The sequence below is a fragment of the Podarcis erhardii genome, assembly GCF_964252035.2.
Source record: "Podarcis erhardii genome assembly, chromosome: 6".
Lineage (NCBI taxonomy): Eukaryota > Metazoa > Chordata > Lepidosauria > Squamata > Lacertidae > Podarcis > Podarcis erhardii.
The window spans coordinates 1335250-1404955 of record NC_138510.1 but is presented as its reverse complement, the minus strand read 5'-3'; the positions used below and the strand labels follow the sequence as shown (position 1 = coordinate 1404955).

Sequence of the window (69706 nt, the reverse complement as noted above, 5' to 3'; positions counted from 1 at the left end):
TTGCATTGCTGGCGGACCAAATGATTCTCCAGGGTCCCTTCCCGCTCTACTAGTCTAGGATTCTACAATTGGGGATCCGTATGACCCTCTTTACTGAACCCCCTCTCAAGGGGACTTTCTCCCCCAGGGTCCCCGCAAAGCCCAGAGCTGGAGCTGTGCTTACCTTGACCCCCACAGGCTTTCTGACACATCTCCAGGGTGTCGAACCGGTTCAGGTTGCCCTGGCAGCCCCCATAGATGAATTCCTCACACCTCTTCTTCCCCCAGTTGTAATACAGTTTCCGCATTAAAGCCTTGCAGGGACCTGTGACAGGGGGAAGTCTGCAAAGATCTGGAGGAGGAAGAAGAGGAGGAAGAGAAGTGCTGGGGAGGGGGAGAATATTTGTGGCGCACGAACAGCAACACTGCTTGCCACACACAGTCTTGTTCTGCGCAGCTGCCCACCCGCAGCACAAGCCTGGAGCCACTTCCCCCTAAGGTCCCAGGGTAGCTTACAGCAATTAAAAACAGAAAATTTAAAACAGCTTAAAATGTGTTTCAAAGCTCCGAAGCGGACAGACACATGCAAGCTCATTCCTGAAAGCAAAGAGCAATTAATCAAATGCTGACAATTTTGACTCCCATCTGCAGGCCTTCCAGGACATTTTCATCGTTTGCCTTTACGGAATCTGGCTTTTCCAGTTGTAGGCCACCGTCTTGCCTGGAGGGAGTCTGGAGACAGGAACGTTCCTAGGAGATAATGACAGGGCACAAGGTGGCAATAACCCTCCCTGATTTTCCAAAAGAAAAAAAAAGATGTGCATAGGAAACAGGCCAAAAAGGAAAGAAGCACAGAACCCGGAAGGGAGGGTGTTCTTACTCGGCTCAGGTGCCTGGCAGGTGTTGCCACAGGGCGAACCACAGCACTTCTTGCCTGGTGGGCAGTTGGCATCCGAACTGCACTGGTTGCAGGAGCCCCCACCAGAGGGGTCAGTAGAATGGAGAGGGAGTTCCCGGCAATAGCCAGGTCGGTCTGGAAGGAAAGAAAGACAAGTGGGGACCAGTTTAGCCACTGGGGGAGAAGGAAGACATTGAAAGGAAGGCATAGCCGACCAGCTGCCCCAAAGGGAACCTCGCAAGCAGAATTCCAGCAAAACAGCCCTCTCCCCTCCTGTGGTTTCAAGCAACTGGCATTCAGAAATGTTGCTGCCTCCGGCCCTGGAGACAGAACACAGCCATCTGAAGAAGCATGCATGCACACGAAAGCTCATACCAATAACTAACTTACCATATTTTTCGCTCCATAAGATGCACGTTTTTCCTCCTAAAAAGTAAGGGGAAATGTCTGTGCGTCTTATGGAGCGAATGCATGGTCCCTGGAGCCGAATTGCCCAGCGCAAAAAGCAAATCGTGCTTTTTTTTATTTTATTTTTTTTAGAAAGAGGGAAGGGGGTGTTGAAACAAAGCCACTGAGCAGCTGATCGGCAAGCGATCGGAGGGAGATAAGGGACGCTAGCGATAAAGGAGGCTGCTCGGGAGGGGGGAGGTAAAAGCACATGGATCCTCAGGATTTTTGCACTGGGTCACCCCAAATTCACCATCAGATCACATAGCATGTCCATGGCTACAGCCTGCACAAAAAAAACCACACACCCACTGTTGCGTGGGGCCGCAATAGCGTAAAAACGTGGTTACAAAGCACGGATCCACATGGATCCTCAGGATTTTTGCATTGGGTCACCCCAAATTCACCGTCAAATCACATGTCATGTCTGTGGCCACAGCATGAACCACAAAAATGATACATCCACTGTTTTGTTCATAATATTATTTTTGTGTGTTTTCCTCCTCTAAAAACTAGGTGCATCTTATGGAGCAAAAAATACGGTCGTAGGTCTCTAAGATGCTACTGGAAGGAATTTTTTAATTTTGTTTCAGCAGCCATCTAGGTTAGTGGCCATGCCTGCCTTCTGTGTCAGGGAGTTCCATAGTTTAACTGTGGAAGACGGGCTTTCTTTTATCTGTCCTCAATCTTCCAACTGTCCACAAGTTGTAGGTTTTTAAGCAGAGGCTGGATGGCCATCTGTCCCGGAAGCTTTAATTGAAATTCCTGAATTTCAGAAGGTTTGACTAGATTACTTCCAGGGTCCCTTCCAACTCTTCTATGATGCTTGGGAGAAAAACTTTTCTCTAACCTCGTTCTCCATGCCGTGCATAATTTTATAAATTTGCACCATGCTGCCTCTTGGCCTTTTCTCTAATCGAAAAAGTCCTAAATGCTGTATTCTTTCCCCATAAAGGAATCTCTCCATCCCCTCGATCATTTTGGTTGCCCTTCTCTGAACCTTTGATGCAAAGGTTCCTGGGGGATTGGGGGGGGGTTCATAGCTTATCTTCGGTAGCAAAACATCAGGGGTTTCCTGGTGATCCATGCAGTTGGTTGGGAGCTCCAAGAAAGGATCAGAGAGGGTCTCGCAAGAGCAACCTTGCAGTTTGAGATCCAGGTGGGTCCACTTAGCCCAGACTCCTGCTTCCAATGGCGACCAGCTGCCAGGAAGCTCCCAAGAAGGGCATGAAGTCAGGAGATGCTCCCTGCCAGCCACCTGCCCCACAGAAACTAGCCGTCAAAAGGCGAAAGAAACATTGCCACCAGACCCCAGCCCCACTCACCATCCCCCCTCCTTCCTAATGTAACACTAATGTCCAACAAATGAGACTGCTCTGTAGAAAATGTAACTTGAAAAAAAGAGGCATTGCACATACTTTTGTAAACCAAGAAATCTTTAATAAAAATAAAATAAAATAAAATAAAATAAAAAACAGAACAGCAGAATTGTTTTTGACCAGATATTATAATTTCTGTTAAAACCATATATTTATTTTTTTCAAACCACTTGCTTTTTCTTAATCATAGTGCTTTGCACAACACAAGGCAAAGTTAGATGAGACAGTTTGCATGTGTATAGTGTGAGATATATATGTATGTGTGTCCTCTGCAAACTGTTCAAATAAATTACCGTTTCATTAAAAAAAGAGAAAAAGAAAAAAGGAACTAGCCTTCAAATGTATCTTCCTCTCTTTTTGAAAATCAGACAAATCTTTAAATGATATAGTGATTTCTAGTGGCTAGATGTTTCCATATTTTTAGAAGAGGAAGAAGAAGACGAAGAAGACGAAGAAGAAGAAATGACTGTATTTTGAGTGGTGGATGGATAGTTTAGTTCCATGTGTGTGTGAAGGAAAGCAAGAGTTGTGAGTCTGACTTAAAAAGCCATCCCAGTGGGCCTAAATAAACCAGCCAGTGAAGCCCTAGTTGGAGGGTATTGGGGAAGCCTAAAATTTCAAATTCATGCCCCACTGGGAGGAATGGTCAGGTAGCACGCCAAACAGAGATGGGAGGGAGCTGGGTTTGGTGGTCTTGGACCGGGAGGCCAGAGGGACCTCTCTTCCCAACCGCCCACCTGGCAGCTCACAGGACCTACCTTGCGACACGATACGTGGCAGATCAGCTGCAAGAACCAGCAGCCCCAGAAGAAGGGCGACTCCACCTCCTGAGGCCATCGTGGCGCGAAGTGAGAGTGCCCAGCGCTGAGTCAAGTCATCCTGGAGATGTCTCCGTCCCAAGCAGGGGAGGGGCGGTGGGAAAGATGCACGTCTAACTGTCTGCCAGCCCCTTTCTCTTGCGCAAGGGCATCCGTGCCAGCCAGGGAGGAGCTGAGAGCAGAAAGTGCAAGTCAGCTTGCTTCCCCTCTATGGTGAGCCAGGCTGGGATGCCTGGACACACAGGTAAGCAGTCAGGCAGGAGGAACCTGAGCCTCTGAGGCTCCATCAGGAACGCCTGGAGTGTTGGACACGCTGGGATCCCTCTTCACAGAATCCCAGGAATTGCAGCAAAAGAAGGCCTGACAGGTGGTCATGCAACCTCTGTTGAAAAACCTCCACTCTCCTTTGTTGTTTTTTGAATCTGCTGTTCAGGTTCCTCCTGTGCAGCAGAAAACAAGCTTGCTCTGTCAGATATTTGAAGATGGCTATCATCATGTCACCTACAGATAGGTAGCCGTGTTGGTCTGCCATAGTCAAAACAAAATAAAAAAATTCCTTCCAGTAGCACCTTAAAGACCAACTAACTTAGTTGGTCTTTAAGGTGCTACTGGAAGGAATTTTTTTATTTTGTTTTGATCATGTCACCTCTAAGTGTCCTCTTCTTCAGGCTAAACATACCAACTCCATCCATTGTTCCTCACAAGGCTAAGTTTCAAGATCATCTTGGTCGCCCTCCTCTGCACACCTTCGAACTTCTCCATATCCTAAATAATAATAATAATAATAATAATAATAATAATAATAATAATAAATTATTTATACCCTGCCCTCCCCGGCCACAGCTGGGCTCAGGGTGGCTAACACCAGTAAAATTACAGTAAAAACATAGTAGGGGGGGGACCAATTTAAAATACAGGTTAAAATGGAATTTAAAATGCAGCCTCATTTTAAAAGTAGCCCATAGATCAAAACCATAAGGGGAAGGAAAGATAAGGGTCAGACTGAGTCCAGGCCAAAGGCCAGGCCCTGCGGGAAGATGTCAAGTCCCGCAGGGCCCTAATGATTCTTTATTGTTGATTAAATTTGCATACTGCCCTTCACCTAAAGATATCAGGGTGGTTCACAGCAAAAAAACCCCAAACCCTGTAGTCCCCAGAAGTGGAGACATCACTTCCCCCAGTGAGAGGCATTTCAGGCTCCCAAACGGAGAAGGAAACCCCAGTCTTCTCTCCCCAGTCTTACCTGCTGTGAAAGTGGGGGCAAGTTACAAGAAAGGAGATTCTGATTAAACATCAGGAATAACTTTCTGGCATTAGGAGATGTTCAACCATGGAAGGGTCTCCCTTGGGAGGCGGTGGACTCCCCTTCCTTGGAGGTTTTTAAGCAGAGGTTGGATGGGCATCTGTCATGGATGCTTTAGCTGAAATTCCTGCACTGAAGGCGGGTTGGACTAGATGATCCTCAGGGTCCCTTCCAACTCTACAGTTCTATGGTTCAGTATTCTATTATTCCTATGAGCCACAGTTACAGACTATAGGTCCAGATTCCAGAAAGGGGTGGGCCAGGAACATGCACAGGGCATGGATGGCAAAACAGGGGTTGTGGAGGCCTGGCTTCGAAGGGGATGGGACAGAGAGAGCAGCTCAGGATTTGAAAAGCAGGGGCTAGTGGGAAGCAACAAGAGATGTGAGTTCAGCCTTGGAGGGGGTTTCTGCTGGAGATCTGCTCCAAAAACAAGACCTTGGGCTCCAGCAGAGCTTGCAGTGATCTGGTGACCTGGACAAGCATATCTGATCTCCCCCTTCCTTGTTCTGTCATAGCAAAGTGTCCCCTCTTGTGAGTGCAAGCAGGAAAGAACCTGAAGTATGAAGGTCACACAGGCAAGCAGACCCAGAGGGGAAGTTTAGCAACATCTTTTCATACTTTCCAGATGCTTCGTCCATGCCGGCTGCTCATCATTGCCTCCTAACTGGGCCACAATCGCCGCCACTAGCACAGGAATAGCAGAACAGAAAGGACAAGAAAGTAGCCAGTGTAACAACAATTTTTAAAAACGGGATCCAGAGGGCATTCTGGGAATTACAGGCTGGCTAGCTTAACAACTGTTCTTGAAAGTGGAAAGTGTTCTTAAAGACAAGATAACCAAGCGTACAGAAGGACAAGCCTTGGTGAATCAGAGCCAGCGTGGCTTCTGCAAGGACAAATCATGTCTCACAAACATATTGGAGTTATCTGAGAGTGTCAACAAGCAGATAGATAGTGGTGATCTGGTACCACCTGTAAATCAGCCAGGTGACAGGACACTCAGGTTACCACCACAACTCCTCCCTCAACCCCTCCTTTTCGTGATGTGTCAGTGATGTAGTCTTAGGGGTGTAGTTTGGGGGATTGGTAACTAACTAAAGTTGGGGGTCATCTTTTGTTCTGGGCTTCCATCTTGCTTCATCTTGTTGCGGGTGGGAGTCCTGTCGCGACAGTATCCAAGTTATCCTGGTTGGTGTCTTTGTTTTTCTCCAAGGGAGCCCTCGGATTTCTCCGTTAACAAAACAAGCTTGCTCCGTCCTTCAGATATTGGAAGGTTTTTATGATTCTATGAAATCCTGAGATCCACCGTGCAATTGACGCAGCTCTCCTCTTTGGTTTTTCAAAGTATAGGGAATCTTTGGATTGAGGGAAGCGAAGCAGCTGAAAAAGAACATCGGACAGATAAGGGAGGTGCTAGAAGGGTTCACAACCCACAACAAGCCAAGGGACAGATTTGCCCTAAATTCGTTTCTGGTACAGCAGGAGAAAGAGCAGGATCTAAACAAGGTCCTCCCTCTCCAGCCCTGTTTCTGAGCTCTGCACTCGTGGTTCACACACTAAGTGGGTCATTTGCTCTGCAGACAAACATCCTGTCCCAGAGATGTCTCAGGTGTAATTGAGATGCATTAGATGCCTCATTCTGCAGAAAGCATCCAAGGGCTCGTCATCATCAGGGCCTGGTCCAAGGGAAGAGTCTGACGGGAGCAGCACCTGAGCGTCTGCAGGTGCCCCAGTCAACAAGGAGGAGGAGACGCAGACTTGGCAAATAGGCCTCACATGAAGCAGACAGAGGAACTTCTGCCTTCCTAGTGGAACAATCATCATCCCCTCAGGCAGGGGACTGGGTTGGGCTGCACCTAATGCTCTTCTGGAAAAGCATTTCAAAAACAATATCAATCCAAGTGTTGAGCATAAAGAGATGATCTTCCTTAACATAAGGAAAGCCTGCTAGATCAGGCCAGTGGCTCACCTAATCCGGTACCTCCTTCTCACAGTAGCAAACCTGTGGGAAACCAGCAAGCAGGATTCAAGCACAATTGCCTTCTTGCTTCCCCCAGTTTCCAGCAACGGGTATGTGGAAGCAGGGTCGGATTTAGGTTCGATGAGGCCCTCAGCTCCTGAAGGTAACAGGGCCCTTTATATGTCCAGCTGCCCTTTGTCAACAACAAATTGTCGCTGTTTTTTTGTGTTGAATATATGCTAGATGGTAATTTATGGAGCTAATAGGAGGAAACTTTTGAGAGTACCATGGACTGCAAGAAGATCCAACCTCTCCATTCTGAAGGAAATCAGCCCTGAGTGCTCCCTGGAAGGACAGATCCTGAAGCTGAGGCTCCAAGACTTTGGCCACCGCATGAGAAGAGAAGACTCCCTGGAAAAGACCCTGATGCTGGGAAAGATGGAGGGCACAAGGAGAAGGGGATGACAGAGGACGAGATGGTGGGACAGGGTTCTCAAGGCTACCAGCATGAGTTTGGCCAAACTGCGGGAGGCAGTGGAAGACAGGAGTGCCTGGCGTGCTCTGGTCCAGGGAGTCACAAAGAGGCGGACACGACTAAATGACTAAACAAGAACAACAATAGGTATCTCAGGCCATTTGCACATGTTGTCATGCACCCAGTCAATGCAGAATGTAGGCACCTTATATATAGAAATGAGCAAACCAGTGATATTTTAGGGAGCTGGCGGGGCCCATGACTTACATCATTGGAGCCTACACAACACAAAACACTGTTTCTGTATGTAGGTTTCATTTTTTTATCTGATATTTTGGAAATGTACATCCAGGTGTTTTTTTTCTTTAGTTTTTTTTGGGGGGGGGCCAAGAGAGTGGAGCCCTAAGCTATAGCTTGTTTAGCTTATAAGTAAATCCAACACTGTGTGGAAGCCTTGCTGCCTCTGAATGTGGAGGCAGAGCAGAGCCATTCTGGCTAGGAGCCATCAATTGTCCTCTCCTCCTCCATGAATTTGTCCAATCCTCTTTTAAAGCCATCTAGGCTGGTAGCATCCCTGCCTCTTGTGGGAGGCTAAGGAATTTCTTATGAAATTTGCCAAAATCTACACTCCCAACATGGGCTGCCATACGTCCAGATTTCCCCAGACATGTAAGTAATTTTTGCTCGGACGTATGGCCACCCTATTGTTGGGGCATCACTCCCCACCCCCCATCCCCACTGATCATTTTGGTGCCCTTTTTCTGAACCTTTTCCAGTCCTACAGTATCCTGTTTGAGGTGAGGCAACCAGAACTGTACACAGCACTCCAAATGCGGTCGCACCATGGATTTGTATAATTGGCATTATGATATTGGCAGCTTTGTTTTCAATGGCCCCCTGGCATGGATTTGACTTCTTTTTTGTATTATTTTTATTGGTTTTCCAAATTATTACAGATCAGACCAAATTACTCTAATTTGATACAGTTTCTTAGTAAAAACCAGGTTTCCCGCTCCTGCTGCAAACATATGCCCATCACTCCATCTCTTCTTAAATATTCACTTAACCCTTCTCTTGACGTTAGTCCATTCTCGCAACTGAGCATTATTCTTTCCTTGCATGCAGCACCTCTGTTATTTCTCATAAATATGAATTCCATTTCACCTGTGTAGTCCTTCAGAGACGTTGTCTGGTGTGTTGGGAGAGTTAATTGCTATCTTCCTTTGTTCTGTTCACTGCCGTGTTTACAAGGTCAATTCACATTCCATTCAGGCTGCAGCTATAAAAAACTCCCAGATAACATGTTCAATCTCCTCCATTAAAATTCCACTCTGGGGTTCTTCCTCGGCACACAGCTAAAAACAAAGCCTTTCCACAAATGCAACCTCTTGCCAGACTTAATTTGCAGCCTTTCATCTTCTGACTCTGCATTCCTCCCTCTCACTCCTGGTCCAGTCCAAAGAATAAATAAAGTCCATTCAACTTCAGTCGAGGGGGGAGGGCATAATGAAAGATTGTTAAATTCACTATTGAATCAAAAGCATCCCTCCTCTTTTGGCAGCTAACAGATTGAGGTTGAATCCTGACAAGACAGAAGTACTGTTTTTGGGGGACAGGAGGCGGGCAGGTGTGGAGGACTCCCTGGTCTTGAATGGGGTAACTGTGCCCCTGAAGGACCAGGTGCGCAGCCTGGGGGTCATTTTGGACTCACAGCTGTCCATGGAGGCGCAGTTCAATTCTGTGTCCAGGGCAGCTGTTTATCAGCTCCATCTAGTACTCAGACTGAGACTCTCCTTGCCCGCAGACTGTCTCGCCAGAGTGGTGCATGTTCTGGTTATCTCCTGCTTGGGCTACTGTAATGCGCTCTACGTGGGGCTACCTTTGAAGGTGACCCGGAAACTCCAATTAATCCAGAACGCAGCAGCCAGACTGGTGACAGGGAGCGGCCACTGAGACCACATAACACTGGTCCTGAAAGACCTTCATTGGCTCCCAATACGTTTCTGAGCACAATTCAAAGTGTTGGTGCTGACCTTTAAAGCCCTAAACGGCCTTGGTCCTGTATACCTGAAGGAGCGTCTCCACCCCCATCGTTCCTTCCCGGTTGTTGTAAGGCTTTTCAAGCTTCAGAAAAATAATTCAAATTTCTTCAAAGCGCCAAACCCAGTCCTTTCGGCAGCTGACTGTCTGCTGCCCGTTATCATACGTCACTTCATCATCATCGTTTTATTTGCATGCCGTCTTTCCATAGTTGAAGCAATGCTCAAGGCGGCTTACAACAAGATTTACATAATTACAAACATAGCAGAAGTCAAAAACAATAAATAAAACACATCAAAACGTACACAACCAAATGGGAAAAATTTCCACGTCAATCATAAGATCTAAGACTAAGGATGCAACAACAATATCAATAACAGCGACAGCACTCTCAATCCCCCATAAACAATACTCCAGCCCAAGAATCTGTTCAACAGCCTCGGTTTTTGTAGCTGGAGTCAGTCCGCATTCCACTCTCCCAGGCCAGATGGGAAAAGGCCAGCCAGGCAGGGTGCAGGTCTTCCAGGGCTCACACAGCCAAGGTGGTCTCGTTTAAAACAACACAGATAAAAATTAAAAACAATTTTAAGCTTCAGGAGCACCTCATGATTAATGCCAACATTCCAAATTAATGAGGGACCGATCACAAATCATGCTGGAGATGGAGGTTTGTCCATGAAAGGGACACACTCCCAGGTCGCACCTGCTCTGCCTTTCAAGTTGGAAGACACAGGCTTAAGTGGCACAGCAGGATGCAGTGAACTCCCCAGAACCCACTGAGGAGCATTGCCAGGAATTTTACCTCTTAAATCCTGGCTTTCTCCCACCTGAGCCTCCCCACTGCTCCAGAGGGCAATGGAGAGCTACTGCCATCAATCATGACGTCAGCCGGAAACCAGAATTGCCTTTTTCGCTGTCACTGCACACTGGGTCGTCATCTTCATCAACCTTTCTTATGATAGCAGCAAGACAAATAGTTGATTCCAATGGGGTGGGGGTGTTACCAAACCCTTATTGTTGTTGTTCTTTAGTCGTTTAGTCGTGTCCGACACTTTGTGACCCCCTGGACCAGAGCACGCCAGGCCCTCCTGTCTTCCACTGCCTCCCACAGTTTGGTCAAACTCATGCTGGTAGCTTCGAGAACACTGTCCCACCATCTCGCCCTCTGTCGTTCCCTTCTCCTATGCCCTCCATCTTTCCCAACATCAGGGTCTTTCCCAGGAAGTCTTCTCTTCTCATGAGGTGGCCAAAGTCTTGGAGCCTCAGCTTCACGACCTCTCCTTCCAGTGAGCACTCAGGGCTGATTTCCTTCAGAATGGAGAGGTTTGATCTTCTTGCAGTCCATGGGACTCTCCAGAGTCTCCTCCAGCACCAGAATTCAAAAGCATCCATTCTTCGGTGATCAGCCTTCTTTATGGTCCAGCTCTCACTTCTATACATCACTACTGGGAAAACCATAGCTTTAACTTTAAATACAGACCTTTGTTGGCAAGGTGATGTCTCTACCAAACCCTCCCCTCCCCAAAAACTTAGACCCAGTATGTGTGGAATATAGCACTTATGGAATGCTTAACACACTGTGGGAGGGTGATAAGAGGAATGACAAAGAAAGATGAGTTTGACACCGTATGATTATGTCATTTTTTAACAACCGAACAGTGCTCCCCCATCTATCTCAGTCACAGCAGCCACTGTGGAGAAATTAGCTTAACACTTGAGATTGAAGCATACCCTGTGGGTGTGAGCCGAATCCACACTTCCCTTTGTCCCACAATTTCCTCCATTTGGTCCATGACTTCTAGCCATGCATCCAAGAGGCTTTAGTTTTGTGTCACTGATTTCCCAGGGGAAAACCCCATGGATGTTTGCTCTGATTCATCAGCAAACCTCAGCTTTTCCTGGGGGAAGCAGTGGGACAAAACAAAAAAACCCACTTCTTGGACCCATGCCTAGAAGTCATGGACCAAACAGAGCCCCACATTTGTTTTGATGCTGTGTGGATGGCTGCATAGAGGACTCAACATCTGTAGGTGTATTTGTCTTGGAAGACAACAACGCATGCTTGGAAATGGTTCCCAAAATTGTCAACAAACTTTGCAAAATAAAAATAGAAGGTTCCTGCTTGCCAAATGCATGACTCACCCAAGCAGAGAGGAGTGGGGGCTGCATGTGCCAGCCTGCCCCCTCCCTTGGTTGTTTGTCTGGGAAGGGCGCAAGTGCCACAGGGCACAGGGAGCAATTATCTCCTTCCACTTCCTCGCACCAGGAATGTTGAGTCAGTGGCTGAGTCAGTGCGTGGCAAGAGGAGCAGTTCCCTGAAACTGAGCAATCCCAAGGGGGGGGGCTGCTGTGGGGGGTGGGGTGGGGGGAGAGATTGCACAACTGGCTTTGCTGGGATCCAGGTGTCGTCACAAGAGGAAGCGATAGGAAAGGGATTCCCAACATAGGGAAAGTGTCCCATAGAAAGCTCTGGGGGGAGCGTTCCCGAGTCACACCCTGTGACAGCTACAACAACAGCAGGGAGAGGAGACACTGAGTCAGTGGGAGGCAAACATCAGGTCTGAGCCTCCCCAAACCCCTTTGCTAGGAAACTGTGAGTTCTGGCTGGGGTGATGCAGCAAGTTGCCTTGTCCCGATGGAAATAATGATATGAGGTCATTAGGAAACCAAATGCTCCAGTTTCACTGATTTAGGCTGGAAGGGTTGCCATGTCTGAATGTGACACTCAGAGACATCAGCTCACCCAAGGCCCTTCTGAAGGGACACCTTGTTCCATTAAAAAGGTAAAGGTAAAGGGACCCCTGACCATTAGGTCCAGTCGTGACCGACTCTGGGGTTGCAGCGCTCATCTCGCTTTATTGGCTGAGGGAGCAGGCGTACAGCTTCTGGGTCATGTGGCCAGCATGACTAAGCCGCTTCTGGCGAATCAGAGCAGCGCACGGAAACGCCGTTGACCTTCCCGCCGGAGCGGTACCTATTGATCTACTTGCACTTTGATGTGCTTTCGAACTGCTAGGTTGGCAGGAGCAGGGACCGAGCAATGGGAGCTCACCCCGTCGCGGGGATTCGAACTGCTGACCTTCTGATCGGCAAGTCCTAGGTTCTGTGGTTTAACCCACAGTGCCACCTTCGTCCCCCTTGTTCCATTATGCAGCATTAATTTGGAAAGGGAAGGAACTTCAAAGGGAGAGGCAGACGTTTTCTTTTGCAGACCGCTTATGTGCAAGCTGCTCTTGGTGCCATGCACACATCTGCTCTGCTTCTTCAGCCCACGATTCCCAGCGTCGGACATCTGGACAGGCAGGGGTGAGAGCAGGCCAGACACGTACATCTCAGAATCATAGGCCCGTGGAGCTGGAAGGGACCAACAAAGGTCATCTATGCAATCCCCTGTGAGCAGCAGAAAACAAGTTTGCTCCATCTTCTGCGTGATACTTGATGAGGGCCATTACATCACCTCCCAGTCTTCTCTTCTGCAGGCTAGAAGACTTCATTCCTCGCCTGCTGTGATGACACGTCACCTTTCCAAATTATAGCTGTTCAACACTTATTCACAAGAAAGCACTTGGGAGGGAGGGGGAAAGGAGAAGTCAGACTGGTTGCCCAGCTGAGCCTAAACAGGACAGAGCCGCTCCCTCTTGACTGCAGGACCCTGGCCAAGACCAGGGTGTCCAGGCCAGGTGCTTAAATGTCACCAAGAGGGAAGGAGTCCTCACCAGCCTTTGGATTTCCTCACCTCTCAACTGCCTGGGCTCCCTTTGCTCACTCTCCCCCTGGATTTCGACATAATTCAGGCCATTCATTAGGTATGGCTTAGAGAAGGATGACATTCCTTCATGTCGCAGCTTCTTGCACAACTTCGCTGGGCTGAGGGGGGATTTCCCAGACAAAGAGCAAGAAAGGGTTCACCTTCCCCAGAGAATTCCTGGCTGTCCAGGCAAAATGAGGCTTTTCTTACCAGCCAACTCACCTCTCCACAAAGCTTCTCTTTTTACTGAAATCTATCACAAGATTCGCCACTTCCCTTTTCACCTCTGACTTTCTGCTTGCATCACTTTCCTGACTCTCTCGGCCCCCCTGACCCAGCTGCCATTTGACGCCTCCTCCTTCCTTGTTCAAAGAAATAGAGAGGTGGAAGGTACCCCTTTGGGTCATCCAGTCCAGCCCCCTGCAGTGCAGGAATCTCAGCTAAATCCTCCTTGGAAGATGGCCACCCACTCTCTGCTTCCAAACCTCCAGGGCTCTTCTTCCCATCAGAAAGTTCTTCCTACTCTTGAGTCAGAGTCATAGAGCTGGAAGGGACCCTGCACATCATCTAGTCCAGCCCACTGCAAGGCAGGAATATGAAGATGTACTATACAGGGATCGAACCTGCAACCTTGCCTACTCTACCCAATTTGCTCAAGACCTCTGGAGCAGCAGCAAAGCAAGCTTGCACCACCCTCCATGGGGAATCCCTTCAGATACGTGAAGATCCTCCTTGCCTCCCTTCCCAGACTTCTGCCCCCCTCCCCCACCTCATGCCCCACACATTGCCTTGGTCTCTTTGCCAGTTGATGCTCCTGACCTGCTGTGCAAACCCCTCTGTCTGAGCATCATCCGGGGTGGACTAGATGGCCCTATGGGTCCCTTCTAACTAAAGGTAAAAGTAAAGGGACCCCTGACCGTTGGGTTCAGTCATGGACGACTCTGGGGTTGCGGCGCTCATCTCGCTTTATTGGCCGAGGGAGCCAGCATACAGCTTTCAGGTCATGTGGCCAGCAGGACTGAGCCGTTTTTGGCAAACCAGAGCAGCACACGGAAACGCCGTTTACCTTCCCGCTGGAGCGGTACCTATTTATCTACTTGCACTTTGGCGTGCTTTCGAACTGCTAGGTTGGCAGGAGCAGGGACCGAGCAACGGGAGCTCACCCCATCGAGGGGATTCGAACCGCCGACCTTCTGATTGGCAAGTCCTAGGCTCTGTGGTTTAATCCACAGTGCCACCTGCATCCCTCAGGCATAGTAAAGTTAAAGGGACCCCTGACCGTTAGGTCCAGTCGCGGATGACTGTGGGGTTGCGGCACTCATCTCGCTTTGCTGGCTGAGGGAGCCGGTGTTTGTCCACAGACTGCTTTTCCGGATCATGTGGCCAGCAGGACTAAGCCGCTTCTGGCGAACCAGAGCAGTGTACGGAAACGCCGTTTACCTTCCCACCAAAGCGGTACCTATTTATCTACTTGCACTTTGACGTGCTTTCGAACTGCTAGGTTGGAAGGGATCCTATGGGTCGCTTCCAACTCTACCGTTCTATGATTCTACACTCCAAATCATTTTTTTAAAAAAATTATGGGTACATTAAGGAAATAACAAGAGCCTGCTAGATCAAGCCAAAGGCCAGTCCGGCACCCTCTTCTGACAGTGGACGATCAAATGCTCCAAATGGAAATCGGCAAGCAAGATTTGAGCACAAGAGAGAGCCCTCCGCTCCCCTCCTGGTTTTCATCCCTGCTCCTAATTCTTCTTCCACCTTGGCCTGGCCAAGGAATGTGGAAAGGGTCATTTTGTGGGGGGTGCTGGGTTCGGTTCCCGGGGTGAGCAACGGAGGCAGGTGTGCCCAGAGGAGGGCAGCGCAGAGGGAGAGGGAACGGGCACTACAGGCCAAGAAAAGGATGAGCTCTTGTGCTGCCTCACCAGGCAGCCCAGCCGATGCTTCTCCCAGAACCCAGAGCAGGAGGGCTATTTTGGGCCAATGCTGGCTGCTCCCTCAGCAGAACCGGCACAGCTGGCCAGGTAGGTCACTGGGAGCCAGCCCCGCCCTGGAAGGCATTTAATGTTCCTCTGCGTGGCTCAGATCCGGATATTCCAGGCTGGATATTCCCCAGAGCACCATGGAGGCAGGAGTCCTCTGGCTCCTAACAGGACTCCTTTTGCTCCAGGGTTGCGCTGCTGCTGCCGCCCAGTCCCCAGATTATGGAGAGGAGAGGACAGGTGAGAGCTTCACTTGAGGAGTCGGGTCCCCCTGGGGGGAGGGGGCTGAACCATCCCCTCTTGGGTGCTGAGGAGGAGCCTCCTTCCCCATAGAATAGGTGCAGAACCAGAGGGAGATGTTTTCATTTAGAGAGAAGGTTAGCAGGAAGCATAGGAGAGCAAGAAGCAACATGATAGACATTTATAAGATTCCTCCTGCCACAGAGGAAGTGGAGAGAGGTCTTTCTCCCTCTCTCACAGAACTCGTGGACGGGTGACAATGTTTCTATTTTACTTATTATATGCATCTTTCCCCACCACCACATCTTTCCCCCTTTTCTTCCTAATGTCTCAGCAAATGAAACTGATCTGTAAAAATGTTACATGGGGGGGGGAATACAAGAGAGACATTGCAAACACTTTTGTAAATCAAGAAAATCTTTAATAAAAAGAATAAATAACTAAAAATTAGAACTCGTGGACGTCCAACGAAGCTGCATGTTGGAAGTTCCGGGATGGATGAAAGAAAGGAATTGTTTGCACAGTGCAGAGTTAAACTTTGGAACTCCCTTCTGCAGGAAGGAAGCAGCCACCAACAGAGATGGCTTCAGAAGAGGGTCAGACAAATCATGGAGGAGGAGAGGGACATGGATAGCTCTGGAGGCAGCAAGGCTTCTGCATCCCAGTTGCTGCAAAACTGCCAGGGGAGGGCTCCTGTGATCGAATCCTGATTGCATGTTTCCCTTTGGGGCACCTGGTCAGCCACTGTGAGAACACAAGGCTGGACTAGATGAGGCCCCTTTGGCATAATCCAGCAGGCTCTCCTTGTGTTCTTAAGGTGGGGGCTTGGGGTGGGGAGGGGGCTGAAGTCACAACAGCTGGGGCAGCCCATGGAGCAGAGCAGAACCAGCCTGTTTTCCCCCTTGGGGCAGGAACGTGCTCCTTGGTTCCCCACCAGCTGGGCCTGCAATGCTAGGTGGGTCCCCTGCTCCAGGCCACCATGGGGTGGCTGAGCCAGAGAGGCCCCACCAAGACCAGGAAAGCAAGGTGAGGGAAGAGGGAGGGGGAGTGGTTGAGAGGGATATTCTTCAGGACGCACCTTAATAATAATTAAGCCCATTGCCCAGCCCTTCCCGGCTAGCTGTTATAAGCCAAGATGGGCAAGGATCAAGGAAACAGGTGTTTAGTTTCACTCATCCAAGCAGCCTGTCTACATCCTCGGAGGTAACAGATTGGAATTGATCCCACGCAACTTGACTAGACAGGACCCTAGCACTCTCCCGCCCCGGCCCTGCAAAAATCTGAGCAACTTTATCTGCAAAAACTTAGCAAAATCATTGCAGGAAATCATGTGGCCCGTACTGGGCCCCAATGGAGCAGATGGTTCCTCTAAATTGCGAACCACCTGAAAGAGTCTCCTGCTGCTGTTTTCTGCAGTTGCAATAGAGGTGGTGAAGAAAGTCTTCTTCGCCGTCGCTATCGCCACTTGGTAGGCTCGACATTGAGCTCTAACCCGTGTCCGGTCAGTTTCAGAATGAGTTATCCGTCACGGGTGCTCTAGCTGTCTCAGCGATTGTTTCATTGCCCTCAGATGCATGGAAAACCATGGGGCTGTCCGGGCTCCATGCAATCGGAGAGGGCGCTTCCGAGCCAAACAGTCAATAGCCCTGGTTAACTCCACATTCCAGCGGGCCACCAGGGAATCTTGTTATAGCTACAGCTGACATCTATGTCAAAAGCTCTTTAGAGGGACAAGTGTTTGTGTTATCAGCCCACATACTCAATTGCAGGGAGGTCAGAAAAGGGGGTTTACTTATTTTGATATACTTGGGACTAGAATAATGAAACCCAAGGGCATTCCCACTACAGATGAAATAACGTCCCTTCGAGCCCACATGCCCAGTTAGGAATCTGGTGTGGATTTCCATGTGATATGAGAAATCTTTTTTTGTGGGACGGGTGATACAATGGCATCTGTGCAAAGCTTGGAGAGAACATCCCCTCTTGTACGGATGGGGGCAGCCCTGCTATTAGGCAGAGTGAGGAGGCTGCCTCAGGCGGCAGGTGCTGGTGGAGAAGGTCAGGGAGTGGTGGCAAGAAGGCACTGAAGCGCAGGGCTGCCGCATGCCACCCACAGAAGAAGAAGAAGAAGAGTTTGGATTTGATATCCCGCCTTTCACTCCCCTTCAGGAGTCTCAAAGCGGCTAACATTCTCCTTTCCCTTCCTCCTGCACAACAAACACTCTGTGAGGTGAGTGGGGCTGAGAGACTTCAGAGAAGTGTGACTGGCCCAAGGTCACCCAGCAGCTGCAGGTGGAGGAGCGGAGACCCGAACCCGGTTCCCTAGATTACGAGACTACCGCTCTTAACCACTACACCACACTGGCTCTCACAGCAATACAGTGGTACCTGGGGTTACAAACTTGATTCATTCCAGAGGTCCATTCTTAACCTGAAGCACACTTTCGCTAATGGGGCCTCCTGCTGCCACCGTGCTGCCGGCACACGATTTCCGTTCTCATCCTGGGGTAAAGTTCTCAACCCAAGGTACTACTTCCGGGTTAGCAGAGTTGCCACCTGAACTGTTTGTACCCCAAAGTGTTTGGGGTACTGCTGGAAACCGCAGGAGGGGAGAGGGTTCTTGAACTCAGGTCCCCTCAGGAGATCTGGTTAGCTCATGCGAGAACAAGATGCTGGACTAGATGCTTGGCCTGATCCTGCAGGCTATGTCTATCTAGTCCAGAGCTTCCCAAACTGTGCATCATGACACATTAGTGTGTTGGCTGCAGTCATAGGTGTGTCACACAAATGCTCCCCATGCTTCTCCTGGGGCCGGAAAAGGGTTAGTTTAACCTCCGGTTTGCTGGTAAAACTGAATTACTGCGTCATGAAATGATGTGTGTCTAAAAAGTGTGTCACGAACATGAAAAGTTTGGGAAGCTCTGATCTTTTTTTCCAATTTTTTTTATTGGTTTTCACAAATTCAAAACAAACAAACAAACAAACAAACAAACAAACAAACATCCTGTTTAAATCTTGGTAACATTATTGAGTGACTTCCTCAAATCCCCTTGGTTGAATTTCATTATATCTCATTTTAACAGTTTTCCAAAATCGGTTTTCTCAAAAAATTAACTTGGTCACTTAACATCTTTCATTCTTTCTAATTTGACTTTAAACATCTTAAATCTTATCCTTACCTATTTAAATCCTAAGCCTATCTATTATTTGCAAGCTTTTCCAATTAAGTTATCTTAACATATTTAACCAAATAGTCTTTAAATTTAATCCATTCTTCCTGGTACTCCTCCTCCTTCTGGTCGCGGACTCTTCCAGTCAGCTCGGCCAGCTGCGAAAAATCCATCATCTTCATCTGCCAATCTTCCACTGTTGGTACTTCCTGTGTTTTCCAATTCTTCGCTAACAGGAAGCTCTGATCTTGTCCAGTCGCCTGCAGTGCAGGAAACACAGCCGAAGGATCCCAAAAGGATTCTGTATGTGGAACTGGGAGAGGCAGCCATCTTGTCCTTTGTCTCGGGCGGCAAAATATCTTGGGCTGGCCCTGAATGGGGGATTATTGGACAAATGGTCCTCTGCCCCCTTGCACCTTCCCGGGGGGGGGGGGTTGCCCACCCTCAAAATGCAGAGCCCAGGACTGACTGGCAAGGAGAGGGCCTGGATCGTGCTCACACCCAGCCTCTTGGGTGCTCCATCTCCTTTCTCCCCATCTCTCTTGCTTGCAGGGAAGGATGGATTCTGCCCCGCCTCCCCCAATGGGCTGTATGACCCCCCTTGCAAGGTGGACTGCGAAGCGGACAGCGAGTGCCCCGGGAGGAAGAAGTGCTGTGAATTTGCCTGCAAACACGTCTGCCTGCCTGCCAGCCAAGGTACCTGGGCTTTGCCAGCCGCTGGTGAAACGTTTCATTTACCTGCAAGATCGCCTTGCCCAGATGCACACCTTGGGCTGCTTGGATTGGTGGAACTGGCACTATTATGAGTGCCACATTGTACCCATTCTGCACGTGTAAGAACTTGGTATTTTAGTGTGGCAGTGCCAAACTTTGAAACTCCCTGCCTGTTGATATCAAGCAGATGCATTTAGTATAACCTTTCTGGAAGCTGCTAAAAGCATTTTTGTTACGCAAGCAGCTGTTGACAAAGTTCATGCAAGTTTTAATCTGCTTCTAGTCTAATGACATTTTAACTTTGTGAATGTCTTAAATTATTGCTGCTGATTTTTCTAATGGTTTCCTTCCAGATTCTTTCCAATAGTTTCATTGTTGTTGTAAACCACTTGGAGCTTTGTTGGTTTGTTTACAAACAAGCGGTGTATAGATTTTATGAAATAACAAATAAATAAAATCTCATGGGGAGGGTTCTTCAGCTCGAAGTTGGTGGGTGCAAATGCACCCCAGATGACATGAGCAAATCTACCCATGTTTTCTGTAGGCCCTTTGTTCCTGGGCCAGGGAGAGAAATGGGGTTGAACTTAAGCTGGGGGTGCTTCCTGAGCCCCAGAAACAGTTCTGGAGCAAAGTGCCCTCCCTTGGAACATGGAACATGTGCTTCTGAGCATGGGCAGAGTGCCTTCCCTGCTGAACAGCCATAGTCAGATCCCGAATTCTGGGCTTGGGGAAGAGATTGCAGCGGGCCTGTGGCTCAGTCACTGTCCTATTAAGAACAGAGAGAGGGGCTGTGCAGTCAGCCCATCGGACCATGAGACCTTGCCAACCTCAAGAAGGGGCACTGGGTGGTACAGAGAGACAAGGCAGTGCTGCGCAGGCTGTGGGCGACCGGCGATACTGCAGCGCTCCACTGTAGCCGAGGTGCTGTGATTCCCACATTGCATGGGGTTGGACTAAATAATAATAATAATAATAATAATAATAATAATAATAATAATTTATTATTTATTATTTATACCACGCCCATCTGGCTGGGTTTCCCCAGCCACTCTGGACGGCTTCCAGCAAAGTATACAGTAGTCTCTTAAACATTAAAAGCCTCCCTAAACAGGGCTGCCTTCAGATGTCTTCTAAAAGTCTGGTAGTTGTTCTTCTCTTTGACATCTGGTGGGAGGGCGTTCCACAGGGCAGGCGCCACTACCAAGAAGGCCCTCTGCCTGGTTCCCTGTAACTTGGCTTCTCGCAGCGAGGGAACCGCCAGAAGGCCCTCAGAGCAGGACCTCAGTGTCCAGGTAGAACGATGGGGGTGGAGATGCTCCTTCAGGTATACTGGGCCAAGGCCATTTAGGGCTTTAAAGGTCAGCACCAACACTTTGAATTGTGCTGGGAAACGTAGATGACTGTTGGGGTCCCCTCCACTCTGCAGTTCTGTGATTCAAAGGCAGCAGCTGCCTGTCTTCAAAGCTTTCTCAGAGCCACCTCCCCAGCACACCTTCCTTGGCCACAGAGTCGTGGCTGCCTGCCCTCCTCAAGATAAGACCCTCTCTTGCTCATTCTCTGTTTTTATGTCTGGTCCCAGAGAAGCCTGGCAGCTGCCCGCCACCGCTGCTGAAGAAGCTCCAGGCGCCTTTGGTGTGCGACTCTTCCTGCACGGACGACGCCAGCTGTCCCAGGGCGCAGAAGTGCTGTGACTCAGGCTGCGGGAGCCAAGTGTGCAGGATGCCCATTGAAGGTAACAAGGAAACCGGCCCTGACCTGGGGCAGGACGGAGAAAAGAAAGTCCTTCTTCGTCCAGTGCATAGTTAAACTATGGAACTTCCTTCCACCAGAGGCAGTGAGGACCAACAACCTGAATGGCTTTAACAAATTACCATATTTTTCACTCCATAAGACGCGCCTAGTTTTTAGAGGAGGAAAACAAGAAAATAAATATTCTGAACGAAACAGTGGATGTATGATTTTTGTGGTTCATGCTATGGCCACAGACATGATATGTGATTTGACGGTGAGTTTGGGGTAGCCCAATGCAAAAATCCTGAGAATCCATGTGGATCTGTGCTTTGTAACCACGTTTTTGCACCACGAAACAGTGGATGCGTGATTTTTTTGGTGCAGGCTATAGCCGTGGACATGCTATGTGATCCGATGGTGAATTTGGCTCCAGGGACCATGCATTCGCTCCATAAGATGCACAGATATTTCCCCTTCCTTTTTAGGAGGGGAAAAGTGTGTCTTATGGAGCAAAAAATACGGTAATGGAGGAGAGGGGCATTAGTAGCTATGAGCCAGGAAGGCTTGGCTTTGCCTCCACAGTCAGAGGAAGCAATGCATCTGAGTACCAGTTGCTGGAAGCTACAAGAAGGGAGAGGATTTTTGGACTACGTGGGCCATTGGTCTGATCCAGTAGGCTCTTCTTACATTCTTATTCGGGGCAGGACCAATTTTATTCATGCAGTGCAGTTAAACTATGGAACTCTCTCTCACAGGAAGTGGCAAGGACCTCCAACCTGGATGTCTTTACAAGAGGATTAGATAGGCATCTGGTTGGCCACAGGATGCTGGACCAAATGGGCCACTGGCCTGATCCAGCACCCTGCTTTATTTTGCTTGCACCCTGTTTATTCAATGTCTCTGGCAGTTGTTGTTTCTGCCACAGAGTATGGCCCATGAAGGCTATCAGTGGCCATCTAGGATGGCTCAGCTCTGCCTACAGGGTTGTTGTTGTTGAGTCGTTTAGTTGTGTCCGCCTCTCCCTGACCCCCTGGACCAGGGCCCTCCTGTCTTCCTCTGCCTCCCGCAGTTTGGTCAAACTCATGCTGGTAGCTTCGAGAACAAGGTCCAACCATCTCGTCCTCTGTCGTCCCCTTCTCCTTGCGCCCTCCATCTTTCCCAACATCAGGGTCTTTTCCAGGGATTTTTCTCTTCTCATGAGGTGGCCAAAGTCTTGGAGCCTCAGCTTCAGGATCTGTCCTTCCAGGGAGCACTCAGGGCTGATTTCCTTCTGAATGGCGAGGTTTGATCTTCTTGCAGTCCATGGGACTCTCAAGAGTCTCCTCCAACACCAGAATTCAAAAGCATCCATTCTTCAGCGATCAGCCTTCTTTATGGTCCAGCTCTCACTTCCATACATCACTGCTGGGAAAACCATACATGGTAGGAGGCAGCAAAGCTGGAAACTGGCCAAAACATAGGCGCTTCCCCTGCTGTGCCCCGGGGGAAGAGATGCAATGGGTGCCCATTGCCAGGGCATCAGGTCTCTCTCCTGAAGGCTGCATCAGCTCCAGACTCGGCTGCTCCTGTCAGGTGGGGGTGTGGTCGTTTCATGTGCATGTGCCAGGCTGAAGGCCCCCACAGGACTCTGTGCCACTGTGGCATCTGGCTGGCCACAGGGAGAACAGGAGGCTGGACTAGGTGGGCTCCCTTTGGCCTGATCCAGCAGCTGGGCTCTTCTGATCTTCTGGTGGAACCTCCAGGTCCAGGGGTAGTCTATCTCAATTCCTAGGTTCTTTAAGGCATGTGGCCACCAAGACCACATAACACCGGTCCTAAAAGACCTACATTAGCTACGGCCGGCCGGCCGCCTCAGCACCTCGCTAGCTCGCTCGCCCCCGAACTTGCGGCGCAGACCCGCCCGCAGCAGAAGAGCCCGCTGCGGTGCTCCAACTGACGGGCGAGCTCTTCCCTGGACTTCAACTCTCAGGCCCCGGACTCTCAGCCTGGCACCCCTGAGAGCCTGGCACCCAGGTGCCCTGCACCCCTGGAGCCTATAGTTAAGACGGCCCTGGGTGGAAGGAAACCTGTGGGAGAAAATTCCCTTTTTTTTTTTTTTTGTTTTTGTTTTTTTAAAATAATATTTATTGAAGTTTCCAGAAAAATCCAAAATATAAAAGGAAAAAAAAGAAAAAAGAAATAAAAGACATTTGCATTTAGGCCTTACTTTCTTTTAAAAAAAAAAAAAATTGTTAAATGATATATTTGCAAACTATATACAGCAATTAAAATAACAATTTCAAAACACAAGGTACATGGCTTCAAAATGGCAGTATTAATATACCTAAATATTATACCTAAAAAATTTTCTGTTTGTTTGTTTATTAATTGTCAATAAACAAACAAACAAATAGATAATTTTTTTACAACCAGTAAGTGGCATCAGCACATACCTATCTTTCCATATTGTTTTCAAAATGTTGTATATTAAATAACTCTTGCTTTTTGCTATTGCTTCTTTCACTTTTATAGTCAACTATAACTGCAGCAATTCACAACAACAACAACATTTCACCCTCATCCAGCAATTTGCTCTGAGTACTCCGAAATTGGGAGAGCTTCACATTTCATAGAAGAAAGCCAATTTGCATGCACATTCACTGATCATTTCATATGAAACATCTTCAATTGATCTGACTGTGGACATCTCTCTCTCTCTCTCTCTCTCTCTCTCTCTCTCACACACACACACACACACACACACACACACATACACTGCTCCTGCTTTTCATATGCATCTGAGCACCTAAGGAGTTTGAACGGGAAGTTTGTGCTCTTTGACATTAAGCTATGCCCATCATAGATTATGAATATGTATATGTTTGTGTCTTACTGACAATTGCAAGCTAAAGTCACCAGGTTTGAAGAGAAGGGCTACGTGTCAATTTTAGAAATCTGACTTGTTTTCCCCTTGGGTCTGCACCATTGTTTACAGTTATTTCCTTTTACTATACTTCCACTTAGATTTAATTTGCACTTTCCTTTCTTTTCTTAAATTGTAATGCAGGAATAACTGTCCAAAGGAAAGCCTAACATACTAATCTGCAGTCCCAAGGGGAAATGAAGCCATTTTCCTGTGTGAAATTAAAGATGAAGTAATCCACATTTACTTGAGAGGTGTTATTATTTTCCTCATTTGAGATCTACTACTATGATAATATGATGTTCCATGTAAATTTTCATGTGCTGGCATGCCTATAAGTTAGTAGTATAATAAAATGCTCAGCTCTCATAACTAGGGTGTTTTAAGGTGAATTGCATTCATATGCCATCCATTTAGGCCTTACTTTCATTGACATCTTTCCAGGACTTCCCCACCCCACCCCCTCTTGTATTCCATTTCCATTAAATTAGTTCCACAAGTTTTTACCCCAAATTTTAAGCTTATTATCATTATTATCATTGACCCAATTCCCTTTTGGGGGTTCAAGTACAGAGGCTCACCCCAAATCCCCAACTAGCCAGACGTGATTCAGAAATGCATTACCAGACGGAATCTATAAGTGTGTGCGAGAGCATTTCCATTAGGGCACGCCCTTTACAGGAAAGAAACGTGCTGTCTTATTCTCCTACCAATCCCCTTCTGCCACCCCAGCTCCTCAAAGTCTCTCGTCCAGCCACAGCCCTGGCAAAAACTTTGGGCTCATGCACAATCCGTTCCTTCCTGAAACTCCATCTGCCCAGCGCCAAGAACACTCGCCCCCTCTCTCACTCTCTGCCTCTCTGTGTCTCTTAGAGAAGCCTGGGAAATGCCCCCTGGTGCAACGGAAGACGCCCTCGGGAGGAGGAGAGCCGTGGAACGACACCTGCGCCCACGACTGGCAGTGCAAGGGGGACCAGAAGTGCTGCTTCTCGGGCTTCTCCATGGAATGCACCAACGTCCCCCAAGCTGCCAAGGCAGGAGGGGGCAGGCCAGGTGAGGAAGCTGCCAGGGGCGGGGGTGGCACCATGGAAGGATGGGCACCCCTGGAAAGCGAAGCTCAGGAGGCTCATAGAGTAGGAAGGGATCCCAAGGCTCTGCAATGCAGGAAATGCAGCTAAAATCACTGTTTTTCGACCTCTCTTGCTCCAGCTACCTGTTTGGGCTGAGGGACTTGGCTCAGCTGCCCTGGGGATCCATCACGCGAAGCCCCCATTGGCCTAGGAAGAGTGTAACGGGTGGGCTTTGGGGCAGGGGTCTCGGCACGCTTCTCCAGCAGCCGGGACATCCCTCCCTCAAACAGTCTGGTGGGTTTGATAAGAGAGGGAGGGTCTCAGGACTCTTCCCTGACAAGAGTGAAAGGATGGGGAGGGGAGACCGGCAGCTCTTCTTCCAGGGCTGCTGGTGGAGCCGGCTGCCTCCTTTTAGCTGAGGCACCCCTGGGGGAAGACACGGGGTGCAGGGGTTTACAGTGTCTGACCAGGACCTGGGAAAGGGCAGGGTTCGAATCCCCCACTCAGCTAGGATGAAGCTCACAGGGTGTGACATTCATTGCCCCTTGGCCTAACCTACCTCGCAAGGTTGTGGTGCGGATTGAGGGAGAATGCGAGAACCATTCAGACCACCCTGAGCTCTTTGGAGGAGAAGGTGGGACAGAAATGCAACAAACAAACAAACAAACAAACAAACAAGAGGAAGGGGCAGTGGCTGCCCCACAGCTCCAAAGGCCCGTGGGGGTGTCAGCCTCTGTGCTTTTTGTGGGGAGGCCTGGTAGGGTGAAGGACAGCACCCCCCCCCTGACCACTCAGCTTTCTCTTCTAGGGTCCCCTGCCTCCAGCACCTCTTAAAGGAAGACTCCAAGGACTGTTGGGTCTGGCCGTGGACTTGAAGACTTTCTGTCTGGAACACAGCATTGGGGGGAGGGGGGCTTCTACAGGAAATAGTTCCAGGAGGGTCCCCAAGAAACCAGTGCAGCCATTTGGGGTGCATTATCTTCCAGATGGGGAGCTGCCCTCTCCCACTGCCCTCTGGCCTCCTGTGGTACTGCTTCTGGCATGCCCTTCCCCTTCCCAGACTGTCCAGCTAGGCTTGCTTTAACTAGGAGCAAAACCAGACTTGGTTTCACCCAAGTCAAAAACCCAGTCTGGCACACACTCCCATGCACAATTGCACAGACACACACACACACAACACACACACAGGCTGGGAGCCTCATTGGCGTTCCTCTGGAGCAGGGGTCAACAAACTTTTTCAGAAGGGGGCCGGTCCACTGTCACTCAGACCTTGTGAGGGGCCAGACTATTTTTTTTGGGGGGGGGATGTACGAATTCCTTTCCCCCACAAATAACCCAGAGATGCATTTTAAATAAAAGGGCACATTCTACTCATGTAAAAAACAAGCTGATTCCCAAACAATCTGCGGGCCGGATTTAGAAGGCGATTGGGCCAGATCCGGCTCCCAGGCCTTAGTTTCCCTACCCATGCTCTGGAGGCTTCACCCAGGGCAAAATACCCAGCTAGCACCACCCGCACTTTAAGCAAGAGCTCAGTGCAGCTGCAGAGTTGCAAGATCTCAGCCACAGAGGGATGGCTTGCACCTCCCTTCCACAGGCAAAGACTAAATCTCACACTGGAGGGGAAAGGTGGAGTTCATTCTGTCCACAGAGATGGAGGCCTCCGCAGTCCATTAGCAGGGGGGCTCAGAGCAAGCCCCCCTCTCCAGGCATGCAAAGGAAGACCCAGTAAACAATCCTAAAATGCTTCTGGCTCCCTTTGACCAGCGACCCCCTGAAACCAGGTGCCTCTGTATGCATGTTTGGCTCTGTATGTGTGTGGGGAATTAATAAAAAGAACCCGCCTGTGCCATTGTAGGGTTGCTATTGTTGTTGACTGTTTGTGAACCACCATTTGCATACAGAACCATCGAATCAGGAGGGACCCCACGAGTCATCTAGTCCAACCCCCTGCAATGCAGGAATCACAGCTAAAGGACCCCTGACAAATGGCCATCCGGCCTCTGCTTACAAACCTCCAAGGAAGGAGAGTCTACGATCTCCTGAGGTCATCCGTTCCCCTGTCCGACCACTCTTGCTATCAGAAAGTTCTTCCTAAAGTGTAGCCAGGATCTCCTGTCTTGTGAGACCTGCAGGATGCTCCCCCAGCAGAGTATATTTCACCCTCCATCCCCTGAAATCTCCCTGCCATTTCTCCAAAGCCTGGCACAAGCGCTGCATCTGCCAGGAGATAACAGCCCCCCTACAGCACCCTGGTTCCTTGTGAGGAAACTGAAATTGTGTAGCATAGTGGCCAAGTGGCTAAGGAGCCCTGCCCCAGGACGGGGCCCCTTGTTCCACTTCAAACTGCCCTAGACAGGTCTGTTTGGACAAGACTCACACCCCACGCCCTGAATTATCTCAGCAATTCCTCCAAAGTCAAACAGTGCAGAGGATTCCCCAGATAACATAAGTGATGTGCCTGGAACACTCAGAAACGCACAGCCCTTGGCTGGATTTCACGTGGCCCCAGGAGCTATCTGACGCACACTTCTTTCCTAACCAGCTTCAAAGATTAAAAGGGAGTGGGAGGTAGGAGGGAAGAGACCTGTCAGAGCCTCCCCTACGACCGAGCTACTCCTCCTCCTCCGGCCGAGTCCTTCGCAATCGCCTCCGACAATAATTAACAACCTGAGCCTCTGATAAGGCTCCAAGCACGTTCCCATTACTCAGACAATCAAAGCAGCAAAAGTGATGAGATTTATGAGCTACATGGCTAAAGAGTTTTATTGCTAAGCTACGCAGACAGAAAAGAAACACATCCTCTCTCTGTGAGAGAAGAGCAACTGAACAACAAAGGAACAGGAAACCAGGAAACATCACATCTTTCTTCTGTGAGACTTCCAACAGTCTGGAATGTGTGGAATGCAAAACAGAGTCTTGTGACTCCAGAGCACCACACAGTGGCAAACAGAAACTCACAAGACCTTGGCCCCAACTCCCAACTTCCTCCTTCACAAACTGAAAAATTCACAAATCGAATGCCTGGTCAGACATGACCCTTGCCACCTTGCCCATATCATGGCAGGTTCCCCATCACACACACAGTTTTTTATTTTAAGTGTAAAGCAGCTCTGGGAATTGTGGGGAGGGGGTCCATTGGAGGCATCAGGGGGAACCTGGTGATCAGCAGCTTCTCCTGCAGAAACAACGCCCCCCCCCCAAGTTCAAACGGCTATGAAATGCCCAAACCGCCAATAGCAAGGTCTAGCAGAACAACAAGTGACAGCAATATACCAAGGGAGGGAGGGTGAGAGAGCCAACGAGACATGGCTGTAGTGCAAGCCACGGCCCTTTGTTATATACCGGAAGGGTAGGGTGAGCCCACCCCTGTGGGCACATGCCTGCTCACAATTCGCTGATTAGGTGAGTGGGCGGGACCCTCTAGGGCCCGGAGGGGGGAGAGTGTGGTTTCCAAAGGCCGATCGATCCCCAAATGATTGATATTGTGGAACACAGTTTAATATTGCAAACAGTTTTGCCGAATAATTTAATTTGGTTTAACAAAGTTCAAAAGGAAGGTTGGACAATTAATGAGTTGCTATGCCATCAAAGATAACAGATTTGGACAAGATCCCGGAATTAGAACGGAATCAGACAAAGCTGAGCTGATAAAAAGGCAGTTGGAAAATATTATATATTAACAAAGCTGTATTCAGTGGATGAAAGGATAGGGTGTTTTACATGAATGAAAATACCGGACCCAGGGACAAAAAATTACCAAGCGCTAATATCGAGATGTGGAAAATATGGAAACAAGGAGAAGCAGGACTAAGATGTGGAGATCTGCTCCAGAGATCCAGACCGTGGGGAGCCCCAAGAAATTAATAAATACAATTTGGACTATAATTTGATCTTTCTTATTTATTTATTTATTTATTTATTTATTTATTTACTTGGAATATTATGATTGGATGTTTTTTATTGGAAAATCAATAAAAATGATTTAAAAGGTGAGTGGGCGGGACCAATTACCCAGGCAGCAAGCTCAGCCCAGAGAAACAATGCCTGGTACATCCCCTGTCAAATCCCGGCACTGGAGTACTTAAAGAATGCAAATGTGAAGTCATAACTATATATATATGGAACTTGGCCCTAAGATCAGCCTCTGGACCTTAATTGGACATGTCATGCTCTTTATTTATTTTTTTAAAGAACAAGGGGGAATCTGGGAAATTACGGGTTGATTACCTTAACATGTGTTTCAGAGCATTATTAAAGACAGAATGAACAAGCCTATAGAAGAACAAGCTTGGTGGAGCAGAACCAGCATGGCTTCTCCAAAGGTAAGTCCTTCCAGTTGAACCAGTTTCCCCAGAGACCAGCAGGCCATCCCGTTTACACACTGCTATACATTCACAGCAGCCCAGTAACCCCTCCTTTGTCTCCCCAGTAACTTGATGGCGGAGACCAAGGTTCATGGGAAACTCATATCATTTTTATTGGGTGAGCCTAGGGTTTCGGGCCACTGTACAGTCTTCTAGTCCCAAGGAAGCCAGAGAGAAGTCAGCTGCGGTGCCTGTTCAAGGTGAGGAGTCTCACGGAGGGGCTCATCCACTCTGGAGTCCAAGTTACCCTAGGACAGAAGAGAAAGCATCAGAAGTGCCTGGCAGCAGGATCAGACCAGTGACCCATCTAGTTCAGCATGCTATTCTCAAAGCAGTCAGATGTCCCCAAGAACCTCTGGACAGGCTGCCTCTGGAGGCCCCAGAAGAACCTAAGAGCTTCTAGAGCAGGCCAGTGGCCCATCTAGTCCAGCATCTTCTCCTGGCAGCAGGATCAGACCATCTAGCATAGCATGCTGTTCTCAAAGAAGTCAGATGTTCCCAAGAACCTCTGGATAGGCTGTCTCTGGAGGCCCTAGAAGAACATAAGAGCTCCTAGATCAGGCCAGTGGCCCATCTAGTCCAGCATCTTCTCCTCAGAGTAGCCAAACCAGATGCCCATTTTGGTGAGCCCAGGAGCAGGACCTGAGCACAACAGCAGCCCCTTCCCCACTTGTGGTCTCCAGCAACTGGTATCTAGAGACATGCTGTCTCCAGGAGTGGAAACAGAGCATCGCCCTTGTGACTAGTAGCCCTTGATAGCCTGAATCTGTCTAACCCTCTTCCAAAGCCATCCAAGTTGGTGGCCATCATTACTTATTCTGGGAATGAATGCCAATGTTTAACAATGCAGATCACTCATCCCAGATGTCTGTTGGTTTCTAACCAGCCATGGAAACCAACAACACAAAATCATTGTGCTATATTGTGTGGCGGATTATAGCCAAGCAATTGTGGACACAGACATGAGTTTAATCCACACTCTAATTAGCCGTGCTTCCCAGGCCACCTGGTGCTCATCGTCACTATTAGCTCGTCTCCCCAGCTTTCATTTAAAGAATTTAAATAAAACAACAAGCCGCTGGCCCTTGCGGAAGCCAAGAGAGGAGGCAAAGTGTGCAGCTGCTATACCATCTAACTCAGCGGTTCCTAAACTGGGCTCCACAGAGCGCTTGGTGCCCCGTGAGGCATCTCCAAGGGCTCTGCAAAGAGACTGGAAATAAAAATAAATAAATATGTGCCTTTGGCATCTGGGAGGCAACTGTGCTCCATAAAAAACTTCTCTCCTGAGAAGTGCTCCACGACTCAGAACCTTTGGGAACCGCTGGTCTAATCATTTGGTGGAGAATAATCACTTCCACCTTCCATCCTCCTTACCCAAGGTGAAGAGTTGCCTCTCCCTTCTAACACATCAAGCTCCTGGCCTAACTCCCTTCCTGCCACAGCTCTTCTGGGGGTGTTGCTGTGAGTGACGGGCTTGGCACCCGCTGGCTTCTCTTACCTTGAATGGCTCTCATGCAATCGTGCCCACAGCCATTGCTGCAACACTTCTCCCCAGCTGAGCAAGAGGCATCACCCTGACAGAATTCCGCGCAGTGCCCAGGTCCAGTGGGCCGGGGACACTGTCCAGGATGCACTGGAAGAGAAAAAGGTGACACCCATACTGGGATGCTCTACAGGGGATTTGGTTTTCAACGGGTAGCAAGCAGTGGGATGAAAATGGAAACTCCACACAGCACTTTGAAAGAATGCTGTATCTTGATATAGAATAAAAAGGCAAGGTTGTCATCACGCAGCACTTTGCTTGGCTGCCAACAGGTAATGCTGTGAACTACAGTGTGATAACTTCTGAGAGCTGCTGGGCCATGACAGCAGTGCTGGCAAGTGAGATGGGAGGGGCTGGAGGAAAGAGATGCAGCTGGGCCAAAAGCGCAAGCAGGACCTGCTGGAATGCTTCTAAGGATAGGGCAGTGGGGCCTAAGGGAAGTATGGGTGGTCTCTATTGAGGTGTAAGGGGACAGGTAATGGTGAGGTTTCACGGCGCAAGGTGTAAGGTTTGGTGAAATATCAGGGGAGGGCAGTTGGGTAAGAGGATGGGGGGTTGGGTGGGGGCAAGTTGGTAAGTGAAGTGAACAGGGGTACAACCCCTCGGCCATCATCCATGGGGTGGAAATGAGAATTTGGACTTTGGAAGATTAAAATATAAAGGTATGGAATACTGTATGCATGATTGAGCTAATAAATGTTTTCAAGAGGGCAGATAACGGATAATCCTTGGGGAGAAACGGAATGTTTCTATGATTTATTGGTGTAATAAGGTACAATAAAATTGTAGAGTTAGGGGGGACTCCAAAGGTCATCTAATCCCAAAATGAGCAATGCAGGAACCGCAAGAAGATTGAGTGGTATGGGGGTGGGGGCCTCGACACAAGTGGTTGTGGACAGAAATACAAGCCTGGCCTACATTTTGCTCAGGGGGCTCTGTTCCCCGGTGGGCTGGATTTTATCCAGATTCTAACAATGCCAGCTGGGGCCTGTCTTCTCCTGTAACCCTTTCTTGGAATAGGAACTTTCAAAGGAGAACCTGTGATAGGAGACCAAATACGCCGCTGCTATACCAGCCAATCATTTGGTGAGAAACAAACCTCCCGCCTTCCATCACCCATGGCCAATGAGAAGAGTCCCTGCTCCCTTCCAACAGGCCAACCTTCTGCCTTCCATCACCCATGGCCAATGAGAAGAGTCCCTGCTCCCTTCCAACAGGCCAACCTCCCGCCTTCCATCACCCATGGCCAATGAGAAGAGTCCCTGCTCCCTTCCAACAGGCCAAGCTCCTGGGTCTGAGTGTCTTCCTGCTACTGCTCTCCTGGAGAGAGTGATGGGCTTGGGAGCTGCTGGCTTCTCTCACCTTCAACGACTCTTTTGCATGCAAATCCACAGCCTGTAGCACAACACTTGCTCCCAGGGCCGCAAGACTCATCACTCTGACAGGAGATTGCACATGTGCCAGGGCCTTTGATCAGAGGACACTGTCCAGGATGCACTGCAGGAGAGAAAGATGACTCCCACACCACAATGCTGTGGAAGTTTTCTTTTCCACAAGCAATGAAGCCCATGAGCTGAGAGTCCATACAGATCTCAGGCCAGAACAAGCACAAGCCTCTGTGAGAATCCAGGGCAGCCCCACTCAGCCCCCCAGCCCAAGACCTCATGGGGGTTCAGCATCTAGAGAGAGAGGACCCCTGACAGTCATGTCCAGTCGGAAACGACTCTGGGGTTGCAGTGCTCATCTCGCTTTATTGGCCGAGGGAGCCGGCGTACAGCTCCCAGGTCATGTGGCCAGCAGGACTAAGCCGCTTCTGGCGAACCAGAGCAGCGCACGAAAACACCGTTTACCTTCCTGCCGGAGCGGTACCTATTTATCTACTTGCACTTTGACGTGCTTTTGATCTGCTAGGTTGGCATGAGCAGGGACCGAGCAACGGGAGCTCACCCCGTCACGGGGATTCAAACCACTGACCTTTTGATCAGCAAGCCGATGGTGTTTCCTGCTTGGCAGGGGGTTGGACTCGATGGCCCTTGTGGTCTCTTCCAACTCTATGATTCTATTCTATTCTATGATTCTAAGCCCTAGGCTCAGTGGTTTAGACCACAGTGCCACCCACGCCCCCCGGTTCAGTATCTACTGGAGGGCTAATGCTGTAAGCCTTTCCACCTTCTTCTCAACCAGATCCTATGGGAAGATGAAACTATCTATCACAAAGACACCAACACAGTCCTCAGTGGCCAGCCTAAGAGATGTGCTGGCACCCCTAAAATGTCAAACAGCTCTGACCACCAAAAAGTTCTCCCTAATATTGAGTCAGAATCTCCTTTCTGGTCATTTGAATCCATTGCTTCAGCTCCCCACCTCTGGGCAGCCTCAAACAAACTTGCTCCATCCTCTATGAGACAGCCCTTTGGATTTCAGAAGTTGGCTATCAGGTCAACTGTGGGGCTTCTCTTCCCCAGGCTAAACATACCCAGGGGCTGGAAACCAAGCCTTGTGAGAAACAGTTGAGGGAGCTGGGTAGGCTTCGCCTGGAGAAGAGAAGACTGAGGGGTGACATGTGGACCATCGTCAAATATCTGGAGGGTCATCACATGGAAGTTGAAGGAAGCTGGTTTGCTGCTGCTGCTCCAGTTTCAAATATCAAGAAAGGGGATTCTCACTCCTTACGGGGTCCTCGATGCGGGATCACATTCACCCGCTGCTCTACCAGCTGCACTGGCTCCCAGTGGAGTACAGGGTCAGGTTTAAGGTGCTGGTTTTAACCTTTAAAGCCCTTCACGGCCTAGGACCCTCGTACCTACGGGACCACCTTTCCTAGTATGTCCCACGGAAGACCTTACGGTCTTCAAAAAAAAAAAATCTAGGAGGTCCCAGGCCACAGGGAGGTTAGGGTGGCCTCAAACAGAGCCAGGGCTTTTTCAGCTGTGGCCCCGATCTGGTGGAATGCTCTGTCACAAGAGACTAGGGCCCTGCGGGACTTGACATCTTTCTGCTGGGCCTGCAAGACAGAGTTGTTCCACCAGGCCTTTGGCCAAGGCATAGGAAGAGCTTTCTGATGTTAAGAGTTATTCAACAATGGAACAGACCTCCCCAGAAGGTGGTGGACTTTAAGATGGGTGGAGACAGGTTGGAGCAGCTTCAAAGGAAGGCTGTGCAGATGGTCAACACTGCCAGAGGAGGAGGAAGCCTGGCTGGAACTGGGATTCTGCCCTTACCTTGTTGTCCAGCTGCAGACGGCAGCTCAACACAGATGGTGAGGAGGCCCATGAGGAAGAAGACGAGGAAGAGCCTGGCTTTCATGGTGCTGTTCCTGATGCAGCTAGCAGAAGAGTCTGGATGCTGTGGCTGATCTCGGCCCAGATTTATACCCTCGGTTAGAGAGAGGTGAGCACAGCCCTTGGTTGGGCAAGAGGAAACGTCAGCAACCAAGGTGACAGTTGGCTTTCATCACCGGGATGGCATAAGACAAAGAGTTACACTTGTGCAACAGAACTGCTCCCCCCTATGCGTGAACCCCACGCCCTCCCCAAACTTGCCCAGAGGTGTGCAGGATGCAATTCTCAGAGTAGGAGCAAGTGAGCATCTCTTCCTGCAAGGATCAAGAGTTTTTCCTAAAACCAGATGTTAAGCTAATAAACCTGCAAGGATAAATGAGTCACCTCTCCTTCATTGCACCCAAAGGCTCCTTGCTTAGCAGGTACTCTGTCCCTTTGTGGCTGAGTGGCCTCCAAAGTGGGTTCCAACAGCTCTACCTCTCTTTCAAATCAGAGCCAGTGAATGCGGCGAAGGTCCTGTGAGTGTCTGGAGGATGAATGGCAGCTAATGGATCGAGGTTCAATCCTGACAAGACAGAAGTACTGTTTTGGGGGACAGGAGGAGGGCAGGTGTGGAGGACTCCCTGGTCCTGAATGGGGCAACTGTGCCCCTGAATGACCAGGTGTGCACCCTGGGAGTCATTCTGGACTCACAGCTGTCCATGGAGGCGCAGGTCAATTCTGTGCCCAGGGCAGCTGTCTACCAGCTCCATCTGGTACGCAGGCTGAGATCCTCCCTACCCATGGACTGTCTGGCCAGAGTAGTGCATGCTCTGGTTATCTCCCGCTTGGACTACTGCCACGCGCTCTACGTGCGGCTACCTTTGAAGGTGACCCGGAAACTGCAACTAATCCAGAATGCGGCAGCTAGACTGGTGACTGGGAGTGGCCGCTGGGACCGCATAACACTGGTCCTGAAAGACCTTCATTGGCTCCCAGTATGTTTCCGAGCACAGTAAATTGTTGTTGTTGTTGTTGTTGTCATCAATATGTTTCTTTTAAATGCCTAACTGGGGTGGGGAAAAGAGGGGAGACTGCAAAACAAGCCCAGCCCCTTAGATGGGCCTTGTCACCCATGCAGATGCTGCCCCCAATCCCCTCTCCCTGACCTTCTGAAGGTCTGAAGGTCTCCCAGACCTTCAGAGGACCAGGAGTCATCCAGGAATTCATGGGGTCTGAACTGCTGGTGGTGGATCAGGAACTAGACCTTGTTTTAATGAAGATATTGACCCAATGTGCGGCAGCTCTTGTAGGACCAGAATAATGTGCACATATTCACATAGCAAAGAAAGCATTTTCTGATTAAATATAGGGGAAATCAAGGAGGAACGCAAGACTATGAGGACACAGAACCACAAGATTAACACATAATCGTGGCGATAGCGACATAAGCAGAAGTTGAGCTTAGCACACAGAGAATGCTTGAGCAAGATTTTTAAATGCAAAGTTGACACACACAGACTTTTCGGTAAGGGCACTTTGATGAATGTCTAAATAAGTAACCTACACAATCTACTGTGTGAGAAGAGCAAATTTCTTCAGCTGCTCTCTTCCTCTCTGGTTCTATCCAGTCAACATGAGGGAGGGGTAGCATTAGGGGGGCTGCAGATGTCCCACCACCTGTGGCCAACATTACAGGCACAATGTATGTGAAGAGGTTTGGATGTTCTTTTTTTTTTCCAAATACATTTTTATTAAGGTTATACACATAACAAACATACAACCAAATACAAAAGAAAAAATTGTAACAAAAAAAAGAGTCAAGATATACAAGCCAACTTTTTCCTCTCTCTAACTATACAAAGATAGATTAATCTGGCTATTTCACAAAACAGTAAAAGATAAAAAAAAAAAAAACACCCCCACAAAAACCGCCTCCTGGACTTCCTTCCATCCTTTTGGTAAGTATCGAATATCTGCTTCCATTACGTATTTGATTTTTAATCTATAGGCCTAAATTCACACGCTGGTAGTATTTGTTCTGACCCCGCCAATCACATTAAGCATTTATTCCAATATAGTTCCAGTATTTACTCCAATTTTTCAGAGATTTCTGTTCATCATGGTCTCTTAATTTACCTGTTAATTTATCAAGCTCAGCATATTTTATCATTTTAATTTGCCAATCATTTATATTGGGGATAGTTTCCACTTTCCAATATTGTGCCAATAAAATTCTCGCTGCTGTGGTGGCATAGAGGAATATCGTTCTATCTTCTTTCTTAATATCTTTACCCGTCATTCCCAGCAAAAAGGCTTCGGGTCTTTTGGGAAAAGTGTATTTAAATATTCTTTTAAGCTCATTGTAAACCGATTCCCAAAAGCCTTTCACCTTTTTGCATGTCCACCATAGATGATATAGGTCACCCTCCACCTCCCCACATTTCCAGCATTTCTTATCTTTTAGTCTATACATTTTGGCCAACTTCACAGGGGTGTGGTACCACCTATATAGCATCTTCCAAACATTTTCTCTCAGAGACATACATGCTGTAAACTTTATGTTACAATTCCACACTTCCAGCCACCTTTCAAAATCGATTTTATAACCAAAGTCAATTGCCCATTTAATCATTGCCTCCTTCACCTCCTCGTCCTTTGTATACCACTCTAAAAGTATGTCATAGATTCTAGATAGGGTTTTGTTTTTACCTTCTATTACTTCTACATTGAATTTTGATTTTTTGTCATCAAAACCCAACTTCTTCTTGTCCTCTTTTAGCAAATCATTCACCTGGTGGTATTGCAACCACCCAGTGAATAGATTTTTTATCTCTTCATAAGGTCTAAGTCTTGGCCCTTGGTCTGTTTTTCTTAACATTTCTTCATAGGTGGCGTTTTTTTCCTCCATGTTTGTTTTCTTCACCGTTAAAACCTCAATTGGTGAGATCCACCATGGGGTCTTTCTTTCAAGGAGATTTTTATTCCTTTCCCATGATTGGTATAAAGGTCCTCTAAAAATATGATTTAGAAAGCTCTTGTGGACCTTCACTTTCCCATACCAAAGGTACGAATGCCATCCGTACCAATTATTAAAGCCTTCTAAATCCAGTAGATCTCTATTCTCCAGTTTTATCCAATCTTTTAACCAAAGTATGCAGGCCGCTTCATAGTATAGACTTAGATCCGGGAGAGAAAAGCCCCCTCTTTCTTTTTTATCTATCAAAATTTTCATTTTTATCCGTGGCCTTTTCCCCTGCCAGATATACTTTGCCAAGACTCTCTGCCACTCTTTGCATTGTTTTAGGTCTTTAAGTATGGGGATGGTCTGGAATAGAAATAGCATTCTAGGCAGAATATTCATTTTGACAACAGCTATCCTCCCCAAAAAGGAGAGTTTCATCCTCCCCCAAAATTCCATGTCTTTCTTTATACTCCTCCAGGTGACATCATAGTTATCCTTATATAAATTTATGTTCTTAGCTGTGACCCATATCCCAAGATACTTCACTTTCTTAGCTACTTTCCGTCCTTCTCTCTAAATCTATTATTTCTTCCTTTGTTAAATTTTTAACCAACATTTTGGTTTTATTTTTATTTATCTTAAGTCCTGCCACGGCTCCAAATTCGTCAATCTTTAGTAAAGCTTCTTTTACACTCTTTTTTGGGTCTTCTAAAGTTAGTACGATGTCATCTGCAAAGGCCTTGATTTTATATTCCCTCTTTCCTACCTGCACTCCTTTTATTTCTGTTGCCCCCCTCAGTCTCTCATTCAATATTTCTAGTACCGTTATAAACAGTAAAGGAGACAGGGGGCAACCCTGTCTAGTTCCTTTATATATACCAAAATATTCTGTTGTGGTGTTGTTTATTACCAATTTTGCCTTCTGTTCCTTATATATTGCTTCTATCCCTCTTCTAAATTTCTCTCCCATTCCCATCGTTTCCAGACTTTTCTTCAAGAACTCCCATGAGATGTTATCAAACGCCTTTTCAGCGTCTATAAATACCAAGGCCGCTTGTCTGTCTATACTCATATCCAAATATTCAATAATATCTATCAGATTCCTTACATTTTCCCTTAATTGCCTCCCTGGAAGGAAACCCGTTTGATCTTTATGTATTTTGTTGTTCAAAACCTTTTTTAGTCTTTCTGCCATTATGTCTGTGAATAGTTTATAATCATTATTTAATAATGAAATTGGCCTATAGTTTTTCACTTCCAGGGTATCTGCATCTTTTTTAGGAATCAAGGTAATATATGCTTCCTTCCAGGTGTTCGGGATCCTTCCTTCCTTTAATATATTATTCATCACTTCTCCTAGCACTGGGGATATTTGGTTACTTAGTGTTTTATAGTATTTGGCCGAAAGGCCATCTGGCCCTGGGACTTTCCCACTTTTCATCCTTTTAATAGCCTTTTTTATCTCTTCTTGAGTAATTGTCTGGTCTAATATCTCATTTTCTTCTTTTGAAATTCGTTTTAGGTGATGCATTTGCAAAAAGTGGTCTATTTCTTGCTTTGTTTCCTTTCCTCTTTTATATAAATCCTTGTAATATTTTTGAAATATCTTTCTTATCTCTTTTGGCTCTTCCACAATCCTTTCTCCTTCCCTTATCCTACTAATCGTATTTTGTTTTCTTCTTTCTCTTATTTGCCACGCCAGGTATTTTCCTATCTTATTTGCTGACTCAAACGTTCTCTGATTCATCATTTTAATTTTCCATTCTACCTCTTGGTCGATTATTGTAGAAAATTTAGCTTGTAATATCTTTATATTCTGTTTTGCGATCTCCTCATTGGGGTTGATAGTCAACTTTCTTTCATTTTCCATAATCTGTGTTAGGATCTGTTCCTTCTTTGTCTCTTTTTCTTTTCTTACTTGACTATTTTTCTGTATTAAGAAGCCCCTCATAACTGCCTTTCCTCCGTCCCACACAGTCTCTATAGCAGTTTCCCCATTTAAATTCCATTTAAAGTAGTCTTCTATTGTCTCTATTGCCTTATTTACAATCTTCTGATCATTAAATAAAGATTCATTCATTCTCCATCTAACCGTTCGGATATCCCTACCTTTTAGCTCAATGGAGACCGCATTATGATCAGATATAGTTCTTGGAAGAATTTCCGATTTAGTTAGATTTTGAGTTAGTTCCTTCGAAATCCAAATGCTGTCTATTCTCCCCCAACTCTGATTTGGGTTTGAGAAGAAAGTATATTGTTTTGTAGTGGGGTTTTTAAGTCTCCACGCATCAATCAGTCCCAGATTGTTTACCATATCAAAGAAGGATCTCGGTAATTTACCTTCCTTCTTCTCATGTTTTTTTGTTGACTTATCTAGGTTTGGGGACACCACCCCGTTAAAGTCACCCATCAATATCATTTTTTGGTCCGTCCATTCCATCAATTTGTCTCCTAATTCCAAATAAAAGGCTGATTTTTTATCATTTGGAGCATATATTCCCACAACAATTATTTTTTCTCCCTGAAACACCATTTGAACAATGACTACTCTCCCTTGGTCATCTTTGTATAATAATTGTGGATCATATTTTTCCTTTATGTATATTACCACCCCTCTTTTCTTCACTCTATCTGATGTCACAAAATCTATTCCCAATCTCTTATTGCTTAGTAATCTCTTATGCTTATTTATTATGTGCGTCTCTTGGAGGCATATTAAATCACAGTTCTTTTTCAGTAATATGTGTGTAATCTGATTCCTTTTATTTTTATTGTTCAAGCCATTCACATTCCAGTTTAGTATTTTTAGTGCCATCTGTTATATACTATTTAATTAACTTATTAAACCTATATACAATTTAATGTTCTTTGTCTCCTTCCTCTAGTTCTTCTCTTTCTCCTATTGAGCTCTCCTCTCTTTCTTCTTCTTCACTCCCTCCTTTTTCTTCTCCTTGCTGGTTCTCTACCTCCTCCTCCCCCATCATTTTCCCCAGGTCCTTCTCGTATCTCCTTGCAAATTTTTGAAGTTCTGAGATAGTGGACAGTTTAAACTTTTTTTCTTTGAAATAGAATGAAATACCTTCCGGAAACTCCCATCTATACAAGATCCCATTTTTCTTCAGCTGATTTGTTAATTTTTTATATGGGTCCCTCCTTCGAAGAAATCTCGAAGGAATCTCTTTGTAAATAATAATTGGGTTTTCTTCAATATATAACCTTTTGACATAGTTCTGTTTCAAAATTTCGTTTCTTATCTCCAATGAGTTAAACATGGCTATTACATCTCCTGGCAATTTTTTCCCTCTGGCCTTGGCCGATTTTGTTCTTATTCGAAATATGTTTACCAAGCAATGGTTTATCTCTTCTTCTTTTCTATCTAGCCATATTGCCAGCTCTTTCACCACTTTAACTCTAATATTCTCATTTAAATCCTCTGGTATTCCTCTAAGTTTTAGGTTAGATTGGTTTTGTCGCAACTGCGTCATAGCCATGTTGTCCAACAACTCTTCCTGTGTTGCTCCTATTTCTTTGACTTCTAATCTAATCCTGTCCATCTCTTTCCTACTGTCTTTCGTGTCCTTTTGAACCCTTTTCACTGAATCCTCCAAAACCTTAGCTTTTACCGAGAGATCCTTAACTTTCCCTTTCAGTTCCCCTACCACTTCCTCCAATTTTTTGTCTAGAGTATCTTGTACCTCCATCAATTTTCTCTCAATATACTGTTCATTATTTTTAAATTCCTTTCTTATTTCGGCCATCAAGCTATCATAATCTCTAATTTCTCTTGCCTCCTTCCCCTCTTCTTGTCTTGAAGGCCTCCTCTCCACTGGTGCTGCCACCCCCTTCTTAGAACCGTTCGGCATTTGTATATTTAAGTTTAGTTCTTCCTAGTATACTGTATGATGTAATATACTATGTGGGTAAGATATAGAGGTAACAAGGTTAACAAGGTTAACGTCTCTCAGATATTACAACAGGATTCCAAAATTGACTAAATTGGTACAGCACAAAAATTAACCCTTAATTAAGATCAGATATTAATAATGCAGTTTTAACTGTACCTAAATTCAAACACGTATTTGAATCCTCAGAGTCTTATAATTAAATGTAGTAAACACCTGAACCTCCAGAAACACTTCCAGATTCAGGGGGTTCTCAAACTCATGAGCAAGGTCCTGCGAAAACGTATTCTTTAACTTTGCATCCCGGGGTATATGTCTCTTTAAATCCCGAAGAATCAAGAGAATCACAGCTGTCTCTGAAGCTCAAGAATGTATCCGGTTGGGGATGAAGAAGGCAGGTCCCCTTTAATTCACTCAATATGGCAGTCCTTTCACAGTCTCACCATCTTTAAGCAAACTTTAAACAAACTTTAAACACAGTCTCACAGTCCCTGTCTTTAAACACAGAGTGCTGCTAAGGCACCTATATTTCCACACTCCGTTTAAGTCCCAATTCTCCCCAATCCTGAGGTTTAAAAGCAAAAGTCCTCCACCGAAACCCATGCTGGCTAAAGCACTCTCCGTCCCGATGAAACAGAAAAGTCTTTTTCCCCTCTCCCTAGTCGATGTAGTAGTTCAACTGTTGCCTTGCCTCTGACACTTTATACTTTGTGTCTGAGGTCTTTCCACCACACACTCACTGGCAGCTTGTTTCCTCTTTTCCTCTTTTGTTTCCTCTCTGCCAGCGTCTTGCTATACTTTCTTTTCACCTTACCGCCAGGAATGGACTCCTCCTCCTTTTCACCAATTATTTCTTCTCCGCTGGGTTCTTATCAAAACATTCCTTTAATCTTATCTAAGTAATTTCCAATATTTCTTTTGTCCCCACTGCTTTTTCCACAGTGATTTATAGCTACTTCCCAGCTTCTCCGCTGTTGTTGGAGGTCCGCCACTTTCCCTCGGAGCTTGAGGCTTCACAGCATGGAGTCTGTTGCCTCCCCTTTACATTGCAGCTCCAGCCTTGTTAAACGCCGGCAACACAGGCGAGCACAGGCAGCGTCGCAGGGTACCTTGTCCCGCAGGATTCCCTCCTGTGGTTTCAGGGTTCACGTAGCCTTCGCGACCCCTCTAAATCTCCATGCTGTTCGAGACTCCCCCGGAGGAGTTATCTCGCACTCCTTTTCTGCGGCCGCGGCGTCCCAGAGGTTTGGATGTTCTTTTTTTTTTTTTTTTTAAATCTGTTTATTAAGTTTTTACATAATACACCATACACAGAAAAAAGAACAAGCATAAAAAAGACAAAAACCAACAACAAAACATATATAAAAAGAAAACAAAAAATAATAAACAAAAAAGGAAAAAACAAGAGTTACAAACACAAAAAGACAAAAATTACCAACACAATGACTTCCATCCAACCCGGTTTGGGTTAAGAACTCTTATAACTTTCTCGCCGGTTATAAAACCATTACTATTATCTAAACATTGCACGTATTAAATTCCATCCACTGTGACTTTAGTGATTCCAAAAGTAACTTCAATATAACCTAAAAATTTACTCCAATCGTTTTTTGATTTACTATTATTTTGGTGCCTAATTCTTTGTGTTAATCTCGCTAGCTCTATGTAATTGAACAATTTCATCTGCCACTCTTTAATTGTGGGGGTATTAGGCGTTTTCCAGTTCTGTGCCAGAAGAATCCTGGCCGCCGCCATGGCGTACTGAAAAAAAGTTTCATCCTCTCTTTTAATCTCTTCTCCTACCATTCCTAAGAGGAACGCCTCCGGTATTTCAAGAAAGTTGTACTTTAATATTTTCTTCAGTTCGTCATAAATTTGGTCCCAGAATCTCTTCACCACCTCACAGGTCCACCACATGTGAAAGAAACTTCCCACCTTCTTTTTACATCTCCAGCAAGTGCTGCCTCCGGTTTTGTACATCTTCCCCAGTCTTGCTGGGGTGATGTACCAACGATACATCATTTTTTCTAAATTTTCTCGGAGGGTAGCACATGCCGTAAAGTTCATGCCCCTCTTCCATAATTTCTGCCACTTCTCCTGTTCCAAATTATGTCCCAGATCTCTGGCCCATTTAACCATGACCCCATTGACTTCTTCGTCCTTAGTCTCCCAGGCCAACAGTTGCTTATACATTTTAGAGAGGAGTTTGGTGTTACATTCCAAAATTTCTACCTGATATTTTGACTTTTTTTCACTCATCCCTGTTTTTCTGTGCTCGAGCCACAGCGCATAAATCTGATGGTATTGTAACCAACCATTTAACTTTCCCTTCAGCTCTTCATACGGTCTAATCCTCCAGTCCCCCTCCGATTTGACTAGAAGATCTTCATATGTCCATCTTTCCCCTTCTTGATTTGTTTTTTTTTAATGTTATAATATCAATTGGAGAGAGCCACCAGGGCGTCCTACTTTCAATCACTTTTTTGTTCCTATTCCATACTTCAAGTAGTGAGCCTCTGATAATATGATTGGAGAAGCTTTTATGGGCTTTTCCTTTGTCCTGCCATAAATAGGCATGCCAGCCGAACCTGGCATCAAAACCTTCAAGATCCAGTAAATCTGAGTTTTTTAAAGTGGCCCAGTCCTTTATCCAGCAGAGGCAGGCAGCATCGTAATAAAGCCTTAAATCTGGGACTGCAAAGCCCCCCCTCTCTCTCGCGTCCGTCAGGTGTTTAAACTTGATTCTAGCCCTTTTCCCCTGCCATATGAATTTCGCCAGAACTTTCTGCCAGTTCTTAAAACATGATGTTCCTCTGATTATGGGGATGTTCTGGAATAGAAACAGTAGTTTTGGTAGAATACTCATCTTAATCGCGACCATCCTTCCTGTCCATGATAGCTTTAACCTATTCCAAGTATCTAGGTCTCTTTTAATATCTTTCCAGACCCTGGTATAATTATCTTCTAATAAATTTATGTTCTTTGGCGATATCCATATTCCCAGGTATTTAACTTTTTTCACTACCTTAATACCAATCAATTGTTCCAGCTGATTCTTTACATCTTCATCCAAATTCTTCACTATGATTTTTGTTTTTTTCTTATTTAATTTGAACCCCGACAGCTTGCCAAATTCTTCTAAAGTCTTTAAAGCATTGCTAACGCTGTCCATTGGTTCCCCTAAGGTTAATACCAGGTCATCGGCGTACGCCTTTAATTTATACTCCTTCTCTCCGACTCTTAACCCCCTTATTCTCGAAGACTCCCTTATTTTATTTGCAAGTATCTCCAGAACCATAATGAATAGAAGGGGGGACAATGGGCAACCTTGTCTTGTGCCCTTCGTGATCGTAAAGGAGCTGGAAAGATTATTGTTAATAATCAACTTGGCCCTTTACCCTGAGTATATTGCCTTTATAGCTTCCAGAAAGGGACCTTCTATTCCTACTGTTTTCATACACTGTGTTAAAAAAAACCAGGAGACATTATCAAAAGCTTTTTCGGCATCAATGAAAATCAGTGCTGCCGGAATATCTATCTTCATATCTAAATATTCAATAATATTCAATAAGTGCCTGACATTATCTTTCAGCTGCCTATTCGGGAGGAATCCCGCTTGATCTTTATGGATGGCTCTCTTTAAATACTTCTTTAACCTGCTCGCCATGATGTCTGCAAAGATCTTATAATCATTATTGAGCAGGGAGATCGGTCTATAATTTCTTATATCCGTTTTCTCTGTTTCCACTTTCGGTATTAACGTAATATATTGCCTCTTTCCATGATTCGGGGATCCTTCCTCCCTGAAAGATGTTATTAATAACCTCACTAAGAACAGGGGCTATGTCTTCTCCTAAGATTTTATAATATTTAGCCGTTAGTCCATCGGGGCCAGGTGCCTTCCCAAGTTTCATTTTCTTAATAGCCTCCCTTACCTCCTCTACTGTGATCTCCTTATTTAGATATTTTCTGTCTTCTTCGGTTAAACCAATCCCTCCATATTTGGCCAAGTATTTTTCTACTTCTGCAACATCTTCTTCTCCTTTCTCGTATAGCTTTTCGTAAAACTGGGTAAACCTTCTTTCTATTTCAGTTGGCTCTTCTACTATCTTGTCATCTACTATTAATTTGTTTATCACGTTTTGTTTTCTTCTTTTCCTTAGCTGCCAGGCTAATAATTTCCCAGCCTTATTGTGATGGCCTGGGATTCCGATTCAGAGGATGAACCAGAGGAATCCCAGCCTGCACAGGAGTCCCCGCCTCCAGGGCCGGCTGAACTGGGGCAAGGCCTAGATGCTGAAGAGCCTGCACCTGTGACAGAGCATCAGGAGCTGGCCCCAGGTGAAGCCCTTCTGGCCCCAGAGGGGCTTGACGACTCAGTGGCCACAGGTGAGCCTCCTCCAGGGCCCAGTAACCCTTCGGCCTCTCCTGATCTGCAGAGGCTTAGGGCAGAGAGGCGAAGGGAACTGGTTGCCCCCAGGAGGAGTGCTCGCCTTAAGGCCAGAGGAGGCGGGGCTCCTGGGGGTCGGGACCGCCCCCGGCCTTAGAAGAGGATAAAAGCCCAGTCAGCCTGGCCCCAGGTTGCGGGAGCAACGTCGTTGTTGGCTTTGGACCTTCCTGTGTTCCTGATCCCTGCTTGGCCTCCTGTTCCTGACTATCCGGTGTTCCAGTTCCCAGCTCGGCCTCCTGTTCCAGCGTACCTGTTCTCCGCCCGGCTCCCCGTCTTGGACCTCGCCCCTCTTCGTGTGGACTCTGCTTACACCCACGGTACCTTCCCCCGGGACCAGCACAGTTTGCTCCCGCCACACCCGCACTCCCCCTTCGTTGGGGGGCGTTCGGGAAGAGCCAGAGGCCATGGCTGACCAGGCGGCTGCGCTGGTGGCATTGGCCCAGGAAAACCAGGCCTTGACCCACACCGTTCAGCAGCTAAGCGATGTGGTTGCGGCGCTTCAGCAGTGGTTGGAAGCCTTTCCAGATCCTGGGGCCGACGCCCTAGCTCCAGGCAAGTACCCAGTGGCCTTGCCAGAGAAATTTGATGGGACCCAGGCCAGTTTTCCCATGTTCTTCGCCCAGGCCAAGTTGTACATTCAGGGGCGAGCCCGGAACTTCCCTGACGACCGCACCAAGGTGCATTTTTTAATCAGTTTGTTAAAGGACCAGGCGGCCAAGTGGGCTTTGCCACTGCTCCGGCAAGACTCTCCTTTGCTAACGGACTATGTGGGGTTTTGTAACCACTTAGAGACTGCGTTTGGTAACCCACTGAAGGAGAGCCAAGCCAATCGGGCGATTCGTCGGTTGAGACAGGACAAGTCCACAGCCGCCGCCTACGCCACAGAATTTCGGCTGTTGGCACAAGACTTGTCTTGGAATGACTCTGCACTACGGGACCAGTATCTTGAGGGACTGTCGGACGAGATACTGGACCAGTTGGCCATGATGGATCGTCCCACCACACTGGATACCCTCATTCAGCGGAGCCTGCAGATAGACGATCGGTTGGAGGACCGTCGCCAGACCCGGGACCGCCAGCACTCCCGACTCCTGGCGCCAGTCCTTCCCAGCAGGTCCACGCCCACAGCCGAGTTGCCAGTCGAGCCAACGCCGCTCGGGGCTGCGCGACCTCGGCTCTCCCCCTCGGAGAAGTCGCGGCGTCGGGAGGGGAACCTGTGCCTTTACTGCGGTGGGGGTGGACATTACGCCCGTTCCTGTCCCGAGAAGCTACCAGTCGCAGGGAAACCGCCAACCTCGGTAGCCGAAGGCCCTAGCAACGTGGGGTCCCAAACCATGCAAGAAGGGCCCTCACCAGTAGAATTGCGACATCTCATGGTACCGGTGCGTCTCTACCCTCCAGGTGGGCCCTGGATTCTTACCCACGCTTTGGTAGATTCGGGGGCAACCCGCTCCTATATGGACGCTGCCTTTGCCGCGCATCATCAGGTGCCACTTCAGAACAAACCAGAACCGGTACAGGTGGAGGCAATTGACGGACGGCTCCTGCGTTCGGGTGCCGTCACTCGGGAGACCCAGCCCTTGGTCCTGTGTCTCCAGCAGCACCGGGAGGTGCGAACCTTGGACATTGCCTCCATGCCCCGGTTCCCCCTGGTGCTCGGAATGGACTGGCTAGAGGCTCACAACGTTCAGATTGACTGGGTCAAACGGACCGTACACTTCCCAGATCCGTGTTCCCATGCTCAGTCGCAGATGCTAGCGGCCGCACCCACGGAGGAGGCAGCACCCACGCTCCCAGCCGTGTACCGGGACTACCAAGACGTGTTCGAGGAACGGGGGGCAGACCAGCTGCCGCCGCATCGGTCTTTTGACTGCGGCATAGACCTCCAGCCCGGAGCGCCCCTACCGGTGAGTCGCTTATACTCTCTAACAGAGCCAGAGCGCGAGGCTTTGCAGGACTTCTTGCGCAAGAACCTGGAGCGTGGGTTCATTAGGCCTTCCACCTCGCCTACTGCGGCACCAGTGCTCTTTGTTAAGAAGAAATGTGGGGAACTCCGTCCTTGCCATGATTACCGAGCCCTGAACAAAATCACCATCCCAGACCGGTACCCCTTGCCCCTTATTTCGGAGTTGCTGGAGCGGGTGCAAGGGGCACAGGTGTTCACCAAGCTGGACCTCCGGGGGGCCTACAACTTGATTCGGATCCGAGCCGGGGATGAGTGGAAGACAGCGTTTGGGACCCGGTACGGGCAGTTCGAATACTTGGTTATGCCTTTTGGTTTATGCAACGCGCCTGCTGTGTTCCAACGCTACATCAACCACGTGTTCCAGGATTTGTTAGATAAGTACGTGGTGGTGTACTTGGATGACATACTGGTTTACTCCCGTGACCCGGCTCGCCATGAGGGACATGTCCGGACCGTGCTGCAGCGCTTGCGTGAGCACCGTTTGTACGCAAAGCTCAGCAAGTGCGAGTTCCATCAGCGGACTGTGGACTTCCTTGGTCACCGGCTCTCTCCAGATGGGGTGCAGATGGACCCTGGGAAGGTGGCAGCGGTTCGAGAATGGGCGGCACCCCGGAACCGCAAGGACCTACAGCGTTTCCTGGGGTTCGCCAACTACTACCGGACCTTCATCGCAGATTATGCTCATCGCACCACCCCGTTGACCCGGCTACTGCGCCCAAAGACGCCGTTTTCCTGGGACGAGGAGGCAGAGGAGGCGTTCCAGGGGTTGAAGGCCTGTTTCCAGAGGGCGCCGATCTTACAACATCCTGACCCCTCTCGACCCTTTGTGGTGGAGACCGACGCCTCCAGTACGGCTCTCGGTGCCGTCTTGTCTCAACAGAATGGACCTGAAGCGCCACTCTTGCCCTGTGCCTTCTATTCCCGCCAGCTCCTACCAGCGGAGCGTAACTATACTGTGTGGGAGCGGGAACTACTGGCCATCAAGGTGGCCTTTGAGGTCTGGCGCCACCATCTTGAGGGGGCACGACATCCGGTGGAGGTGAGAACCGACCACCGGAATCTGGAGTACCTCCAGACCACCCGCAAGCTGAACCAAAGACAGATCCGGTGGGCGTTGTTCTTTTCCCGGTTCCAGTTCCGGATCCGCTATATCCCTAGCTCTCAGAACCAGAAGGCAGATGCCCTGTCCCGGAAACCTGAAGACAACGCAGACACGGTACAGCAAGCAGAACCCACCACGATCCTACCTCCAGCTGCATTCCTGGCCACCCAGGAGGCGGAACCACTGCAGGCTCGGGTGCGGGAACAGCAGCGGGTCGACGCTTGGGCCCAGGAACGACTCCGGGAGCTGGCTGAAGGGTCCAGCCCACAGTATCCGGGGCTGGTCCTGCATCAGGGCCTTCTGCTGCACCACGGCCGTCTGTACATCCCGCCAGGGCCACTGCGGCTGGAGGTTCTCCGGATGGCCCATGATGCCCCAGCAGCGGGGCACTTTGGACGGTATCGGACCACCCATCTGGTCAGTCGTGAGTTTTGGTGGCCCCGCCTGAAGGCCGACGTGGCTCGCTACGTTGCTGGTTGCGATGTCTGCCGGCGCGCCAAGGGTCCTACCGGGCGACCCCCCGGCCTACTTCAGCCATTGCCAGTTCCACCGCGCCCTTGGCACACGGTTTCGTTGGACTTTGTAGTGGACTTACCCCCGTCTCGTGGCTGTACCTGCCTTCTAGTGTTCTCCGACCATTTCACCAAGATGGTGCACTGCACCCCCTGCCCATCTGTACCCACAGCCAAGGAAACCGCTCAGCTGTACCTTCAGCATGTCTTCCGCCTGCATGGCCTACCAGAGCGCGTGGTGTCCGACCGGGGCGTTCAGTTCACATCCCGGTTCTGGCGAGCATTACACCAGACCCTCGGGACAGAGGTCTGCCTCTCGTCAGCCTACCACCCACAGACCGATGGCCAGACGGAACGGGCGAACGCGGTGCTGGAGCAGTACCTCCGGTGTTACTGCAGCTACCAGCAGGATGACTGGGTCGACCACCTGGCATTGGCGGAGTTCGCCTACAACAACGCGGTGAATGCATCCACCCAGCAGACCCCGTTCCAGGCCAGTTACGGTTATCATCCACGGCTGTTTCCAGATGTGCTGCCGGCATCCGCGGTCCCGGCGGTGACGGAGTGGCTTCAAGAGCTCCAGTCCCAGCAACAGCTTTTGGTGGAGCAACTGCACCAGGCCAAGGAAGCGTACAAAGCCCAGGCCGACCGCCACCGCCAGGTGGGGCCGGAACTTCGCGTCGGTGACCTGGTTTGGCTCTCCACTCGCCACCTCCACCCCTCTCGACCTTCGCGGAAGTTGGACGCCCGCTTCACCGGCCCGTTCCCTATCGTGGACCAAGTCTCTCCTGTAGCATTCCGTCTCCGGTTACCCGCAACCCTGAAGGTTCACCCGGTCTTCCACAGGTCCCTGCTGAGTCCGGTGGCCCCACCCGACGAGTTCCACCCGAACCGTCCCCGTCCGCAGCCAGTGTTGGTTCAGGGAGAGCCTGAGTATGAGGTGGAACGCATCCTGGACTCCCGATACCGCAGGGGAAAGCTGCAGTATCTCATTGACTGGAAGGGGTATGGACCGGAGGACCGTTCCTGGGAACCAGCGGCCAACGTCCACGCACCTGCCTGCCTCCGAGAGTTCCATGCGACGTACCCCGGCAAGCCGGGTCCGGACCCTCGGTTGAGGGGGGGGCCTGGGAGGGGGGATGGTGTGATGGCCTGGGATTCCGATTCAGAGGATGAACCAGAGGAATCCCAGCCTGCACAGGAGTCCCCGCCTCCAGGGCCGGCTGAACTGGGGCAAGGCCTAGATGCTGAAGAGCCTGCACCTGTGACAGAGCATCAGGAGCTGGCCCCAGGTGAAGCCCTTCTGGCCCCAGAGGGGCTTGACGACTCAGTGGCCACAGGTGAGCCTCCTCCAGGGCCCAGTAACCCTTCGGCCTCTCCTGATCTGCAGAGGCTTAGGGCAGAGAGGCGAAGGGAACTGGTTGCCCCCAGGAGGAGTGCTCGCCTTAAGGCCAGAGGAGGCGGGGCTCCTGGGGGTCGGGACCGCCCCCGGCCTTAGAAGAGGATAAAAGCCCAGTCAGCCTGGCCCCAGGTTGCGGGAGCAACGTCGTTGTTGGCTTTGGACCTTCCTGTGTTCCTGATCCCTGCTTGGCCTCCTGTTCCTGACTATCCGGTGTTCCAGTTCCCAGCTCGGCCTCCTGTTCCAGCGTACCTGTTCTCCGCCCGGCTCCCCGTCTTGGACCTCGCCCCTCTTCGTGTGGACTCTGCTTACACCCACGGTACCTTCCCCCAGGACCAGCACACTTATTTGCTGACTCAAAATATTTTTGCTTCATGAATTTGATTTTCCATTCTACCTCCTGGTTTAATAATGCGGAGTATTGAGCCTGCAATGTTTTGGAGGTTTGTATAAGCCTGTCGTCTCCTGGTCTTATTACTAGTTTTTTTTCACAATCTTTTAGCTGGTTGAGAATCTCTTCTTTCTTTTGTTCTCTCAATTTTTTCCTATGACTACTTTGTTGTATCAAAAGACCTCTTAGGACTGCCTTACCGGCGTCCCAGACTATATCAATGGAAGTACCTTTATGTAAATTTAAGTCAAAGTAGTTCTTTAAGGTATTTTTGGCCTTCTCTATCACCTCCTCAATTTCAAAAAGGTATTCGTTCATCCTCCATCTATATGGGCCTGATGCTACTTTTTTAATTTCCAGGACTATTGGACAGTGAGGTTTGGATGTTCTAGGTGCCCCACCCCACCCTCAGCCAATCAGCACACGACACACCCCATGATGTCACCCCTCCCTCACCCCTCCCTCCCTGCAGTCATGTCTTAACTAATATTATTATTATTATTATTATTAATAATAATAATAAACAACTTTTATTTATATTCCGCCCTCCCCGCCCAAAGCCAGGCTCAGGGTGGCTAACATCAAATATATAACGCTGGTATAAAATCAAACAATAATTAAATGACCTCCTAAAAACAGGTCAGCATCAAATTAAAATCTAATTAGATGGCTTTCCGCTTGATTAGGGTTGGGAACAGTAAATGTTCATCAGGCCCAACTGTTTATGCTGATCTAATATGGGCTTGTGAGAATGCTGGGAGGCCTCTTTCATACTAGTTCTTACACAAAAAGAAAATACCAATGGCTTCAGCTGGAAAAGCTGGAACGATGCACTAATTCAGCTAGACAATGATGGTTTGACTCTGCCAACAAACCATCCAGATTATTGCCAATTTAGCTAAAAGAGATTCATCAAATATACTGATAAAACAGCAACGTCTGAATCTGAAACTGCAAGACAATTTCTACATTTATCACAACATCCAGGTGTCACTGAGACAGATCAAATATCTGCAAATACTTCCATGCAAAAAGTAACTGAAGAGAATTTGCAACTCCTTAAGGCACCCGTATAAGAAGAGGAAGCGAAAGATACCATCACCAACCTGAAAAACAATATGGAAGGATTTATGGTTCGTTTTTTAACACTCTACTCTGCAATAATGACATTAGAATACACCTCAATGATAACCATTCACTGCAACTGAAAGGCCTTCTGGATACATAATTAGAGGGAAGCGTATCGGTAATTCTAAGCCCAAATAACAACCTACATATTGATGCACCTGCGTGGAGGAGGAGAAAACTCAGACACGATGCAGAGTTCCCAGGAAATAGACCAGAGACAATTGTACTATTGTATTTTAATATTCTGTTGGAAGCCGCCCAGAGTGGCTGGGGAAACCCAGCCAGATGGGCGGGGTATAAACAATAAATTATTATTATTATTATTATTATTATTATTATTATTATTATTATTATTACTACTACTACTACTACTTTACTGCTACTGAAGGCAAATGAGCATCATGGTCACAAATCCAATACATTCAGGACTGGCACAGTCCATAAAAAAATCCAGTTGCAGTACTTACAATAAAACATACAATGATTTATAATAAGACTAAACCTGAACACTATAGCACACCAGAACAGCGAGACAGAAAGAGAAAGCAAGTGAAGCCCAGGCTCCTTCTGGACTATAATCATCAGCATGACGCTTTAAACAGAAATGGCTTAAACCAGCTGTACTCAGCTTCCCAGAAGACATAACCCAAACAAGAACCTTCTGCTTGTTTCTCCCACATGGAAAGAAAACTTTCCAGAACACTCTTGAACCAAGTAGAATAGGAAAGAACTCTACACATCAGATCAATACTTTCTGTACTAAGAAATGCAAACTGACACTCCCCCCCCCATTTATTAGGAGCAGGAAGTATCAATATGTAAAACAAACCTGTAAAAAAATTGCATGTACACCTTCCTTCTACAAGAATAAATCCTAACCTTTTCTTGCTAGACCTGCAATTCACCAGCAGAAGAAACTCAGTCTTTACCAGATGCTTCACTAGCAGAAAAACATTCTGACTCCTAGGAAAAATACAACTTCAACCTTCTTAAACTATCTGTAGCCCCTCACATTACAAAACAAAACACTACCTATGAAACCTGACACAGTGAAGGAAACAACTAACATAAGAGCTATCTTATGAACCTTACCTTACCTTATTATATCTCACTAACAGTATATAGACTCTACTGAAATATGTAAACCAAGACTTGAAAACTCCACATATGTATGTGAAGAGGTGTGGATGTTCTACGTGCCACGCATCACCCTCAGCCAATCAGCGCACGACACTCCTCAATATGTTGCCCCTTCCTCATTCCCACCCCCTCTCCAAACTCATACCTCGACTTACATCTCACACATGCCAAAGGCTTCAGCTGGAAAAATACAGCAATTCGGAGAGACAATGATGGTCTGAGTCTGGCAAGAAAGCACCCAGATTATTGCCAACTTAGCTAAAAGACAGTCATCAAATATACTAATAAAACAGCAACGTCTGAATCTGAAACTGCAAGACAATTGCAACATCCAGGTGTCACTGAGACAGAGCAAATATTTGCAAATACATCCATGCCAAAGGGAACTGAAGTGAATTTGCAACTCCTTAAGGCACCCGTATAAGAAGAGGAAGATAAGAAGAGGAAGCGAACGATACCATCACCAACCTGAAAAACAATATGGATGGATTTATGTTTCGTTTTTTAAAACTCTACTCTGCAACAATGACACCACAATACACTGCAAATGATAAACCATTCACTGCAACTGAAACGCCTTCTGGATACATAGTTAGAGGCAAGCATATCAGTAATTCTAGGCCCAAATAACAAACCACATATAACACAATCTTACTGATGAATTGCATAACTAAATGAAGATGCAAACAGGATGCTAGAAGTTAAAATAAAACAATTCCAAGATGCTTACTTTAAGACTAAACAGGTTTTTCTAAAAATAATATTAATAATCCGGCTTGACATTTGAAAAGTACATAAGGTTCTTAGCCTGGGTCAACAGTGTGATGCTGCAGCAAAACAAACTAGTGATATTCTGGGCTGCGTCAACAGATGAAGAGAAGTAATTGTGCTGCTCTACTCCGCTTTGGTCAGACCACCTGGAGTCCAGGGTCAAGTTCTGGACAGTTGGGTATGGAGAAGAGGAGACTGAGAGGAGATATGACGCCCATCTTCAAATATCTCAAGGGCTGTCACATGGAGAATGGAGCAAGCTTGTTCTCTCCTGCTCCGGAGTGTAGTGTTGCAAAAATCAACGTTTGGGGCTGAATGAAAACTCATGCAGCAAATGAGGAAAACACAGGGTTTTATTTTGCAAGCCAGCCAAACAGGCACAGAGGAATATACATAATTGTTATCTCTTAAGGCACTACATTGGGGAACGTGAGTGGCAATGTGGTCTACACCACAGAGCCTAGGGCTTGCTGATAGGAAGGTTGGCAGTTCGAAGCTCCCGTTGCTCAGTCCCAACTCCTGCCCACCTAGCAGTTGAGAAGCATGTCAGTGCAAGTAGATAAATAGGTACCGCACTGGTGGGCAGGTAAACTGCGTTTCCGTGCACTGCTCTGGTTTGCCAGAAGCAGCTTAGTCATGCTGTCCACATGACCCGGAAGCTGTCTAATGCCGGCTCCCTCGGCCTATAGAGCGAGATGAGCGCCACAACCCCAGAGTCATCTGCAACTGGACCTAACGGTCAGGGGTCCCTTTATCTTTAAGGTACTACGTATTCATAGACTGACCCAATCGCAAGTTACAGTGCCCTACTATTAGAAAAGTTTCTACTACTTGTTGTTGTTGTTTAGTCGTTTAGTCGTGTCCACCTCTTTGTGACCCCCTGGACCAGAGCACGCCAGGCCCTCCTGTCTTCCACTGCCTCCCGCAGTTTGGTCAAACTCATGCTGGTAGCTTCTAGAACACTGTCCAACCATCTCGTCCTATGTCGTCCCCTTCTCCTTGTGCCCTCCATCTTTCCCAACATCAGGGTCTTTTCCAGGGAGTCTTCTCTTCTCATGAGGTGGCCAAAGTCTTGGAGTCTCAGCTTCAGGATCTGTCCTTCCAGTGAGCACTCAGGGCTGATTTCCTTCAGAATGGAGAAGTTGGATCTTCTTGCAGTCCATGGGACTCTCAAGTGTCCTCCAGCAGCATGTGGTCTTTCCTTATTGCCTGTTCATTGACCAAGCGCAGAAAGAACTCTTTCTAAGCAGCACCTCGCTGCATGTGATCTCTTTGCATTCCTTTCTCTATATGGGTATGCCTGAGGGAATAGGGCCCCCAAGATAGAGCAAGGCCACCCATAGTACAATATGAAGAAAGGGAGCTCTTAGAGTGTGGGGACTGGAAATCATCCCTTTCTTATGCAGACACTTTGGAATGTGGTTTCACAAGATCAAGCAGCTTTGGTACAATAGGCCTGGAAGCCTTTTTTGGCTTGGAGGTCCCTATATGCATCAGTAGCACTCAAACCCATGGCTTCAAGATACAAGAAAGCAGATTCTGACCGAACACCAGGAAAAGCTTTCTGACAGCAAGAGCCATTTGACAGTGAAATGGTCTGGACTCTCCTTCCTTGGAGGTTTCTCAGCAGAGGTTGGGTGGCCCTCTGTCATGGATTCCTGCATTGCAAGGGGTTGGACTAGATGCAGTGGGGTCGCTTCCGACTCAATAGTTCCATGATTTTTATGGTTCCGTGATTCTAAGGATGAATGGGCCAAGTACTTTCTGATGTTTAGTTGGAAACTCCTTCCTTGTCGTTTGTCTCCATCCTGGATTCTGGGAGGACTCTAGGGAGGCCCTTTCCCTCTTGTGAAATAACGCCGTGGTGTGCAGGAATGCAATGGGGAGGCTGGGTGGGTGCTCTTACTGGTGAAGGAGCTGCCCTGAGCACACACAAGAGGGGGAGACGGCCAAGGCCTTTGGCGCAGTTGCCCCTCCCCCTCCTCAAACCCCTCTTTTCTTCTGCTAAATGGCTGCAGGCAGGAGCAGCGCCGTCCCAAAGGACCCCGACAGATGTCAGAGCCCCACATCCATTTCCTGCAAACCCTTCTTTGTCCAGGAAAAGCAGACAGAGGGAAAGCAAACCCATTGTTTTCCATGTGCTTGTTAGGCAAAGACTAAATCTCACACTGGAGGGGGGAGGTGGAGTTCATCCTGTCCTAACAAGCACCTAACAAGGAGAAGCAGGACTAAGATGTGGACATCTGCTCCAGAGATCCAGACCGTGGGGAGCCCCAAGAAATTAATAAATACAAATTGGACTATAACTTGATCTTATTTATTTATTTATTTATTTATTTATTTACTTGGAATATTATGATTGGATGTTTTTTATTGGAAAATCAATAAAAATGATTTAAAAGGTGGGTGGGTGGGACCAATTACCCGAGCAGCAAGCTCAGCCCAGAGAAACAATACCTGGTACATCCCCTGTCAAATCCCGTCACTGGAGTACTTAAAGAATGCAAATGTGAAGTCATCAATATATATATATATGGAACTTGTCCCTAAGATCAGCCCCTGGACCTTAATTGGACATGTCATGCTATTTATTTATTTTTTAAAAAAAGAACCAGGGGGAATCTGGGAAATTACGGGTTGATTACCTTAACATGTGTTTTAGAGCATAATTAAAGATAGAATGAACAAGCCTATAGAAGAACAAGCTTGGTAGAGCAGAACCAGCATGGCTTCTCCAAAGGTAAGTCCTTCCAGTTGAACCAGTTTCCCCAGAGACCAGCAGGCCATCCCGTTTACACACTGCTATACATTCACAGCAGCCCAGTAACCTCTCCTTTGTCTCCCCAGTAACTTGATGGCGGAGACCAAGGTTCATGGGAAACTCATATCATTTTTATTGGGTGAGCCTAGGGTTTCGGGCCACTGTACAGTCTTCTGCTCCCAAGGAAGCCAGAGAGAAGTCGGCTGCGGTGCCTGTTCAAGGTGAGGAGTCTCACGGAGGGGCTCATCCACTCTGGAGTCCAAGTTACCCTAGGACAGAAGAGAAAGCGTCAGAAGAGCCTGGCAGCAGGATCAGACCATCTAGCATAGCATGCTGTTCTCAAAGAAGTCAGATGTCCCCAAGAACCTCTGGATAGGCTGTCTCTGGAGGCCCTAGAAGAACATAAGAGCTCCTAGATCAGGCCAGTGGCCCATCTAGTCCAGCATCTTCTCCTCAGAGTAGCCAAACCAGATGCCCATTTTGGTGAGCCCAGGAGCAGGACCTGAGCACAACAGCAGCCCCTTCCCCACTTGTGGTCTCCAGCAACTGGTATCTAGAGACATGCTGTCTCCAGGAGTGGAAACAGAGCATCGCCCTTGTGACTAGTAGCCCTTGATAGCCTGAATCTGTCTAACCCTCTTCCAAAGCCATCCAAGTTGGTGGTCATCATTACTTATTCTGGGAATGAATGCCATTGTTTAACAATGCAGGTCACTCATCCCAGATGTCTGTTGGTTCCTAACCAGCCATGGAAACCAACAACACAAAATCATTGTATTGTGCGGCGGATTATAGCCAAGCGATTGTGGACACAGACACGAGCTTTATCAGCACTCTAATTAGCCGTGCTTCGGAGGCCACCTGGTGCTCATCATCACCATTAGCTCATCTCCCCAGCTTTCATTTAAAGAATTTAAATAAAACAACAAGCCGCTGGCCCTCAGCGGTTCCTAAACTGGGCTCCACGGAGCGCTTGGTGCCCCGTGAAGCATCTCCGAGGGCTCCGCAAAGAGACTGGAAATAAAAATAAATAAATATGTGCCTTTGGCATCAGGGAGGCAACTGTGCTCCATAAAAAAACCTCTCTCCTGAGAAGTGCTCCATGACTCAGAACCTTTGGGAACCGCTGATCTAATCATTTGGAGGAGAATAATCACTTCCACCTTCCATCCTCCTTACCCAACGAGAGGAGTTGCCTCTCCCTTCTAACACATCAAGCTCCTGGCCTAACTCCCTTCCTGCCACAGCTCTTCTGGGGGCCTTGCTGTGAGTGATGGGCTTGGCACCCGCTGGCTTCTCTTACCTTGAATGGCTCTCATGCATTGGTGGCCACAGCCATTGCTGCAACACTTCTCCCCAGCTGAGCAAGAGGCATCACCCTTACAGAGTTCTGCACAGGGCCCACCTCCAGTGGGCCGGGGACACCGTCCAGGATGCACTGGAAGAGAAAAAGGTGACACCCATACTGGGATGCTCTACAGGGGATTTGGTTTTCAACGGGTAGCAAGCAGTGGAATGAAAATGGAAACTCCACACAGCACTTTGAAAGAATGCTGTATCTTGATATAGAATAAAAAGGCAAGGTTGTCATCACGCAGCACTTTGCTCGGCTGCCAACAGGTAATGCTGTGAACTACAGTGTGATAACTTCTGAGAGCTGCTGGGCCATGACAGCAGTGCTGGCAAGTGAGATGGGAGGGGCTGGAGGAAAGAGATGCAGCTGGGCCAAAAGCGCAAGCAGGACCTGCCGGAATGCTTCTAAGGATAGGGCAGTGGGGCCTAAGGGAAGTATGGGTGGTCTCTATTGAGGTGTAAGGGGACAGGTAATGGTGAGGTTTCACGGCGCAAGGTGTAAGGTTTGGTGAAATATCAGGGGAGGGCAGTTGGGTAAGAGGATGGGGGGTTGGGTGGGGGCAAGTTGGTAAGTGAAGTGAACAGGGGTACAACCCCTCGGCCATCATCCATGGGGTGGAAATGAGAATTTGGACTTTGGAAGATTAAAATATAAAGGTATGGAATACTGTATGCATGATCGAGCTAATAAAGAGGGCAGACAAGGGATAATCTTTGTGGAGAAATGGAATGTTTCTATAATTTATTGGTGTAATAAGGTACGATAAAATTGTAGAGTTAGAGGGGACTCCAAAGGTCATCTAATCCAAAAATGAGCAATGCAGGAACCGCAAGAAGATTGAGTGGTATGGGGGGTGGGGGCCTCGACACAAGTGGTTGTGGACAGAAATACAAGCCTGGCCTGCATTTTGCTCAGGGGGCTCTGTTCCCCGGTGGGCTGGATTCTATCCTGATTCTAAGAATGCCCACTGGGGCCTGTCTTCTCCTGTAACCCTGGCTCTCATTTAAGACAGGAGTGGGGGGCCTCCAGGTACCTCGGCCTCCCCATTTTTCCTGCGAGGCCATCATGGCCAAGTCGCGCCCACCTGCCCTGCCCTTGATGCCATATCTAATGGGAGGTGGAGAGCAGGTGAAAGCAGACCTTTCCCAGCTGGTTGCCGTGGACGTGCTGCATGATTGACAAGAGGCCCCAATCTGCCTGATGTCACTATGACAGTGGGATGATTGAGCAGGCGGTTTATTCCACCCACATGTCACCGTTGGCCCTTGGGGTCATGGAGAGAGAAATACGTGGCCCACGTGGCCAAAGGGTTCTCAGACCTTTCTTTGAAAAGGAACTTTCTAGACCATGGAGAACCTGTGATAGGAGGCCAAATACGCCGCTGCTATACCAGCCAATCATTTGGTGAGAAACAAACCTCCCGCCTTCCATCACCCATGGCCAATGAGAAGAGTCCCTGCTCCCTTCCAACAGGCCAACCTTCTGCCTTCCATCACCCATGGCCAATGAGAAGAGTCCCTGCTCCCTTCCAACAGGCCAACCTCCCGCCTTCCATCACCCATGGCCAATGAGAAGAGTCCCTGCTCCCTTCCAACAGGCCAAGCTCCTGGGTCTGAGTGTCTTCCTGCTACTGCTCTCCTGGAGAGAGTGATGGGCTTGGGAGCTGCTGGCTTCTCTCACCTTCAAAGACTCTTTTGCATGCAAATCCACAGCCTGTAGCACAACACTTGCTCCCAGGGCCGCAAGACTCATCACTCTGACAGGAGATTGCACATGTGCCAGGGCCTTTGATCGGAGGACACTGTCCAGGACGCACTGCAGGAGAGAAAGATGACTCCCACACCACAATGCTGTGGAAGTTTTCTTTTCCACAAGCAATGAAGCCCGTGAGCTGAGAGTCCATCCCCCGGAATACAGATCTCAGGCCAGAACAAGCACAAGCCTCTGTGAGAATCCAGGACAGCCCCACTCAGCCCCCAATCCCAAGACCTCGTGGGGGTTCAGTATCTAGAGAGAGAGGACCCCTGACAGTCATTTCCAGTCGTGAACGACTCTGGGGTTGCAGCGCTCATCTCGCTTTACTGGCCGAGGGAGCCGACATTTTTTATGGGTCACTTGCACTTTATCTACTTGCACTTTGACATGCTTTTGAACTGCTAGGTTGGCAGGAGCAGGGACCGAGCAACGGGAGCTCACCCCGTCACAGGGATTCAAACCGCCGACCTTCTGATCGGCAAGTCCTAGGCTCTGTGGTTTAGACCACAGTTCCACCCACGTCCCCCGGTTCATTATCTACTGGAGGGCTAATGCTGTGAGCCCTTCCACCTTCTGCACAACCAGCTCCTATGGGAAGATGAAACTATCTATCACAAAGACACCAACACAGTCCTCAGTGGCCAGCCTAAGAGATGTGCTGGCACCCCTAAAATGTCAAACAGCTCTGACCACCAAAAAGTTCTCCCTAATATTGAGTCAGAATCTCCTTTCTGGCCATTTGAATCCATTGCTTCAGCTCCCCACCTCTGGGCAGCCTCAAACAAACTTGCTCCATCCTCTATGAGACAGCCCTTTGGATTTCAGAAGATGGCTATCAGGTCAACTGTGGGCCTTCTCTTCCCCAGGCTAAACATACCCAGGGGCTGGAAACCAAGCCTTGTGAGAAACAGTTGAGGGAGCTGGGTAGGCTTCGCCTGGAGAAGAGAAGACTGAGGGGTGACATGTGGACCATCGTCAAATATCTGGAGGGTCATCACATGGAAGTTGAAGGAAGCTGGTTTGCTGCTGCTGCTCCAGATTCAAATATCAAGAAAGGGGATTCTCACTTCTTACGGGGTCCTCGATGCGGGATCACATTCACCCGGTGCTCTACCAGCTGCACTGGCTCCCAGTGGAGTACAGGGTCAGGTTTAAGGTGCTGGTTTTAACCTTTAAAGCCCTATACGGCCTAGGACCCTTGTACCTACGGGACCGCCTCTCCTGATATGTCCCATGGAGGACCTTATGGTCTTCAAACAAAAACATCTTTGAGGTCCCAGGCCACAGGGAGGTTAGGCTGGCCTCCAACAGAGCAGGGCTTGTTCAGCTGTGGCCCCGATCTGGTAGAACGCTCTGTCACAAGAGATATGGGCGTTGCAGGATTTGACATCTTTCCGCAGGGCCTGCAAGACAGAGCTGTTCCACCAGGCCTTTGGTCAGGGCGCAGCCTGACTCCCTCCTTTGGCAATCTTCACAGAACTCTAGCCCAATGGTTGCCATTAATTTTAGAATGAATTGATTTTAGAATGAATTGATTTTAGAATGTATTTCAATTAATTGATTGCGATTTTATGTAAACTGTGTTACTTTTATTGTTGTTAGCCGCTCTGAGCCCAGCTTCGGCTGGGGAGGGTGGGATATAAAGAAATAATAATAGTACCATATTTTTCACTCCATTGGATGCAGTTTTTCCCCTCCAAAAATTGAGGGGAAATGTGTGTACGTCCCATGGACCGAATGCAGGCTTGTTCCATAGCCGCGTGCAACCCCTCTGGCAGGGAGAGGTTGTGCGCAGCCTGTATGCTGCTCTTTGGGGCTGGGGGGTGGGGGGAAATTTTTTTTATTGATTTCCCTGTCTAAAAACTTGGTGCGCCCTATGGTCCGGTGTGCCCTATGGTGCGAAAAATACGGGTTATTATTATTATTATTATTATTATTATTAGGAAGAGCTTTCTGATATTAAGAGTTATTCAACAATGGGACAGACTTCCCCTAAGAAGGGTGGAGACAGGTTGGAGCAGGTTCAGAGGAAGGCTGTGCAGATGGTCAACACCGCCAGAGGAGGAGGAAGCCTGGCTGGAACTGGGATTCTGCCCTTACCTTGTTGTCCAGCTGCAGACGGCAGCTCAACACAGATGGTGAGGAGGCCCATGAGGAAGAAGACGAGGAAGAGCCTGGCTTTCATGGTGCTGTTCCTGATGCAGCTAGCAGAAGAGTCTGGGTGCTGCGGCTGATCTGGGCCAAGATTTAAACCCTTGGTTAGAGAGAGAGGTGAGCACAGCCCTTGGTTGGGCAAGAGGAAACTTCAGCAACAAAGGTGACAGTTGGCTTTCATCACCGGGATGGCATAAGAGTTACACTTGTGCAACAGAACTGCTTCCCCCTATGTGTGCACCCCACACCCTCCCCAAATTTGCCCAGAGGTGTGCAGGATGCAATTCTCAGAGTAGGAGCAAGTGAGCATCTCCTCCTGCAAGGATCAAGAGTTTTTCCTAAAACTCGATGTTAAGGTAATAAACCTGCAAGGATAAATGAGTCACCTCTCCTTCATTGCACCCAAAGGCCACTTGCTTAGCAGGGGCTCGGTCCCTTTGTAGGTGAGTGGCCTCCAGAGTGGGTTGCAACAGCTCTACCTCTTCTCCAAAGGTAAGTCCTTCCAGTTGAACCAGTTTCCCCAGAGACCAGCAGGCCATCCCGTTTACACACTGCTATACATTCACAGCAGACCAGTAACCTCTCCTTTGTCTCCCCAGTAACTTGATGGCGGAGACCAAGGTTCATGGAAAACTCATCATTTTTATTGGGTGAGCCTAGGATTTCAGGCCACTGTACAGTCTTCTGCTCCCAAGGAAGCCAGAGAGAAGTCGGCTGCGGTGCCTGTTCAAGGTGAGGAGTCTCACGGAGGGGCTCATCCACTCTGGAGTCCAAGTTACCCTAGGACAGAAGAGAAAGCATCAGAAGTGCCTGGCAGCAGGATCAGACCAGTGACCCATCTAGTTCAGCATGCTGTTCTCAAAGCAGTCAGATGTCCCCAAGAACCCCTGGACAGGCTGCCTCTGGAGGCCCCAGAAGAACCTAAGAGCTTCTAGAGCAGGCCAGTGGCCCATCTAGTCCAGCATCCTTTGTCTAACCCTCTTCCAAAGCCATCCAAGTTAGTGGCCATCATTACTTCTTCTGGGAATGAATGCCGTAGTTTAACAATGCAGGTCACTCATCCCAGATGCCTGTTGGTTGCTAACCAGCCATGGAAACCATCAATTCAGCCGAGGGCCTTCTGGCAGTTCCTTCATTGCAAGAAAGTTACAGGGTACCAGGCAGAGGGCCTTCTCGATGGTGGCTCCTGCGCTGTGGAAAGCCCTCCCACCAGATGTCAAGGAAACAAACAACTATCTGATGTTTAGAAGACATCTGAAGGCAGCCCTGTTTAGGAAAGCTTTTAATATTTGATGGATTATTGTATTTTAATATTTTGCTGGAAGCTGCCCAGAGTGGCTGGGGAAACCCAGCCAGATGGGTGGGGTATAAATAAATTATTATTATTATTATTATTATTATTATTATTATTATTATTATTATTATTCAGCATGTTTCTTTTAAATGCCTAACTGGGGTGGGGAAAAGGGGAGACTGCAAAACAAGCCCAGACCCTTAGATGGGCCTTGTCACCCAAGCAGATGCTGCCCCCAATCCCCCCTCCCTGACCTTCAGAGGACCAGGAGTCACACATGAATTCATGGGGTCTGAACTGGTGGTGGAGGATCAGGAACTAGACCTTGGTTTGATGAAGATATTGACCCAATGTGCGGCAGCTCTTGTAGGACCAGAATAATATGCACGTATTCACATAGCAAATAAAGCATCTTCTGATTAAATATAGGGGAAATCAAGGAGGAACGCAAGACTATGAGGACACAGATCCGCAAGATTAATACATAATCGTGGCGAAAGCAGTTAGGAATTTGCGACATAAGCAGACGTTGAGCTTAGCACACAGAGAATGCTTGAGCAAGATTCGTAAATGCAAAGTTGACACACACAGACTTTTCGGTAAGGGCACTCTGATGAATGTCTAAATAAGTAGCCTACACAATCTATTGTGTTAGAAGAACAAATTTGTTCCGCTGCTCTCTTCCTCTCTGGTTCTATCTTTTAGAAATCTGCCAGGCAGGAACAAGTCAACATGAGGGAGGGGCAGCATTGGGGGGCTGCAGGTGTCCCACCCCCATAGCCAAGATTACAGGCACAATGTATGTGAAGAGGTTTGGATGTTCTAGGTGCCACACCTCACCCTCAGCCAATCAGCACACAACACACCCCATGAGGTCACCCCTCCCTCACCCCTCCTTCCCTGCAGTCATGCCTTAACTAATAATAATAATAATAATAATAATAATCAACTTTTATTTATATTCCGCCCTCCCCGGCCAAAGCCAGGCTCAGGGTGGCTAACATTAAATATATAACGTTGGTATAAAATCAAACAATAATTAAATGACCTCCTAAAAACAGGTCAGCATCAAATTAAAATCTAATTAGATGGCTTTCCGCAGGATTAGGGTTGAGAACAGTAAATGTTCATCAGGCCCAACTGTTTATGCTGATCTAATATGGGCTTGTGAGAATGCTGGGAGGCCTCTTTCATACTAGTTCTTACACAAAAAGAAAATACCAATGGCTTCAGCTGGAAAAGCTGGAACGATGCACTAATTCAGCTAGACAATGATGGTTTGACTCTGCCAACAAACCATCCAGATTATTGCCAATTTAGCTAAAAGAGATTCATCAAATATACTGATAAAACAGCAACGTCTGAATCTGAAACTGCAAGACAATTTCTACATTTATCACAACATCCAGGTGTCACTGAGACAGATCAAATATCTGCAAATACTTCCATGCAAAAAGTAACTGAAGAGAATTTGCAACTCCTTAAGGCACCCGTATAAGAAGAGGAAGCGAAAGATACCATCACCAACCTGAAAAACAATATGGAAGGATTTATGGTTCGTTTTTTAAAACTCTACTCTGCAACAATGACAGCACAATACACTGCAAATGATAAACTATTCACTGCAACTGAAACGCCTTCTGGATACATAATTAGAGGCAAGTGTATCGGTAATTCTGGGCCCAAATAAGAACCCACATAAAACACAATCTGACTGATGAATTGCATAACTAAATCAAGATGCAAACAGGATGCTAGAAGTTAAAATAAAACAATTCCAAGATGCTTACTTACTAAACAGGTTTTTCTAAAAATAATATTAATAATCCAGCTTGACATTTGAAAAGTACATAAGGTTCTTAGCCTGGGTCAACAGTGTGATGCTGCAGCAAAACAAACTAGTGATATTCTGGGCTGCATCAACAGATCAACAGAAGTAATTGTGCTGCTCTACTCCGCTTTGGTCACACCACCTGGAGTCCAGGGTCAAGCTCTGGACAGTTGGGTATGGAGAAGAGGAGACTGAGAGGAGATATGACGCCCATCTTCAAATATCTCAAGGGCTGTCACATGGAGAATGGAGCAAGCTTGTTTGGGGCTGAAAGAAAACTCATGCAGCAAATGAGGAAAACAAAGGTTTTTATTTTGCTAGCCAGCCAAACAGGCACAGAGGAATAAATTCCAAAGTCTGGCCCCTTGCATCGAGCAGGACTTCTTAATATCCATAATTGTTACATCTTAAGCCACTACATTGGGGAACGTGAGTGACGCTGTGGTCTACACCACAGAGCCTAGGGCTTGCTGATAGGAAGGTCGGCGGTTTGAAGCTCCCATTGCTCGGTCCCTGCTCCTGCCCACCTAGCATTTCGGAAGCATGTCAGTGCAAGTACATAAATAGGTACCGCTCTGGCGGGAAGGTAAACGGCATTTCCGTGTGCTGCTCTGGTTTGCCAGAAGCAGCTTAGTCATGCTGGCCACATGACCCTGTCAAATGCCAGCTCCCTCGGCCTATAGAGCGAGATGAACGCCACAACCCCAGAGTCATCTGCAACTGGACCTAACGGTCAGGGGTACCTTTACCTTTAAGGCACTACGTATTCATAGACTGACCCAATCACAAGTTACAGTGATGGACCAGAGCACACCAGGCACTCCTGTCTTCCACTGCCTCCCCCAGTTTGGTCAAACTCATGCTGGCAGCTTCCAGAACACTGTCCAACCATCTCGTCCTCTGTCGTCCCCTTCTCCTTGTGCCCTCCATCTTTCCCAACACCAGGGTCTTTTCCAGGGAGTCTTCTCTTCTCATGAGGTGGCCAAGATATTAGAGCCTGAGCTTCAGGATCTGTCCTTCCAGTGAGCACTCAGGGCTGATTTCCTTCAGAATGGAGAGTATTGCTCTTCTGCCCAGATCCTGGTTGGCCACTTTGAGAAGAGGATGCTGGACTGGACGGCCATTGGCTAGATCCAGCAGGTGCTTCTTAAATTCTTTTTGATTGGCTGTCATGGGGAAATTATCTGGACCAGGAGCCAGCTGGACCCACACACTCAAATCTGCTTTGCTTCTGTCCCAGCCCAACCCAGGAGAGAAGGGGGAGAGGGAGGAGGGAGGAGTATATATGGCTGCCGATCTCAGCCCTGAGCACCATTCAGAGCTGCCTCCCAGCATGAGGTCCACCAAGTTCTGCTTCTTCTTTGCGATGGGTCCCTCGCTCATCCTCTGGGCTCTGCTGCCAACTGTGCCTGCCCAGTGTGAGTGGGCAGCTCTGCTATGTATGTTTGGGGGTTGCTTGGAGGGGTGAAGGGCTTACTTGGGGTCCCTTCCCACTCGACAATTTTAAGAACTGGGAATGCCTGGCATTGGGGAGTCTGTTTAGGGTGGGTGATATTGAGAAAGGTATCCCAGGGGAGAGGAAGCCCTGCTGGAAGATATCTGGCTGACTGGACTGGCAACGTCAATGGTTTTTGAGGACCCCCTTAAAAACACACACACACACACACACACAGATGGGGACATCAGGGAAGCTTCCAGCCCCTCTGCTAAGGCTCCTTAAACTAAGGTCTCATCCAGACTACATTTGTGCTGTGCTTCTGGGCACAGGACCATGTTTTAAAGTGCTGGGTCCAAGCCCTTCTTTCCCCACCCACCCACCTAACCCTGGAACTTTTCTTTCAAAAACCCGCTCTTTACCGCTGTATCAGAGCAAACAGCAATCCACGGGAAACCCAAATTGCTGTTTGTAACAATTCAGCATTAAAGAGCGGGTTTTAAGCAAGGAAAGCAGCTCAAGAGGGGTGAAGATTCAGACACTGACTCTTATAATACAGACCTGTGCTTATAAAGTGTGGGGCAAAGTGTGGGTGCACCCTAAGAGAAATTTGGGGAAAGGGGTTGGGAAGCAGGAATAGGTATTTGTGTAGGAGGGTTGTGGGCAGAATCTTGAGCTGAATGTGTATTCACTAAGTAGTACCTTAGAAGCATAGAATTGTAGGGCTTGGAGGCACCCCCAAGGGTCTAGTCCCACCCCCTGCAATGCAGGAATCTCCAACATATGCCCCCCACCCCTGTTTAAAGACCTCTAAGCAAGGGGAGTCAGCCACCTTACTGAGGTTTATTTGTGCTAGATCTAGGCCATGTCGGAGCACATATTGCATAAATCTATGCTGTTCTTCCCCGGATATGTTTTCCTGATCCTACCCCCCAAACATAGGAAAGGGAGTCAGAACTTCTGAGAGGCAGAACTCAGGTTTATTCAGCTGAATAAAAGAGAGAGAAACAGACTCCTGACTTGGAAGTCTGTGAAAGTACAGAAAGAAATCACAGTATTTTATACCTCAGAGCGCATTCATTCCAGAGATACAGTGTTGTTTACAACATACCTAATCAGACACCTGGTCAAATGATGCCCCACCTTCAAGTCTTCTCCTGCCTTCCGGTCCTGTCCCAGATCCAGCCCTACCCAAGTGTCCTGTTTTTCCGGTGACAGGCCCAGAATTACAAAAACCATCCCAGATTCGGATTTGTTCCTGGAATGTTCCTTATTTCCCCCTCCTGCACCAAACATGGGGATGAAGATGAGACGCCGAGGCCCCGCCCTGCCAAGTCAAGGAAATGTCTACCATGAGGCACATCAGAACAAAGCTTATATAGCGTACTTCTACACAGCACACAAGTAGTCATGAAACATAAAAACATCCTTCTATATCCATCGAGAAAGGTTGCAGGTCATGGGATGTCAACATACATAGCTCCGTCCTGGTATCAACTTCCTTGGGGTTGATTTGGTCTCAACTATTGACATTCCAATCCCATATTTTACTTCCCTGTTCGCAAAACATGTCAAAGAGCTTCCAGGAGAGGCGCTGGATTAACACCCCAGTGCTAACTCAAAGCAGACATAGCAAAACATTCTGGCTGACCATTTGCACCACTTTCAAGCTCAGACAGGAGATGTGCAATACATCCTAGGAGGGAGGCAGAAGAGTCACAAAATGCAGGGAATCATTCATGGATGCATTCTCTCCCAATGTTAAATGCAATTGATACTGGGACAGTTAGGACTGTCTGGAGCTCATCCTACACTCAAATAGGACCCTGGTAGAGACACATGCCCAATTGGCATGTTCTCTCCCTCCCGCTCCTTCATTCAGGAGCTTCGTTAGCTTTCTTCAGCCCGAACATCACAGCGACCGATGCCAACAGACACCGGCACACTGAGGAGCACACGGCTGCCTGTGCCCCAGCTGAGCAGTTTTACTGAACCCGGACTCAGTTAAAGTGCTCCCCGCCCCCCAGCTATGTGGTGCTCTGATGCTCTTCCTGCTCATGTAGAAGCCAGATAAGCATCGAGGCTCCCTCTGCTGGGGGCCAGGAGGCCTTCTGAGGCATCAGAGCTGTTCAGCTGGGGGGCAGGAGGTCTCTTCCACCCACCAGCTAAGCAGTTCAGCAAAGCCTTGATGCTCCTCGGCTTGGGCTGGGCCATGAATCTCAGAAGAAGCAGCCGAGATAAATTCTAGAACTGCAGAGTTGGAATGGGCCACAAGGATGATGGAGTCCAACCCCTTGCAGCCCAAGAATATTTTGCCCAACATGGGTCACATGCTCTACCGACTGAGCTATCCCCATCTCTCTGCTGATATGTCATGATGATGAAAAGAAAAGAAAGTATTGCCCAGCTAAATCATCAGAAGGTGAGCTGTTGTGCTGATCATAGTGGAAATTTGCTCAGCTATTCCCTCAATTGGACTTTCAAGATGAGACATGAATCCGAAACTCCTAAGGCAAAGTTCACTGAAAACCCTGCCCACAAGCAGCGGGAGAGTCCTCTCGACGATAGGGGTTGAAAGACGTTAGAAGTGCTTTTTGGTTAAAAAGTAGATGTGCTGGTTCAGGGGGGAGGTTACCATGGGGCGAGGTCCAGGACCTGAGTTGAGGGTCGGCAGACAGTCCTCCTCGGGCGAAGTGGGGTCCACAGTGGGAAGCCGGGCAAGGACAGGAACTCTGGGGGAAACAGGACTGGGTGCGGGCCGAAACAGCTCATCAACGACGTTGCTCCCGCAACATGGGACCGGGCTGACTGGCCTTTATCTTCTCTGAGGCCAGGGGCGGTCCCGGCCCCCAGGAGACCCGCCTCTCCTGGCCTTAAGGCGAGCACTCCTCCTGGGAGAAACCAGTTAACTTTGCCTCTCTGCCCTGAGCCTATGCAGTTCAGGAGAGGCTGAAGGGTTACTGGGTCCAGGGGGAGACTCACCTGTAGGCACTGAGTCCTCAACCACCTCCGGAGCCAGAGTGGATTCACCTGGTGCCTGCTCCTGAGGATCCGGCACAGGTGCAGGCACTTCAGAATCAAGGCCCTGCCCCAGTTCAGCCAGCCCTGGAGGCGGGGACTCCTGTGCAGGCTGGGATTCCTCCGGTTCAGCCTCTGAATCGGATTCCCAGGCCATCACAGTAGAGAGCAAGAGGAAGGAATCCCCAAGGCAGAACAGAGCAAGACTATGACTTCCCCTTATCAGGACACTAGATGTCTCTTGGTGCAGCTTAGAATAGCATTCCCTTTCTCCCGGCTGCAAGATCATTCCATCAGATTAGAGAACGGGGCCCAAATGTACTTGAGTAGGGACCAATGCCAGGTTCTG

The 69706-nt window shown here is 48.1% G+C and overlaps 4 protein-coding genes across 4 annotated transcripts in view; 1 reads left to right on the top strand and 3 right to left on the bottom strand.

Annotated features, from left to right (window-relative positions):
* Positions 1 to 3621, bottom strand: part of LOC309345095 (kunitz-type serine protease inhibitor 28-like) — a 4663-nt gene extending 1042 nt beyond the window's left edge. The window contains exons 1-3 of the mRNA XM_081868151.1: positions 3462 to 3621; positions 860 to 1012; positions 164 to 331 (exon numbers count right to left, since the gene is read on the bottom strand). Of these exons, the coding sequence (XP_081724277.1) occupies positions 164 to 331; positions 860 to 1012; positions 3462 to 3540 (400 nt within the window). The 5' untranslated portion in view covers positions 3541 to 3621. The remainder of the gene's footprint in view (positions 1 to 163; positions 332 to 859; positions 1013 to 3461) is intronic.
* An 11526-nt stretch (positions 3622 to 15147) lies between these two features.
* On the top strand, positions 15148 to 26157 carry LOC309345092 (whey acidic protein-like). The gene is made up of 5 exons (XM_081868146.1): positions 15148 to 15272; positions 18995 to 19138; positions 20736 to 20888; positions 24663 to 24842; positions 25668 to 26157. Exons 1-5 carry the CDS (start codon positions 15173 to 15175, stop codon positions 25691 to 25693), a joined length of 603 nt encoding a protein of 200 aa, XP_081724272.1. The 5' UTR covers positions 15148 to 15172; the 3' UTR covers positions 25694 to 26157.
* Positions 26158 to 29314: 3157 nt separating this feature from the next.
* Positions 29315 to 53325, bottom strand: LOC309345128 (nigwaprin-b-like). The gene is made up of 5 exons (XM_081868190.1): positions 53140 to 53325; positions 33991 to 34125; positions 32132 to 32266; positions 30725 to 30859; positions 29315 to 29474 (listed from the first exon to the last, which is right to left on the bottom strand). Exons 2-5 carry the CDS (start codon positions 34073 to 34075, stop codon positions 29470 to 29472), a joined length of 360 nt encoding a protein of 119 aa, XP_081724316.1. The 5' UTR covers positions 34076 to 34125; positions 53140 to 53325; the 3' UTR covers positions 29315 to 29469.
* Positions 53326 to 56625: 3300 nt separating this feature from the next.
* LOC309343614 (nigwaprin-b-like) lies at positions 56626 to 61860 on the bottom strand. The gene is made up of 4 exons (XM_081865319.1): positions 61726 to 61860; positions 59551 to 59685; positions 57820 to 57954; positions 56626 to 56785 (listed from the first exon to the last, which is right to left on the bottom strand). Exons 1-4 carry the CDS (start codon positions 61808 to 61810, stop codon positions 56781 to 56783), a joined length of 360 nt encoding a protein of 119 aa, XP_081721445.1. The 5' UTR covers positions 61811 to 61860; the 3' UTR covers positions 56626 to 56780.
* Between the last annotated feature and the right edge of the window lie 7846 nt (positions 61861 to 69706).

Excerpts from the sequence above, each read along its gene's own strand:
- LOC309345128 (XM_081868190.1), bottom strand. The coding sequence starts at position 34,075 with ATGAAAGCCAGGCTCTTCCTCGTCTTCTTCCTCATGGGCCTCCTCACC. Across the intron at positions 32,267-33,990 it reads GTCTGCAGCTGGACAACAAG|TGCATCCTGGACAGTGTCCT; the intron begins GTAAGGGCAGAA and ends TCTCTCCTGCAG. Across the intron at positions 30,860-32,131 it reads ATGCAAAAGAGTCGTTGAAG|TGCATCCTGGACAGTGTCCC; the intron begins GTGAGAGAAGCC and ends TTTCTCTTCCAG.
- LOC309343614 (XM_081865319.1), bottom strand. The coding sequence starts at position 61,810 with ATGAAAGCCAGGCTCTTCCTCGTCTTCTTCCTCATGGGCCTCCTCACC. Across the intron at positions 59,686-61,725 it reads GTCTGCAGCTGGACAACAAG|TGCGTCCTGGACAGTGTCCT; the intron begins GTAAGGGCAGAA and ends TCTCTCCTGCAG. Across the intron at positions 57,955-59,550 it reads ATGCAAAAGAGTCTTTGAAG|TGCATCCTGGACGGTGTCCC; the intron begins GTGAGAGAAGCC and ends TTTCTCTTCCAG.
- LOC309345092 (XM_081868146.1), top strand. The coding sequence starts at position 15,173 with ATGGAGGCAGGAGTCCTCTGGCTCCTAACAGGACTCCTTTTGCTCCAG. Across the intron at positions 15,273-18,994 it reads TTATGGAGAGGAGAGGACAG|GGAAGGATGGATTCTGCCCC; the intron begins GTGAGAGCTTCA and ends TCTTGCTTGCAG. Across the intron at positions 20,889-24,662 it reads GTGCAGGATGCCCATTGAAG|AGAAGCCTGGGAAATGCCCC; the intron begins GTAACAAGGAAA and ends TGTGTCTCTTAG.